Source organism: Drosophila miranda, assembly GCF_003369915.1.
Source record: "Drosophila miranda strain MSH22 chromosome Y unlocalized genomic scaffold, D.miranda_PacBio2.1 Contig_Y1_pilon, whole genome shotgun sequence".
NCBI classification, from domain to species: domain Eukaryota; kingdom Metazoa; phylum Arthropoda; class Insecta; order Diptera; family Drosophilidae; genus Drosophila; species Drosophila miranda.
In genome coordinates, this window is record NW_022881603.1 from 1,430,198 (window position 1) to 1,502,286 (window position 72,089).

General features: G+C 47.4%; 2 long non-coding RNA genes across 2 annotated transcripts; both read right to left on the bottom strand.

Annotated features, from left to right (window-relative positions):
* Positions 1 to 19,058: 19,058 nt before the first annotated feature.
* LOC117189423 lies at positions 19,059 to 19,522 on the bottom strand. Its single transcript, XR_004473402.1, has 2 exons — positions 19,160 to 19,522; positions 19,059 to 19,099 (listed from the first exon to the last, which is right to left on the bottom strand). It is a non-coding gene; the product is annotated as an uncharacterized LOC117189423 (long non-coding RNA).
* A 5,438-nt stretch (positions 19,523 to 24,960) lies between these two features.
* Positions 24,961 to 25,150, bottom strand: LOC117189422. The gene is made up of 2 exons (XR_004473401.1): positions 25,062 to 25,150; positions 24,961 to 25,001 (listed from the first exon to the last, which is right to left on the bottom strand). It is a non-coding gene; the product is annotated as an uncharacterized LOC117189422 (long non-coding RNA).
* Between the last annotated feature and the right edge of the window lie 46,939 nt (positions 25,151 to 72,089).

A 72,089-nucleotide genomic window follows, 5' to 3' on the forward strand; every position in this document is an offset into this window, starting at 1 on the left:
CGCATCTCTTTAATTTGATTCTACTTTGTGTTAACCACCAGTGTTTTGTTTGTAAACAAGTGTTTAATATAAATTCAATATTGCAACGTAACACATCGGACTCGTGCAGGCAATTTGTTATTGTTTTTTGCCCAGTCTGCTTTTCGTTATCGCTTCTTCGGCGTGCACTGTTCTCGCGCATCAGCGTTTGCATCGCCCACACTCTCTCGTGAGCATAAGCGGGCTGCTCGCATTGTTGCTCTCACTCTCTCTGGATTGCCTATACTCTCCCTCTCTGTGGACTTTTCTTTTGTGTCTCTGCTTTGGTGAGTTTACTGCTCGTTTACTGCACTTCGTTGGATCATCTGCTTTGAATTATTGCCGCTGCAGCTGATTGTCTGGCTCGCTCTGCTGTCTGCTCTCCTACTTTACCTGCGATCTCACTCCGTTCTCTTATTATTCGTGCACAGTGATTCTACTGCTGTCAATAATGGCAATCGTTTGTAGTGCAAAGAAATGTGAATTCGGTGGTGTTATCATTGGTGATTCATTTCTTAGCTGCTGGCTGTGCGACAATTTTGCCCACATAAAATGTGCTGGTGGTGGAAATTTTGGCCGGCTGAATGATCTGATCTCGAAACGCATGGGCCTGTCTTGGTCATGTCTGGCTTGTCGGGAGATTGAGGCCAAAATGCGCACATTTATGAGACAGACTCGAACTGGGATTCTGGATGTCCGGAAACAATTTGTGGCTCTCAACGAGAAATTTCTTGCCCTTGAATCACAGTTTCTTGGGCTCAAACTCTTGAGCGAGTCGCCTAGACGGAAAATTCCGCATAATGATACCAATCTCTTGCAACCTAATCCGATTGGTACGCCTGCCTCCCACCTTCATTCATCGGAAGCATTTCCGTGTAGTCATGCCACGCCGTTGCGTGGCTCCGGAGTTCTTTACACCGAGCAATGTGCTTCCTTCGAGCACCCAACTCCCCAACAGCATCAATCCCATCCCTGCAGTTTCTGTGGCCGTCACTTCTGACGCGGTAAGTGCTCCTAGTGCGGGTGTGCTGGTTGCTGACGACGTCTTGCCAATTCCTGCTCCAATTCCTGCTCCAATTCCTACTCCAATTCCTGCTACAGCCATTGCTGCCAATTCCTCTGCCCTTGTACCGAGATCTCTTTTAGGAGTGGCTCCACCATCTCGATCTCGCTCGGGACTTCAACTTAAAGCAGTGGTCCCTCGGAAAGCAATATTTGTTTCCGTCTTATTCCTGAGGCTACAACGGAGGATGTTAAACAACATCTTGCCGCTAAACTTAACACTTCGCCTGTTGATATAGTTGTGACTAAATTTACATTTAAACATAAGCGCAACATATCATCCTTTAAAATTCTTCTCCCTGATTCTTTACTATCCTGTTCTCTAGAACCGTCAATGTGGCCTGAGCATACAATTGTGCATGAGTTCCTTCTCAAAGATTCGAGCTCGAATCCAAGAATTACCGAACATGCTCCAAAAAACTGATGTACTATTTTTCCATGCACTATCAGAACGTCCGCAGTTTGCTGGGAAAATTGCGTCAAATTCATACTAATAGCGCGTCCTTTGATTTCGATGCCATCGCGTTTACCGAAACCTGGCTTAACTCCTCTGTCAATGATCATGAAATTTTCATTGATAGTTACACTATTTATAGAATGGACCGCCCATCTTTTTCAGGTGGGGTTCTGATTGCAGTTAAATCTGTTTTCTCATCTGAGTTATTCCCATTCAATAACATTCATGGAATTGAATTTGTTGCAGTCAAAGTTCGTGTTGGCTCCGCATTTCTCTATTTAACCTGCTTTTACATTCCTCCCAGGTCTGATGCTGAGCTTTACTTACACCACCTCTCAGCAATTAATAATGTTGTTTCTGCATTAGGGTGCAATGATCGAATTATTGTCATGGGGACTTTAACCTCGCATTTCTTTCTTGGCTGCCTTGTAATGACGCTAACCTGTTGTTTCCCAATTGCCATAATGACTTTATCAATGGGCTAACGGATATTTCCCTTGTCCAAATTAATGCCGTTAAAAACATTAGGGACAGACTTCTTGACCTCGTTTTTGTTAACGATGGTTCTATTGCTACTGTATCTAGAGCAAGCCCTATATCTCTCCCTGAAGATCCTTACCATCCAACTTTGTTGATATCACTGGAGTGTACACAATCTGGAGGTGCTGACAGTTCCATGGCTCCTTGTCACATAAAGTGTTTTCGCAAAACAAACTTTATTGATTTAGATCTACATCTCTCACGTGTTTATTGGTCGTTTCTTTATTCATTACCGAACATAGATGCAACTGTTAACTGGTTCTCCAAGTATTTGTCATACTTAAAAAATAATAAATCCCGGCTCTATAAAAAGTACCAGAAGTCGGGCTCCACGTTGGCCTTAGCTCTATACTCCTCCGCTCGCTCTCTGTTCCTTGCCGTCAATGTAGTAGTAACTTTCGTAGTGATCCTAAAAAATTCTATTCGTTCGTTAACTCTAAGCGCAAGTCAAACGTTTTTCCTCCGTCCCTTCATTACCAGAACAAAACAGAAGCTTCTGCTGTTGGTATTGCAAATTTATTCGCTAACTTTTTCCAAACAACGTACTCGTCTCATATTTACAACGCATCCACTCCGTATCCGTACCAGCTACCTCAAGCTAACAGCATTTTTCTGCCCTTTTTCGAGGAAAGCGTTGTTCTGGAAGGTTTGTCATCTATGGACATATCGTTTTCTGCGGGTCCAGATAAGGTACCAAGTTGCATCTTAAAACACTGTGCCCAGTCCCTTTGCAAACCCTTGACCTTTCTCTTTAACCTCTCCTTGGAACAGTCTTGTCTCCCAGTAATTTGGAATGAGTCCTCCATCATTCCACTTCACAAAAAAGGTTCAAGATCAAACATTGAAAACTATCGTGGTATCGCAAAGCTTTCCGCCATCCCGAAGCTTCTTGAGTTCCTGGTCACCCGGCAACTGCAACATCTTTGTTGCAGCTTGATATCTCCGTCGCAACACGGTTTCTTCAGACATCGCTCAACATCGACTAACCTTCTTGAGTTTTCTAACCTAATCCACCGGGGTTTTCAAATTGGTTTGCAGACGGATGTAGTTTTTACGGACTTCAGCAAGGCATTCGATTCTGTGAACCATGCTCTGCTTATTCAAAAGCTCTCTTTATTAGGGTTCCCAACGAATCTTCTAGATTGGATTTTGTCCTATCTCTCTAACCGTACTCAACGTGTTTTGTTTTCTAACGTGTTGTCAAATACTGTTAATGTTACTTCAGGTGTGCCACAGAAAATTCATCTGGGCCCGCTTCTGTTTATTTTATTTGTGAACGACCTTCCTCAAGTTATAACATACTCTACTACACTAATGTATGCTGATGATGTCAAAATCTGTCTTTCTTACTCTGATTGGTATTTGCACACACGCCTTCAACTTGATCTCAGTGAACTACTATTGTGGTGTTCAACTAATCTTCTTTTTCTGAACCTTTCCAAATGCAAACTTATGACATTTTACCGTCGCGCTCCTCATTTTGTCTCATATGTTCTAAGAAATCATGTCCTTGAGCGAATTTCGAGTTCAAATGACCTCGGAGTCCTTTTTGATCATAAGATGTGTTTCAACACCCATATAGCTGCAACTGTAAATAAAGCTAAGGGTGTTTTAGCGTTCATCAAGCGTTGGTCCAAGGAGTTTGACGACCCGTACGTTACGAAACAACTGTACATCTCGTTAGTACGTCCTATATTGGAGTATTGTTCTTGTGTGTGGAGCCCGTAGTATAAAGAGCAGCAGGCTGTTATTGAATCCGTGCAAAAGCAATTTTTAATTTTTGCCCTTCGGAACTTTAACTGGGACTCGGGTAGAATCTTGCCACCCTACCGGTCTAGGCTAAATCTTATTGACCTGCCGTCGTTGCACCATCGCAGAATATGCAATGGCGTAATGTTCGTGCACAAGCTCTTCCTTGGGACTGTTGACTCCCAAACTCTCTTGGGTCAGATTGACTTGGCCGTTCCATCCAGACCTACCCGTACTTTTAGGCCTATCCGTCTACCCATATGTAGGTCTAATTATGCTGATCATGAACCTTTTAGGGTTTTATGCCATAATTATAACACCCTCTGTCAAACCCTATCCCCTGAACTGTCTCTTAAACTAATTGCATGCAATATTTATAATCATTTAAATTTAGCTAACTTTTAACTTATCTTTTTCCGCCTTTAGTAACTAAGTAACATTATTAACAGATAATTTGTTAATTTAATAAATAAATAAATAATTACCCATTGCATCGAGAAAAAAAAAAAAAAAGCTTATTAAAGGCTTAGTCCCCCCATTGGGGCCTAGGGGGAACGTTGTGAGTTGCTGCGGACACCGCAACTCTACAGTTATACCCGATACTAAGTCAGTATGGCTCCCCTCCGTCAGACGCCGCTAATATTAAACGACACGACAAAGAGTGCGTGCGAGAGAGACAGAAAATCAGTCTGAGCGTGACGTCGGGCGCTGCGTAGCCAGTGCAAATTGATCTGATCCAGATTCAGCAATCTGATAGATATGGTCATTATCTATGATTCTGCGTTTTTAGTTTTCTCGAATCTGCAATATTGTGGATGCAACAGATTTTCGTCCTTTGTGGTGGCGGAAGGGGGTGGGGTGAAATTTTGAGATATACGTTTTATAGCGACATCTTAAGGGAGTGTGTGTACCAAATTTGGTTACTCTAGCCTTAATAGTCTCTGAGATTTGTGGATGCCTCAGATTTTCGTCCTTTGCGGGGGCGGAAGGGGGTGTAGCGAAATTTAGACACAAAATGGTCAAGGTCCGATATCACAAGAGTGTGGATACCAAATTTGGTTGCTCTGGCTCTTATAGGTTCTGAGATCCTTGAACTCATATTTTGCAATTGGCAAAACCGACCATGAAACCTGTGTGTGAGAGAGAGACAGAGCGAGAAAGAATGAAATTGTTTTCTTGATTCTGGCTATAATAATTATACGATCTGGTTCAGAGTTTTCTCGTATCGTCGAAATTGTGGATGCCACAGATTTTCGCCCTTCGTGGGGCGGAAGTGGGCGGGGCAAAGTTTTGAAATATTCTTGTAGCAGTGACATATCACAGAAGTCTGGATCCAAAACATCGTTGCTCTCGCTCTTATAGTCTTTGAGCACTAGGCGCTGAAGGGGACGGACAGACGGACAGACGGACGGACGGACAGACGGACAGACAGACATGGCTCAATCGACTCGGCTATTGATGCTGATCAAGAATATATATACTTTATGGGGTCGGAAACGATTCCTTCTGGACGTTACACACATCCACTTTTACCACAAATCTAATATACCCCAATACTCATTTTGAGTATCGGGTATAAACACACATAACTGCACATAAATGAAATTATGACATATTTAAATGCCACACACAGCAGGCAGCAGGTAACAGGCAACAGGCGGCTGGCGGCTGGCTTCGAGGAGGGTGGACGCCACCGCTGCCGTGACAGGCGACTTCCGTTTCCGCTTCCGCTGGCTTCTATTGGCCAAGTTCCCTTAGCATTTAACCTGGACGCGTGCTCAGTCCTAGTTGTAGTATAATTTACAATTTAGCGCCATAAATGTTTTGTCGGGCTGGCTCTGGGTGGAGGAAGCATTGCGTGCCACAGCGTTGCCAGGGGCAAGTGCGGTCAGGTCGAGTGCGATTGCGATTGCGTGCCGTGTTAATTATGTGACAATCCCAAATAAAGGTGTTGCCGGCAATCGTTGGAGGGCCTTGAATGGCTGTTAGATTTCATTCGAAGACATCTGTCAGGCGCCAGCAGATCCACTAAATCCTTGGTTCATTAATGGCTTACCTGCAAGGAGCAGAATTAGTAACAGCACTAAAACACTCGACTAATTAAGATTTTATTAGCAGACAGAGTCCAAGGCAAACACAACAGCATTTTCGAGGCTCTTTTTCATGGAGGGGTGGGGGGGGGGTCTTAAATGATTAATTAAGCGCCTCAATGTATGCAAAAACATTTTCCATTTGCCATTTCCCATTTCCGTGTCCGTGCTCGTGTAGATCTTGTTTTTGTGCAAAGTGAAAATCACGTGTCGGGATTGGCGTCAACTCGTCGCGGGATTGGTGCACAAAACCAACATTCACACACACACACCAGATACGAATGCAAACACACCCATGTGTGTGGGCACAGAGATGTATTTGCCTTTGCTTTTTTTTCGAATTTTTGTATGGCATAGTTTTTGCTGCATCGCACCGATTTTAATATTAAATAAATGCCATCGCTGATTGAGCATCCAACGCGTATACCCGTGCAGAAAGCGGGTATGCACTACTATGAGGGTGGCGGGAACTTCATCGAGCGAGCGCTCGTTCCAAACGTGCTGGCGAGAGCCAACATGAACGAGCGAGTGCTCGTTCAATCTCTCAGGAAACGATCGGGTGGGATTACGGGACCAAAATGTGTTGGCCAGAGAGCCAGCATTCAGTGTGGTGGCATTTCCAGCAGCGAACTTCAGGCAGGAATGATCCAGCGAGTATTCGTTCCATTATGGGATCAAACGATCGAGCGCGTTCTCGTTCGATCTCTCAAGCAACGATCGGGTGGGATTACGGGACCAAAAAGTGTTGGCGAGAGAGCCAGCATTCAATGTGTGGCATTTCTAGCAGCGAATTTCAGGCAGGAATGATCCAGCGAGTATTCGTTCCATTATGGGACCAAACGTGCTGGCGAGAGCCGACATGATCCAGCGCGTTCTCGTTCGATCTCTCAAGCAACGATGCGGTGGGATGTCGGGATCAAACGTGTTGGCGAGAGAGCCAGCATTCAATGTGGTGGCCTTTCTAGCAGAGACTTTCAGGCAGGAATGATCCAGCGAGTGCTCGTTCGATTACGGGATCAAACGTGTTGGCGAGAGCTTTTAGTTGCATTTATCGAATCCTTCAAAGAGTCTAGAGGAAAACTGCAAAGACAAATCCTTAGCAACGATCGACCTGCAAGGGTAACTGAAGCTTCGGCCCTGGTGTTGGGTTTCCTGTTTTTTGTGATATTTGTTTTCCGTTTGATGTTTGCATAACAAAATTTGTGTTTGTTTTTGACTTCAGCACCCAATTAAACGAGTAACCGTATACATGTGAAGGCGCATGTCTGTGTGCGTGTGTGCGTGTGTCAGGGCCAAATGGCAGATGGATTTTCATTTGGCATTTTGCAGATTTTTGATTTCTCACCCAACAGGCATTAAAACTGATTTATACAAGTATGTGGGGCATGATAGAGAGAGACAGAGAGAGAGAGAGGGAGACACATATAGTGCCGTAATGTGTTGCATTAAGCCATTTGATGTGTCGCCATTGACGAGTGTTTTAACTGAAATGCATTAGCAAGGCTCTCTCTCTCTCGCTCAGTCTCTGGTATTTATGAGTTATTGATTCGGAAAAAGGAGCGAAATGGGTGCAGTTGGGAGGCTCTTTTGAAGTCTATTCAAATATGAAATATTCGCCAAAGCCTTGCCACTTTTCCACCGCAAATTTGATGGCATTATGCGACCGGAGAAACTGTTCAGGATTTTGACCCATTTAAATGGCCCTTGAAGGCACTACCACCGCCGGGCATCCATCAGCCACTTCTGTTGCTAATTCTTTTAATATTTTTTGATCAATGCCAGGAACAGTCACCATATTATTTATGGCGCCCATAAAACAGAAAAAAAAACCCAACCAAAAAACTCTTCAAACCGAACGCAAATGGAACAAAAGTGGAATAAAAATAGTGGAATATCAATATATTATTGCACTCTGAAATATAAATACGATAGTGGCCAAAGGGACACGCACACGCACACACACACACGCACACTTTTCATTTATTAAAAATTCTATTGTCAGAATAGAATAACAATAACCGCATGGTGTGGGGTGGGGGGGGGGAGGAGGATGGGGAGGGAGGTGCTGTGTATGTGCTGGGACATACTTTATTCATATATTTTCACACATTCATATTCCACACACACACACAGAGCCATTTTTTGTGTGTCGCTGAACTCGCTTTTCAATTCCAGTTTTTCCGTTGGCTACTTTGGACTCTGGACTCGGGAAACTGGACTCTGGACTCTTTTTTCTTGGGGGCTTGTTCATGCGGAATCCGACGGGTCTTTCTTTTTTTTCTCCATGGCTTGTTATTGTTTTGGCCACACACACAAAGAGAGGGGGAACGCAAATATTTCCCATTAGCAAGGGCTCGGCAGGTCCTTGCTGGCCGTTCTCGTTGCTTTTGTTTTGAAGCCGTTTTGAATTTCTGTTTTATGGTCGTCGCACATTTGCCAATACGAAAATTATAGTCCAGTGCACTGGCACTGGCCAAAAGATGGATGCCATCTAGTGCTCCGCCTCCATCGAACTGTTTAATCAACTTGTGTGCAGAGCTAATGACTAGAGCAAGCACCAAACGGGCCAAAAGCGCCGCATGCAGACACGTTTACTCCTCGTTGGGGCAGACGCCGCCAACAATCAAACAAATGGCCTCGTCGAAAACAGCCAAATGCGAATGCGAATGCGAATCCGAATCCGGCGACACGCAAATTCAATTGACTGCATTGGTAGGGCTGCCCAACGGTCCCCCGTCCCCTGACCGCCCCACACAATCATTCGACTCCAGAGCACCCTCCCCCCACTACACAGGGTATTTAAACTTTTCAAACTCTCAATTGTTTGGCCTGTCTGGACGTATAATTTGCCTTTGATTGCCAATAGTTTTTGTTGCGGCTTCAATTGAGAGTTGGAGCTGACAAAAAATCCCAAAAATAATACTCGCATAGAATGGTCTTCATTTCATTGTTTTGGAATGTGGGAGGCAGCAGTGGTGTGGCACGCCCATTTATTTAGATAGTAAATTGTAGTTTTTCCAGTTAAAATAATTTGTATTTCAGAATGGCAAATTGATGGGCATCTGCAACAGAGATTTTCCATTGAAATCAAATGGAAAAAAAACGAGGGGGAACGTTGTGAGTTGCTGCGGACACCGCAACTCTACGGTTATACCCGATACTAAGTCAGTATGGCTCTTCTCCGGCAGACGCCGCTAATATTTAACGACAAGACAAAGAGTGCGTGCGAGAGAGACAGAAAATCAGTCTGAGCGTGACGTCGGGCGCTGCGTAGCCACTGCAAATTGATTTGTTCCTATTGGCTATAAAAATGATCTGATCTGATCCAGATTGAGCAATCTGATAGATAGATATGGTCATTATCTATGATTCTGCGTTTTTAGTTTTCTCGAATGTGCAATATTGTGGATGCAACAGATTTTCGTCCTTTGTGGTGGCGGGAGGGGGGGGGGCGAAATTTTGAGATACTCGTTTTATAGTAAGATCTAACAGGAGTGCGGATTCCAAATTTGGTTACTCTAGCCTTAATAGTCTCTGAGATTTTTGAATATCCCCAGATTTTCGTCCTTTGCGGGGCGGAAGGGGGTGTGGCGAAATTTTAAAACAAACTCGTCTCGGTCCGATATATTAGGAGTGTGGATACCAAATTTGGTTGCTCTAGCTTTTGTAGTCTCTGAGATCTAGGCGCTAATGTTTTACTCTACGCAAAGCCGCCTATGCTACGTGTGTGTTAGAGAGAGACAGGGCGAGACAAAATGAAATTGTTTTCTTGATGCTGGCTATAATAATGATACGATCCAATTCAGATTCCGCAGTCTTCAAGATATGGTCATTCTCTACAATTCTACGTTTTTGGTTTTCTCATATCTTTAAAATTGTGGTTGCCACAGATTTTCGTCCTTTGTGGGGGCGGAAGTGGGCAGGGCAAAGTTTTGAAATATTTTTGTAGCAGTGACATATCACAGAAGTCTGGATCCAAAACATCGTTGCTCTAGCTCTTATAGTCTTTGAGCACTAGGCGCTGAAGAGGACGGACAGACGGACAGACGGACGGACGGACAGACGGACAGACAGACATGGCTCAATCGACTCGGCTATTGATGCTGATCAAGAATATATATACTTTATGGGGTCGGAAACGATTCCTTCTGGACGTTACACACATCCACTTTTACCACAAATCTAATATACCCCAATACTCATTTTGAGTATCGGGTATAAAAATATTTCTATTTGGTACAGAAATAGTCCAATGAAATTCGATTAAAATAAGTCCCAGCATAATGCCGGAGAAATACTTTGCAACCACAGAAAAAGGGGCAAAATATTTATTGGGGATCCAAAGATGTGGCCATAAGACAGTCGAGAACAATCGAAGCGCATGCACTGATTCCATAAGAGTGTTGCCTCGGTCTAAACCCTTTTCCGACTGGACTGTAAGCCCGGCTAAGTCGAAGTCGAGGAGAGGAGGAACGCACATCAACAAATACATATTGTAAATATGGCAAATACTCGTAGAATATTAATAATATCCAGATCTGTTCAGTCGGAAAGGGGGACAGCAATCCCATTACCAGAAGGGGGGGAGATCCGTCTTGGAGCAGGGCAGGGAAATCATAGGCGGCAGATGGGCATCACGTTTATGGCCTGGGGACGGGGAGGGGTAGGGGGAGTTGGTCTAAAAACACCAGAATTGTTCGTGTAATTGAAGTCTGCGGTGCGTTCCCTTCCTTCCCCCTTGCTCTGCCTCTCTTTCTCTGGTGTCAATTTATTTCACCACGTATGCGTGTGTGTTTTTTTTTTTTTTTTTTTTTTAGAGGTCGCAGCAGGAACTTACTACGTTCTCCCGCGTTTATTATGATTTTAAAAGTAAATATGTTTGTTTTTAATTATGGTGTTTGTCAATTGTTTGTTCTTAGAATCTAGTTGTATTTATGATGTATTTATTCTTTGTTGTGTTTTTGATCCTTGTTGTAGATGTTTTTTTTTTTTTTTATTGGGAAAACAATTTATATTTATAAAATAACAATTATGGCTAGGAAGGGGGGGGGGGGAGGGGGTGGGTCCGCTCCCCCGTCAGCCTCCCCGCCCCACCGTGTTGTGGGCGGCGGACGGGTGTGTGCAGCACGCACGTTTCTAATTTTGTGCCTGGCTTGTTAAATTTTTTTTTCTCCCATTTTTTCCCCCTCTTTCATTTGGCTTGGAATTTTTCCTCATTCCTGCCACACACACACACACACACACACAGTTTGAGTTTCCAAGTGCGGTCGTGTTTGCAAGCGAGCTCCGAGTTTTCTACAAACAAAATCCGTATCACGCCTGGAATCAAAACAGAAGACGGTTCAAGTCAGGCTTTCAGCGTCCCGTACTCACTGCGCATGGTGGCTGGCGACGGAGACTTCCCAGTTGGTTGCAGGGGCAAACGCAGACGAGCAGATTCGCCAGGGGGGGGGGGGGGGGGGTGAGCGTTGGTTTTGGCGCATTTCTCTATCCATCGTGTTGGTGGTAGGAAAAATAAAAACAACTTTCACTCGAATCGCTTCACTTGCCTCGATTTATATTCACGGATCAGCTGATCGAGCAGAGGTGCTTACAGCACGGAGTTGCCGGACAGCGTAGGACAGTCATCGGGTTCCCAGATCGGCCAACCAGTTTGAAAGTTGAGCGCCAACCGGAAAATCGCGCGGGCCCCAAATTTTAAATTTCAAATTTCAAATTTCAAATTAGAGTATTTGGCAATTACAAACAGGAAGAATGGAGGAGGAGGAAAAGCGGGTCTTTGAGAGGAGAACTAGCCTGCAGCGTTCCCCACCACAGTGGCAGACGCCCCGAGGCATTTGGCCCAGGGAGCAGGCAGTTGAGAAGCCGGCCCAGCTAAGCCTTGGTACCGGAACTCCACTTAAGGCGCCCCTTAGAGTGCTGCCAGGACTGACTGTGTCTGCACCAGCAGAAGTCCCTAGCAATCCCTTTGACTTCAGCAGTGCTTCCACAGACAAAAGCGGTACAGGACCAAAGGCCGACGGAGATCTGCGGGCGATCCTGGCTTCGCTGGTAGAAAAGTCTACGGAATTGTCGAAGATGCTGAGGGACGCCCGTTATCTCAACAAGGAGATGAAAGAGTTGGCGCAGAACGTGGTGAGGATGCAAAAGTCCGCGCTTCACAGCTTCGACGTAAAGTTTCAGAGGAAGGAGAGGTTGGAGCGGCGTGATCAGGAGACGCAGTGCTCCCCTCAACACGATGCGCCGAAAAGGAAGCTGGACAAGCCGACGAGGAGCTCGCCGAAGCGGAGAAACAATATGAGTGGCCATCCCACGTCGCAGTCCCACGAACAACCGGCAAGGAAGACCGAAACAGCCAAGGCCCCGTCCGGATGTCATTATCATCGAGCCAAAAGGGGAAATGACTTACGCGGAGATCCTTAACCTCGTCACCCGCAACCAGAGCGAGAAGATGAAGAAGGTCGGCGAGAGTGTGAGCAGAGTGAAGCGCACAGCCAAGGGTGCTCTTCTATTGGAGCTCAAAGACGCCTCGAAGGAGACCGCGCAGCTGCTTCGCGAGGACATAGGCACTGTCCTAGGAGGCAAGGTGGAGGCGCGAGCACTCACCCAGCAGACGAGGCTAGAGATGCTCGACTTGGATGAGACGGCTACCACGGAGGACGTGAGGAAGGCCTTCAGCGAGCAAATGGCGATTACTCTCGATGCGGACGCCATTAAGAGTTTGCGCCCAGGCTTCGGTGGTACCCAGCGGGCTGTTATTTGCCTGCCGGCGACCCTTGCGACGAAGGCGCTATCCGTTGGAAAGGTCAAAGTGGCATGGTCCGTCTGCCGCATACGGGAGCGAAACCTGCCGTTAAAGTGCTTCAGGTGTCTTGAGATCGGCCACGTTGCACTAAATTGCAAAAGCTCTGTGGACAGAAGCGGGTGGTGCTTCCGCTGCGGGTCTGCGGAGCACAAGGTAAGCGACTGCCACAATGAGGCAAAATGCTTCCTTTGTGTCGGAAAGGGCAAGCCCCACACACACGTAGCTAGTAGCCACAGGTGCCCCATGGCACCCAAAGAGAAGGCAAGTCAATACGCTGGACATGGTTAGGTTTTACCAAATAAACCTAAACCATTGCGAGGCTGCCACAGATCTGCTCTCTCAGTCGGTGCGTGAAATGAGATCGGACGTTGCCATAATTAGCGAACCCTACATTTCCCCCGAGGATGGATTCTGGGTCCAAAGCTCCTCAGGCAAAGCAGCAATATGGGCTTGCGGTAAGCCTCCTCTGCGGCCCTCAGTGTGCGTTGAGTTCCGACATTTCGTCAGGGCAAAACTGGGGAACTTATGGATTTACAGCTGCTATCTCCCCCAAGCTTGAGCCGTCATAGCTGCGCTGCGGCGATGGACGAATTGGCCGACGACGCCAGGCACCACAAACCAAATGTGATTGCTGGCGACTTCAATGCTTGGGCCCAGGAGTGGGGCAGCGACATCTCCTGAAGCAGCAGCTCGGACGCCATATACAAGGGACACGCACTGCTTGAGGCCTTCGCTGCGCTGGACGTAGTATTGTTGAATCAGGGGACCGCGAATACCTTCAACAGGGGTGGCTCTGGGTCAGTCATTGACCTTACATTCGCCTCTAGTAGCCTTTCCCCTCTGTCCACCTGGCGCCTGGGGAACCACTATACGGCCAGCGACCACGAGGCAGTGGTGTTCTTGATAGGCGGAGAAGGTGGTTGCAGACTGACCAGGGCAACGAAGACAAGCCGGAGAGCAGCCTACAATCCCGAATCAATGCGGATTCCTAGGTTCTTGGAGGCGCTGAGGCATATGGAGGTCGGAGGCTCAGCTCAACAGATGGTCAACCAGCTTTTGGAGTCCCTACTGCTCGCATGCGATGCCAGTATGAGTCGTAAAAGGCCATTCAAGGGTAAGCAATCGCCGACCTATTGGTGGAACGACGAGATCCAGGAGCTAGAAGGCTGCCTGTCAGCTAGAAGGCGATATCAACGGGCTCGCAGAAGGAGTGGCACTAGCTGGCCAAGGCTACAGGCGGAGTACTGCGGAGCTAGAAAAGCGCTAAAGAACGCTATCAAGGAGAGCAAGAGGGAAATTGCTTCCTGCAGCTTTGCGACTCAGCCGAGAAGGATCCGTGGGGACGTGCCTACAAGACGGTAATGAAGCGAATGCATGGCAGCAACGCGGGGTCGCCGTCTGACCCAGACCAGTTGCGGAAGATTGTTGAGGCATTGTTCCCATCCGGGGCTCACGGTCTTGCCATCAGTGCCGGATTCTGCTGACCAGCGTAGTCCGCTCAGCCATGACCTACGCAGCAGACGTATGGGCGGATGGCATTAAAGTTGCCAGCTACGCTAGGGGCGTAAAAGCCACTCATCGCCTCTGCGCGCTCCGGATCTGCTGCGGCTTTCGGACCATATCCGACGACGCTGCCCTAGTACTGGCGGGTGTCCTACCAATCGACCTTCTGTTGCTTGAGGAGAGGGCCGTGGCCGAAGACATCCGGGCCGGCGCGGCAAGGAGAGACGCGCGCAAGCAGGCCCGTGAACGAAGCCTCAGAGCATGGCAAAGCCGCTGGGACGGCTCTGATAACGGACGGTGGACACACCGCCTGATTCCGGATGTCCGATATTGGATCGGCAGGCGACACGGTGCGGTCAATTTCCATTCCACACAGCTTCTGAGCGGACACGGCTGCTTCAGCCATTACCTTTGGAGGTTCGGCCACGAGGACTCGCCGAACTGCTCGTGGTGTGGCGACGCCACTGAAGACGCTGAGCACATCATTTTTCAATGTGGGCGCTTCTCACTTATTAGGGAGGAGTTGTGGCGAGCCGCCGGCGGGCAGCTCACGCCGAACAACTTGATCGAGGCGATTGTGGAAGACCCCATGGTATGGTCGGCCTGGAGCAACTTTGCAGCCGGCGCCATGAAGGAGCTGCGTAGGTGCGAGCGCCGAAGGAACGAGAGTGGCTAGGAGGAACCATGGTGCATGCGAAGCATTGCTTTGCGGCCGTCCCGCAGAGACCCGGAACTTCCTGCCGGTCTCTCCAACTCAATACAGCTCCCTGTCTAGCTATAGTTAAGTCCCAGGCTTATAAAATTTAATAAAATTAAGAGTTAATACAGAATAAAAAAAAAAACACACACACAGCTGCCTGTCAGCTAGAAGGCGATATCAACGGGCTCGCAGAAGGAGTGGCACTAGCTGGCCAAGGCTACAGGCGGAGTACTGCGGAGCTAGAAAAGCGCTAAAGATCGCTATCAAGGAGAGCAAGAGGGAGTGCTTCCTGCAGCTTTGCGACTCAGCCGAGAAGGATCCGTGGGGACGTGCCTACAAGACGGTAATGAAGCGAATTCATGGCAGCAACGCGGGGTCGCCGTCTGACCCAGACCAGTTGCGGACGATTGTTGAGGCATTGTTCCCATCCGGGGCTCACGGTCTTGCCATCAGTGCCGTCGCACACCAGCCTGCATATTCGGTCGAACCTGTCACGGAGGACGAAACCGTCGCCCTGGCCCAAAGCTTAAAGGCCAAGAAGGCTCCAGGCCCTGATGGAATCCCCAACCGTGCGGTAAAACTGGCGATGGCATACAACCCGCACGAGTTTGCTAAGGCATTCACGCAGTGCCTGCGGGAAGGACTATTTCCGCCGCAGTGGAAGTTGAAACACCTGGTGCTATTGCCAAAGCCAGGAAAGTCGCCGGACGATCCCTCCTCGTTTCGACCGATTTGCTTAATCGACTCGCTGGGGAAGACTCTGGAACAGATTATTGGATAACTAGCTATGACAATTAGTAAACGAATGACAGTACCAAGTTATATTTTTCTTTAAAGATTATTTATGTATTTCTTGATTACTTTTTGCTGCAACACCGGTCCACACACTCAATTCGAGATCACACAAAAGAAAGGGGAAGTGGACACTTCAAGTGTGACCAGACTAACTTTACATAATAATACTTAATATATCGATAGTATTATTTAATAGTATTTAATGTTATTATTTGAATGTGGGAATAGGCGTATTCCAACACGACCCCCTCAAAAATAACATTAATCATCAAAATCATAAAAATAAAAATAAATGTTATCAGCATTAAATCAAAAAGGTAACATTCAATTGTTATTCTAATGTGGTTGGTGTGCATTCTGGGAAGTGTTATGTGATCTAGCATTTGCTCTAAGGATACGGGGAAAACCCAGAAAACCCCGATCAGATCACTTTAAAATTAGATTAACATAAAATTAAATTACTTTAACAATTCATTGGTTCTTTTGGTTCAAATCAAAAAAAAAAAAAATAAAATAAAAAAAAAAATAAAATATGAATTAATGTAATAAATTTGTTAATAAAGCATCATGTTCATGTTTTCCTTAAATTGGAATCATTCTTCTTGTAGTAGTCCTAAATTGTTCCGCAGTTCCGCAAATTTTCCAGCAGGTAGTGGCTTCGTGAAGATGTCAGCAAGTTGGTTGTCTGTATTAATATACTCAAGAGAAATCTCATTAGTTTCTATCTGTTCTCTTGAAAAATGATATTTTATATCAATATGCTTTGCTCTTTTATGACATGAGGGATTATTTGCAATGCTAATACAGCCTTGGTTGTCTTCATAAATTTTAATGGGTTTGTCGAGTTTAAGATAAATACTATTTAGAAGAGACTTTAGCCATAAAGCTTCTCTTACAGCTTCAAATAGCGCCATATATTCAGCTTCAGTTGATGAAGCTGCCACTGAATTTTGTCTTTTTGTATTCCAACAAATTAAATTGGAATCACATAACCCGTTGTACTTTTTCTATCAATCTCATTACTACCCCAATCGGAGTCTACATAGCCAACTAATGTATTTTCAAATGAAGTATTCTTTTTAAATATAAGCTTCATATCAATAGTTCCCTTTAAATATCTAATAACCCTTTTTAAACATTGCCATAACTCAGCATTGTTCTTGCTACTATATCTACTCAAGATATTTACAGCGGCAGCTAAATCTGGTCGTGTACACAGCATTATGTACATTAAACAGCCAATAAGGTTACGACATGGAGCATTGCAGTCTTCATCTGAGTTAAGTAACTCATAATTTAGTTTATATAGTAATGGAGTACTGACTAAATTGCAACTATCCATGTTAAATTTATTTAAAATTCTTATTACATATGCAGCTTGACTCAAATATATTTTGTCTTCAAACATTTCTACTCTGATACCGATAAAATGTTTTATCTGATTTAAGTCAGTCATTCTAAATCTTTCGCTTAAATACTTTTTGAAATTTTTCATTCTATCCATATCCCTTGTCACTATTACTACATCATCAACATTAAATAATACATATATGTTTTTCTTTATTACCCCTCTAACAAGAATATATTTGCAACGATCCACGGGAGAGTTTTCAAAATCGAATTCTTTCAATGCTTGCTCAAATACTTGAAACCAGCATCTAGCTGCTTGTTTGAGCCCATAAATGGCTTTGTTCAGTTTGCATACATGCCCAGCACCGCATGATACGCCCTGAGGAGGCCGCATATATATCTCCTCACTTAATGTACCATTGAGGAAAGCTGATGGACTTTCAAATTAAACTGGACTGCCAATGATAGTACGAACCTAAAACTGGCAATTCTAGCAACGGGAGCAAATTTTTCTTCATAGTCTACTTGGTACTTTTGAGTAAATCCTCTTGCAACCAGTCTAGCTTTGTATTTTATTGGGACTCCTAGTTCATTATATTTAATGGAAAATACCCATCTACTGTCTACAATATTTTTGTTTTCTGGCTTCTTTATAATTGTCCAGGTGTTATTAATTTCATGGGCATTTAACTCTGTATTTATTGCCTCCTCCCAATCAGATTTATCATTCCTAAAATTTATTTCATCAAAAGAATTTGGAACTTCATCAAACATTATATGGGCATTTAATATAAATTTGTTAAAGCTTTTATCATGTTCTTTATAAGACACCTTCGGCTTAGACTTTAACCTCTCACTTTTTCTACTAATTATATTAGTATCCTTATTTTCTTCACGACAATTATCTGGCTGATCAGCTTTTTCACAATCCTTACTCTCATTCGGGATATATAATTCCTTACTATCATTCAGGAAATCAGTTTTTCTTTTCCTACTTTCATTCGGAAAATTCAGCTTTTCGCATTCCTTACTTTCATTCAGGCTTTCACATTCCGTACTTTCATTCGGGAAATTAAACTGATCACATTCCTTACTCCCATTCAGGATTCCACATTCCGTACTATCATTCGGGAAATAAAACTGATCACATTCCTTACTCTCATTCAGGATTCCACATTCCGTACTATCATTCGGGAAATTAAGCTGATCAGATTCCTTACTCTCATTCAGGAATTCTTGTTGACTTCTTTCCTTACTCTCTTTCGGGAAATCTGTTGCAAATCTGTATGCTTGGAATTTGACTACAGGTATATCCAACATACTTGTATATTTAACAACAATTACTCCATTTTTTGATATGGAGACACCACCACAGTCAAACTTAATTGACATCCCTACCTGTTGCAGACGCTTGACAGACATGAGGTTTCCTGCTGCCTCCTTGCAGTAGAGCACATCCTCCAGTGTGATATTGTGTCCATGTGCAGCCGCACAATTCCACGCTTAGTGTCATATAAAAACTCGCCTTCTTTTGCCACAGCGATTTTAATTGGCTGCTCCAATTCGATGCAATCGGCGTACAGCGAGTCATCATTGATCAAATGATTCGTTGCACCAGAATCGAGTATAAAACCGAGTTCATTATTTATTTGATCACTCTTTGTCATTTTCCGCATCATTAATGCGAAGCCGTGGCCCGATGCTGCAAGCTGAGCTTGTTTATTATGTTTATAATTTTCTTTATTTTGATTTAACCTTATAAACTGGTAACAGTCTTTTTTCATGTGCCCTTCTTTGCCACAGTGATTGCATTTAATGTTACTTCTAGCTTTTCCCTTAAATAATATCTTTTGCCGTGTGTTTCTAGATCCAAACGTTTTACGATTATTAAAATTGTTATTATTTCTTACAACTGCCTTCATGACTTTACTACTTGTATCAGTACTGTTGAGTCCAGGAACGTGAGAATTGCGGATAAAACACAATCGCTTATCTTCATAGGTACTTAGGCGTTGGTTGCGTTTTATTTCCTATTTGCAAAAGGAGGTTAATACATTTTATTCTTATATGTAGGTAATATATCTACGCACGCTTCGTCTTTTCTCCCCGCTCTTTCTTCGACTGCTCAAACTAATGTGACCTTCTTGTCTTTTCATAGTGTGGCCATTTTTCTTCTCTCTTTTTTCTTTATGTAGGGTATCTGTGCCCTTGCTTAAAACTAAGTATATATAAGCTAATGTTTCTCGACAACATCCCCACCACCGTGAATCAAGCACGCTCGTGATTCACAATGTGTCTAGCTTTGCCAGCATACAGGTTGGGCGGTGTAGAACTCCAGCCGTCGTCTTTACAGTGGCTGAGCGAACCTGTCCGTCGCGTCCAGGCGTGACTGCTAGAATAACTCCCTTTTTCCATTGAGATCGATGAAGGTTCTTATTACAGATAAGGACAATGTCCATTTCAGCGAGTGGTGGTGATGCCACTTTGTCCGTCTGCATAAGTCTGGTAGGTACTCATTGAGCCACTTGTTCCAAAATGAGTGGGAGATCTGCTGAGCGATGCGCCATTCCTTTCGAGTTGGCTGGTACTTCTCCTCTTGTGGATGTGGTGTCTGGCTAGAATTGGGAGAACCTAAAAGAAAGTGATTAGGGGTTATCGGATCGTCTGTGGGGTTATCCAGAGCAATGTGTGTAAGCGGTCTGGAATTTACTATGTTTTCAGCGTTACACATTAGGCTATACAGTATGTCTTCTTTCAGGTTTTTGTCATGCAGCGCGTGTCCTATGGCCCTCTTCACACTGCGTACCAATCTTTCCCAGCACCCACCTGCATGGGGGTTTAGCGGGGAATTAAACAGCCATTCGATCTGCTTGGTTGACAGCTCGTTCGCTATTCTAATGTGATCGAGGTCCTGTAATTCTCTTTTCAATTCACGCTCAGCTCCCACCAAATTGGTACCATTGGTACCGCGCCATGAAGTTATGCAATACTCGAACCCACGTATCTGTTGTCAGGTCCCTGGCAATTTCCAAATGAATTGCTCTTATTGTAAGGCATCTAAATATGCATATCCAGCGTTTCTCGGTACTCCTTCCTCTTACAACCAGAAACGGTCCCATATAGTCGATTCCAGCATATGAGAATGGGCGTACGTACGGAGAGAGTCTGTCCTTAGGAAGTTGTCCCAATGGCATTTTTGGTGAAGCTCTCTGGATTTTACAAGTCATACAATTTCTAGCTGCACGGCGAACCTCCTGTCGGCAGTGTGGTATATAGTACTTTCTGCGTATTTCTGCAATAATTGTGTTTTCATTCTGGTGTTTCCATAGCTCGTGATAATGTCGCACGATCAATTTTGTAACGTGATGCCCTTGGGGCATTAATATTGGACGCCTGGTTTCTTCTCCAACCGAACATGCGTTATTAATACGCCCATTCATGCGGATCACTCCTCTTCCGTCTATGATCGGAGACAACTTCCACAGCTTGCTGTTCTTTTCGATGCACTGTCCAGTCAATAGCGCCACCCGCTCATCATGAAATGCAACATCCTGTACATTGCGGATCACTATGAGTACAGCTTCTTCAATTTCAGCTACATCAAGGTAGACTTTTCGTTTAATCTTACGATCACACATCCTGTAGACCCAAGCGACAACTCGCATCAGCCTTGTAAATGAAGAGAACCTTTCCAGCAACTCCCTGAATACGATATTGACAGATCCATCTGAATACATCTCATTGATTGATAACGTAAACTTGCTTCTTAGTTCCAGTTCCGTGTCACCAACGTCTGAAGTTCCTAGGTTCCATTGACTTGCGTCCTCTTGAAGGAATTGAGGGCCTCTCAACCAGGAGGTTTCTCGAGTTCCAGATCTGAGTTTGGTGCCAAAGTCTGCCGGGTTATCCTTAGTAGGCACCCAATGCCAATCTTCCAACCTTGTGGCTTCAAGTATCTCGTCAATTCTGTGTCCTACATATGGCTTATATTTTCTGTGATCTGATTTAATCCATGCTAAGACAGTCTTGGAGTCGGACCACATGTGGACACATTTGGGGTTGACGTCGTGACCCTCAAGAATACATTTCCTGAGACGAGTTCCTAGCACTGCCGCCTGTAGCTCGAGCCTGGGTATGGTCGATAGTTTCATTGGGGCACACTTGGTCTTTCCCATTATAAATGCGGACTTCCATCCAGATTTCGTACGTATGCGCCAGTATCCAACTGCTGCATAAGCTGACTCACTCGCATCGCAAAATATGTGTAGTTCAATTGGTTCCCCAAAGAACTCTTCAGCGTAACATCGGGGTATCCTTCTCTTGCATGCTTGGCTTAGGCTGCGCAACCAACATTTCCATTGCTTTATATCGTCGCCCTCAATTGGCTGGTCCCACTCTGTTCGCTTTTGCCATATTGACTGCAGAAGCAGTTTAGCGATCAGGGAATATTCGGCTAGAATTCCAAATGGGTCAAACACAGACATAACCACTCGCAATACTTCTCGCTTAGACGGTATTCCTGATTCTGAAAAGATTGATGCGTCAATTTTGTTAAACGAAAGTGAGAACCCAAATTCGTCGCTGCGTGTACACCAGTACATTCCCAGGACCTTTTGATAATGCGAAGATTCATCCCTATCAAGAGTTATGGGTTCAGCTACTTGTTCGTTACCAAAAACCTTGTTGAAGAATTTCGAATTGGACACAAACTTTCTCAGTTCGAATCCTCCCTTTTTGTGAATGTCAACTATCTCCTTCACGACTCTCACAGCCGATTCTTCGGATGAAAAACAATGCACCAAATCGTCCACATAATGGTTTTTAATAATGGCATTCACCGCATCTGGATACGATTCCTTAAATTCAAGTGCGTTTCTATTTTTCACATATTGAGCAGAGGCCGGTGAACATTTGGCTCCAAAGGTCATGACCTGCATTTCATACTCCTTCATCTCGTCGCCTGGATTCTTCCTCCATAGTATGCGTTGGGCACATCGATCCTCCTTTCGTATTATGACTTGGTGGAACATTTCTGCTATGTCAGCACAGACTCCAATCGGTTTCTGTCTGAACCTCATAAGAATGTCCGTTAGGGATTGATACCCGTCGGGGCCAGTCATGAGCATGGAGTTTAACGACACTCCATCGACTTCTGCAGCCGCGTCGAAAACAATTCTCAACTTGCCGGGCTTGTTAGGATTTAAGACCCCAAAATGAGGCAGGAACCATTATTTTTTCTTGTCCACTTCCAGTTCATTGCTTGTGATATGCCGAATGTATGACTTTTCTTCGTATGCTTCCATCAGGTCGCAGTATTTTCTGTAGTACTCTGGATCATGTATAAATTTTCTTTCCAAAGACAATTGTCTCTTTATTGCCATTTTCTTGCTGTCAGGCAAGACGACGTCATCCACTTTCCATAGTAATCCCGTTTCAAAACGGTCACCAATACGTTTTGTCGTGGTTGATAGCAATCGGTTCGATCTCTCAGTTTCTCGACCTTCTACATGGTTCCATTTCGCACATCCATTTCCGAATTCGTGATGTAGTCTCGCACCAACTGTTCAATGTGCTCGTCATTGTGTTTAACCAGATGTACGGCCTTTACATTACTCATGGGTCCTGATCCTCCGCGACATTTTCCATACGCAACCCATCCCAGATTGGTTAATGCAATGGCTGGCCCAACGTATCCCATAGATCTCATTTGCTTTGGAGCTATCAAATGTAGGTTATCTAGTCCGATTAGTATTTCAGGTCTAGCATTTCTATAGCCTTTCACAGGAATACTCTTTATGTGTGGGTATTGCGAACTTAGCTCAGACATGTTTACGGATTGCTTCGGCAGCCGTAAATCCTTAATAGCCCTTTCTCCGTTTAGTGCATAGACCATGCCTCCACGTTCATCAGATATTCCAATATTTAATCGGCTGACCAATTCCGTTGATGTCTTTTCTCCAAACCATTGCAATGTCAGACTTTCTTTGGGCCCATGTAATCCTAACTCGTCTGCCAGGCTTTCATTTATAAGGGTTACTGCAGAACCTTCATCCAAAAAGGCGTGGCACCTCACTATTTTATTTTTAGCATGAAGATTAACAGGCAATATCTTAAACAAAATCATTGAGCTAGCCTCATGCGTTGCTGTTCCTGTGAACTTTACTTCCTCGCCTGGTTGATTAACTGATTCTGCATGGAGCAAACGGTGAATGCGTTTGGCACATCCATCAAGTCCACATTGGTGATGTCGTCTACATTTTTGACTACGATGGCCGTACTTTAGGCAATTGAAGCATAATTTTCTTTCCCTTACATGCTGCCATTTTTTTTCAAGTTCTAACTGGGCAAATGAGTTACAGTTTTCCAAGTCGCGTTTCCCATTGCAGGCGGAGCACGCCTTCATGGTTACAAGTCCGATGTCGTTTGCATGGAATAGTCTCGACTTCTCCTTCTTTGGCTTGAACGTCGCCTGATCGTCAACCAATCCTGCGTCTTGCACTTCTTCGGCCAATCCCTGAAGCCATAGACTTAAATGACTGATCGATTTTTCATCTCCTAGTTGCTTGGAATGGCGTGCCCACTCCAGTCTCTGTTGCACTGGCAACTTTAAGATTAACTCCTCCATTAATGTTGGGTTTTTTAACTGCTGATGTGCATTAGCTGCTTCTAAGAATGAAGCCAAGTTTTGTACCTTCATTTTGAACTCTACTTATTGTTTCAATCTCCCTTCGCGAATGCTCGGAAATTCTCTAACGCGACTAATCTGACTTTTTACGAGTTTCTCCGGTCTACCAAAATTTTGTTTAAGGGTCTCTAAAACATTTGAAACGTTAGAACTGTGAATAAGCAAACATTCAACGGTCTCCCTAGCCTTGCCCTTTATTGCCTTTTGGAGGCGTAACAAATTTTGCCTGTCACTGTATCCGTACTCTGCAGTGGTCATAGTGAAAGCTTCGTTGAACATTGGCCACTCTTCGGGAGCACCATTAAACTCCGGTAGATCGTACAATTTTCTTTGCGTTTCCTGAGAAGGAACCGGTTGCCTTGGTGATGAGACTGCGTCTGATATCACTGAGGGCTCAGCCGTGGTTGATTGTGGTCCTGGCTCGCCAGTTATCCTTCCACTAATACCAAGGGATCGCAGAAGTATATTAGTTTTTTCCATTTGAATTTGATTCATCCGCAGAACTTCCATTTGGAACTGCTGCATTTGCATTGCATTGGCCCGCTGACCTTCTTGCATTTGGCGCCACATCTCCATCATAACGTTAACATGTTAACGCCATGTGATTGGGCTTCTTTTGATGTGCCGGGCCCGGCCCCCTCCATATTTGAGGCTTCACCTTGCGCGGATTCTCTTTCCACTTTTCCCATCTCAACGTTGTCCTCGTCCATTTCATCCGTTGCCCTTAATTTGCTCATTGCTCTGGTAATCATCACCCGCAGACTAACCTTTCCCCAAATCAACAATCAAATTGGCATTTACCAAACAAACCACAATCCAGAAATTTTCACTCGATTTCATCAGCCAACTGCGCACTCAAGCCTCTAGTTGCTGGCCCGCAAGAACTTCGTTGGTTAGAGCGAGATGGCAGTATGTGCACGATCTCGCATACATACATATAAATGTGCGCTTTTTTCAGCTGCCTGACGTGCGCACCCACGTTGGCCTCCGTGTTCTGCAATGTTTATTATCCACCCACGAGCGAGATGACCGTCTCCTTGTGGGTTCCGTCGCTTCTCCAATGTCCAGTATACTTCAGTGCTTGCACCACGAGTCTTTGCCCGTCTTCATACAAACTCCAAGAACTCTAGCGTCATTGGCTTCCAAGAAGCGAAATAAAAGATGTTGAGTCCAGGAACGTGAGAATTGCGGATAAAACACAATCGCTTATCTTCATAGGTACTTAGGCGTTGGTTGCGTTTTATTTCCTATTTGCAAAAGGAGGTTAATACATTTTATTCTTATATGTAGGTAATATATCTACGCACGCTTCGTCTTTTCTCCCCGCTCTTTCTTCGACTGCTCAAACTAATGTGACCTTCTTGTCTTTTCATAGTGTGGCCATTTTTCTTCTCTCTTTTTTCTTTATGTAGGGTATCTGTGCCCTTGCTTAAAACTAAGTATATATAAGCTAATTTTTCTCGACAAGTACTTTCATTTCTTAATTTGGTCTCGTAGTCGAACAATTTATTTTTTACAAACGCTAATAATAGAGTTTCATCCGACAAAGTTTCGATTGCCGTGATGACACCATTATAGGTTGAAGGTAGAGTCTGCAGCAAATGTGCCATTTTGTCCATCTCATCCATTTTAGCGCCCGCCCCTAACAACTCACTCACTGTTTCATGAAAAATAACAAAATGACTCGAAAGTGTCATTTCAGTTGAGAGTTTGAGTGTTATTAAACGTTTACGTGCAGCTAATTGCGACGCAAGGCTTCTACGCTCATATATTGCGTCTAAATTCTTCAGAATATCACGTGCCGAAATGTCGCCTGCCGCGAAGTTTAGAAATGCGTCGCCTAAATATTGAATTAAAATGCTCTTCGCACATCGCTCTGCCTTTTTCCAATTATCATCTACTTCGTTAGGCATTATGTTATCGACTACTTGGAGCACCTCTAATTCAGCAAACAAAGCTCTGATTCTAAATTTCCATATAGAATATTTCTCGCCACAAAAAGGCTTAATATGTTGCTTATTTCTTTCCATTTTCTATGTATGTATATATTACAAGAACGCACGCGGAACTAATTTTACAACTATTTGTTATTAATTTAATTTATTTAAATTGGCGCGGACTGGGCCCATAACCTATTGGAAAACTAGCTATGACAATTAGTAAACGAATGACAGTACCAAGTTATATTTTTCTTAAAAGATTATTTATGTATTTCTTGATTACTTTTTGCTGCAACACCGGTCCACACACTCAATTCGAGATCACACAAAAGAAAGAGGAAGTGGACACTTCAAGTGTGACCAGACTAACTTTACATAATAATACTTATTATATCGATAGTATTATTTAATAGTATTTAATGTTATTATTTGAATGTGGGAATAGGCGTATTCCAACACAAATAATCCGTAGAAGACTGGACAACGCCGTCGAGGATGCTGGGGGACTTTCACCAAACCAATACGGCTTCAGGAGTGGGAGGTCAACGGTGGACGCCATAGGCAGGGTAGTTGACATAGCCTCCAAGGCAGTGGAGGGAACTTGATGGAAGGGCGGCAAGAAGGAATACTGCCTGGTTGTCACCCTAGACATCAGTAACGCCTTCAATACGGTGAAGTGGGAGTGCATCCTGGACTCACTTAAACGGCGAGGTGTACCCCAATACCTTCAGGCAATCGTAAGGAGCTACTTCGAGGGGAGACTGCTGGAGTATAATACGGCGGCCGGCGCGCAGACTCACGGCATAACGGCAGGCGTTCCCCAAGGATCAGTGATGGGTCCCATCTTATGGAACATTGCCTACGATGGAGTCATGAGATTAGCACTTCCAGGCGGATGTCAGCTAACCTGCTACGCAGATGATGTCGCCCTGACGGTGGTAGCCAAGCACCTGGACGTCGTCGAAGCAAATTGCGACACCGCAATCCAGCTGATTGCAGACTGGCTTCGTTCTGCGGGACTAGAGCTAGCCGCTCATAAAACCGAGGCAGTATTGGTGAGCACCCGTTCGACTGTGGAGACCGCTCACATCAGGGTTGGCGACCAGAGACTATCGTCGAAACGAGCCATTCGGTATCTGGGCGTGATGATCGACACCAGGCTCAGTTTCCGTGAACACCTAAGCTACGTCCAGGAGAAAGCGGCAAACACGAGTCGGGCGCTGTTCCGAATACTGCTGAACACCCGTGGCCCGAAGCAGGAGAGGAGGATTCTGCTGGCTTTCGGACCATATCCGACGACGCTGCCCTAGTACTGGCGGGTGTCCTACCTATCGACCTTCTGGTGCTTGAGGAGAGGGCCGTGGCCGAAGCAAGGAGAGACGCGCGCAAGCAGGCCCGTGAAGGAAGCCTCAGAGCATGGCAAAGCCGCTGGGACGGCTCTGATAACGGACGGTGGACACACCGCCTGATTCCGGATGTTCGATATTGGATCGGCAGGCGACACGGTGCGGTCAATTTCCATTCCACACAGCTTCTGAGCGGACACAGCTGCTTCAGCCATTACCTTTGGAGGTTCGGCCACGAGGACTCGCCGAACTGCTCGTGGTGTGGCGACGCCACTGAAGACGCTGAGCACATCATTTTTCAATGTGGGCGCTTCTCACTTATTAGGGAGGAGTTGTGGCGAGACGCCGGCGGGGAGCTCACGCCGAACAACTTGATCGAGGCGATTGTGGAAGACCCCATGGTATGGTCGGCCTGGAGCAACTTTGCAGCCGGCGCCATGAAGGAGCTGCGTAGGTGCGAGCGCCGAAGGAACGAGAGTGGCTAGGAGGAACCATGGTGCATGCGAAGCATTGCTTTGCGGCCGTCCCGCAGAGACCCGGAACTTCCTGCCGGTCTCTCCAACTCAATACAGCTCCCTGTCAAGCTATAGTTAAGTCCCAGGCTTATAAAATTTAATAAAATTAAGAGTTAATACAGAATAAAAAAAGAAACACACACACACAGCTGCCTCACTAGCTGCCTGTCAGCTAGAAGGCGATATCAACGGGCTCGCAGAAGGAGTGGCACTAGCTGGCCAAGGCTACAGGCGGAGTACTGCGGAGCTAGAAAAGCGCTAAAGAACGCTATCAAGGAGAGCAAGAGGGAGTGCTTCCTGCAGCTTTGCGACTCAGCCGAGAAGGATCCGTGGGGACGTGCCTACAAGACGGTAATGAAGCGAATTCATGGCAGCAACGCGGGGTCGCCGTCTGACCCAGACCAGTTGCGGACGATTGTTGAGGCATTGTTCCCATCCGGGGCTCACGGTCTTGCCATCAGTGCCGTCGCACACCAGCCTGCATATTCGGTCGAACCTGTCACGGAGGACGAAATCGTCGCCCTGGCCCAAAGCCAAGAAGGCCAAGAAGGCTCCAGGCCCTGATGGAATCCCCAACCGTGCGGTAAAACTGGCGATGGCATACAACCCGCACGAGTTTGCTAAGGCATTCACGCAGTGCCTGCGGGAAGGACTATTTCCGCCGCAGTGGAAGTTGCAACACCTGGTGCTATTGCCAAAGCCAGGAAAGCCGCCGGACGATCCCTCCTCGTTTCGACCGATTTGCTTAATCGACTCGCTGGGGAAGACTCTGGAACAGATTATTGGATAACTAGCTATGACAATTAGTAAACGAATGACAGTACCAAGTTATATTTTTCTTTAAAGATTATTTATGTATTTCTTGATTACTTTTTGCTGCAACACCACTCAATTCGAGATCACACAAAAGAAAGAGGAAGTGGACACTTCAAGTGTGACCAGACTAACTTTACATAATAATACTTAATATATCGATAGTATTATTTAATAGTATTTAATGTTATTATTTGAATGTGGGAATAGGCGTATTCCAACACGCCCCCCTCAAAAATAACATTAATCATCAAAATCATAAAAATAAAAATAAATGTTATCAGCATTAAATCAAAAAGGTAACATTCAATTGTTATTCTAATGTGGTTGGTGTGCATTCTGGGAAGTGTTATGTGATCTAGCATTTGCTCTAAGGATACGGGGAAAACCCAGAAAACCCCGATCAGATCACTTTAAAATTAGATTAACATAAAATTAAATAATTTTAAAAATTCTTTGGTTCTTTTGGTTAAAATCAAAAAAAAAAAATAAAATAAAATAAAAATAAAAATCAAATATGAATTAATGTAATAAATTTGTTAATAAAGCATCATGTTCATGTTTTCCTTAAATTGGAATCATTCTTCTTGTAGTAGTCCTAAATTGTTCCGCAGTTCCGCAAATCTTCCAGCAGGTAGTGGCTTCGTGAAGATGTCAGCAAGTTGGTTGTCTGTATTAATATACTCAAGAGAAATCTCATTAGTTTCTATCTGTTCTCTTGAAAAATGATATTTTATATCAATATGCTTTGCTCTTTTATGACATGAGGGATTATTTGCAATGCTAATACAGCCTTGGTTGTCTTCATAAATTTTAATGGGTTTGTCGAGTTTAAGATTAATACTATTTAGAAGAGACTTTAGCCATAAAGCTTCTCTTACAGCTTCAAATAGCGCCATATATTCAGCTTCAGTTGATGAAGTTGCCACTGAATTTTGTCTTTTTGTATTCCAACAAATTAAATTGGAATCACATAACCCGTTGTACTTTTTCTATCAATCTCATTACTACCCCAATCGGAGTCTACATAGCCAACTAATGTATTTTCAAATGATGTATTCTTTTTAAATATAAGCTTCATATCAATAGTTCCCTTTAAATATCTAATAACCCTTTTTAAACATTGCCATAACTCAGCATTGTTCTTGCTACTATATCTACTCAAGATATTTACAGCGGCAGCTAAATCTGGTCGTGTACACAGCATTATGTACATTAAACAGCCAATAAGGTTACGACATGGAGCATTGCAGTCTTCATCTGAGTTAAGTAACTCATAATTTAGTTTATATAGTAATGGAGTACTGACTAAATTGCAACTATCCATGTTAAATTGATTTCAAATTCTTTTTACATATGCAGCTTGACTCAAATATATTTTGTCTTCAAACATTTCTACTCTGATACCGATAAAATGTTTTATCTGATTTAAGTCAGTCATTCTAAATCTTTCGCTTAAATACTTTTTGAAATTTTTCATTCTCTCCACGGGAGAGTTTACAAAATCGAATTCTTTCAATGCTTGCTCAAATACTTGAAACCAGCATCTAGCTGCTTGTTTGAGCCCATAAATGGCTTTGTTCAGTTTGCATACATGCCCAGCACCGCATGATACGCCCTGAGGAGGCCGCATATATATCTCCTCACTTAGGGCTCGCGCACACTATAGCTGAAAGCGGAGCTGAAAGCGGAGCTGAAAGCGGAGCTGAAATCAAAGCTGAAAGCTCAGCTGATCTGAGAGCTTTTCTCAGGCAGAATCAGCTTGCAGGTGCGTACATTGTCGGCTGATCTGATTGCTGAAAGCTGAAAGCCATAGACTCTCTCTCTCTTTAAACGTTACCAAAATGTTGTCGTCGCGCGTGCGTAAATTGTTGCTGTGCGAAAATGTGCAAATGAAAAAACTATTAAATGAAAGGAAAATACGCAGAGAGATTTGGGTGCACGAAATTTTTCGGAATCGCCCGGTACTTGGGGAATTTCACCATATGTATGAGCAGCTTCGAACGTTCCCAATAAAATTTGCCGAATACGCAAGAATGCAGGTGGAGACCTTTGACTATATTTTAAATAAAATTGAATCGCGAATTCAAAAGCAGCAGACATTCCTTCGAGAACCAATTGGACCCAAAGAAAGACTTTTTGTTACATTGCGGTTCGTAAAGGAAGCTTTTTTATTTTTATTGTTTATTTTTCGTTATGTGTATGTATATATATATGTATATGTGTATGTATGCAATTAGATGTATGTATGTGTAATTAGACTATGTATGAAGGTATAATGTATGAAAAGTGTGTAAGGTGTGTAACATAAAAATAATAACAAAAATAAATAATAAAAAATAATAATAAATAAAGAAAGAAAGAAAGGCCTAAAAAAATATATAAATTATGAAAATAAATAAAATTAATCTTCCTCCAAATATTTGAGGACGACATTTTGAATGTCTGTCCTCATCCGTAGTTTTTGGCTTGCTGACAGGGAGCTCGGCAGCAAAGGTATTAAACTTTTGAAAAATAATAAATCGTCTGAGTCTTTGTTATTTGTATTATTTTCAATGTCCATTTCCAAGAGTTTTAATTTTTTATGTTCGGTTTCTATTAGTTCGTTGTCCATGTCTTTTTGTCGTTTGTTATGTCGTTTGGACGGTCCTGGCTTTTCGATGTCATCTTTTGTCAAGGCAATTTCAGTGTCGTACAGTTCAGCACTATATGGCATTGATGTGTCGTCCATTAGTTCGATGTATGTGCCTCCTATATTTCCGTCGGTTTCTCCAGCGAAATCATCCCTCAAAAAGTGCATTAAATTAAAATATTTAAATTTGGAAACGTGAGGCTCTGCTGCTGCTGCTCCTGATGCGAGTCTTGGCACATTTCGCTGGGCCTTGCGGTATTCGTCTTTTAAATACTTAAACTTTTTTTGCACTGCTTCGCTGAAAATAAAAATATGAAATGTTTCAGATATTTGCCGACTGGTATTTCGATGAGAGCACTTGCATTCAGCTTTCGAATAGCGGAAAGCACTTTGCGGAAAATAATTCCAGAAACATGCTCAGCGGTTTGGGAAGAATTAAATTCGAAAAATTCTGGCTCGGATTATTTTAATTATAAAAAATTTTTCTCAATTGTTCTTCAAGGCGTTGCCGATTCTAACTGTAAATTTATTTTTATTGAGTTGGGGTTTAAAGGTAGCCAAAGTGATGGAGGAATATTTGCTGCATCAAGATTACAGCAGGCCATCATTCGAAATGAATTGGACATTCCTTCGGAAGAAGTATTGCCAAATTCAGATATAAAAGCTCCCTTTGTTTTTATTGGAGATGAAGCATATCCGTTAACTAAATATCTAATGAGGCCCTACCCAAGACGTTCATTAACTGAACCACGATCTGTTTTTAATGAAAGACTTTCCTCTGCCCGGCGTTGTGTCGAATGCGCATTTGGCATTTTAACAGAAAAGTGGCGCTTGATGAAAAGAGAAATAGATGTCACTCCAAAAACGGCCATTATTTTAATAAAAGCAATGTGCCTTCTACACAATATAATAATTGATGTTGAAAACATTTACGATTATTTTTATACTTTTGAGGGCGAGACTTCAACTTACAACTCAAACAAAGACCTTTCCAAAAACAATAATAGGTCAAAAAATGAATCTAAAGAGATTAGGGAATCATTATTGTCATTTTTCCTAAATAAAACATAAATCTCATGTTATTATTATTATTTTGTATAATTTTTATTATTATTATTAATCACACTTCTATTTCACACTATTATTGTAAACTTTACTTTACAAAAATGTATCATATATATCATATATAATATCATACGTAAATAAAAAGAACTCAAATACATTTTGCCCCACTGTCTATTCTTCTTTTCTTCTTGCTCATCTTTTTCTCTCCTCAATTAGACGTTTGCATGCATATGTACATACATATACATACATATGTATATATATACATACATATGTATGTACATATGCATATACATACATATGTATGTACATGCACATAAAAAAGGTCAATAATAAAACTTACCTGGTTTTCCCAATTTATTTGCGATCGCCTGCCAGGTTTTTTCGAAAATCAAACGATTCGAATAATTTTTATCACGCTTGTTCCATAAGACCGGGTCCACCGCAATTTCACTCAATAACATTTCACAGTCCATTTTCGTTCAGTACTGAAATCAGCAATCAGCTTGCTGAAAAAACAAACATGCTTGATCGATCAAACAAAGCTGAGCTGATTTTAGAAAGCTTTTTCAGCTTTCAGCTCAGTTCAGTCTGCAATGTGCGCACTTGCACCGGTGCAGTGTATTTGTTTTTTCAGAGCTTATAAATCAGCTATCAGCTCTGCTTTCAGCTCCGCTTTCAGCTATAGTGTGCGAGCCCTTAATGTACCATTGAGGAAAGCTGTTTTAACATCCATCTGATGGACTTTCAAATTCAACTGGACTGCCAATGATAGTACGAACCTAAAACTGGCAATTCTAGCAACGGGAGCAAATTTTTCTTCATAGTCTACTTGGTACTTTTGAGTAAATCCTCTTGCAACCAGTCTAGCTTTGTATTTTATTGGGACTCCTAGTTCATTATATTTAATGGAAAATACCCATCTACTGTCTACAATATTTTTGTTTTCTGGCTTCTTTATAATTGTCCAGGTGTTATTAATTTCATGGGCATTTAACTCTGTATTTATTGCCTCCTCCCAATCAGATTTATCATTCCTAAAATTTATTTCATCAAAAGAATTTGGAACTTCATCAAACATTATATGGGCATTTAATATAAATTTTTTAAAGCTTTTATCATGTTCTTTATAAGACACCTTCCGCTTAGACTTTAACCTCTCACTTTTTCTACTAATTATATTAGTATCCTTATTTTCTTCACGACAATTATCTGGCTGATCAGCTTTTTCACAATCCTTACTCTCATTCGGGATATATAATTCCTTACTATCATTCAGGAAATCAGTTTTTCTTTTCCTACTTTCATTCGGAAAATTCAGCTTTTCGCATTCCTTACTTTCATTCAGGCTTTCACATTCCGTACTTTCATTCGGGAAATTAAACTGATCACATTCCTTACTCTCATTCAGGATTCCACATTCCGTACTATCATTCGGGAAATAAAACTGATCACATTCCTTACTCTCATTCAGGATTCCACATTCCGGACTATCATTCGGGAAATTAAGCTGATCAGATTCCTGACTCTCATTCAGGAATTCTTGTTGACTTCTTTCCTTACTCTCTTTCGGGAAATCTGTTGCAAATTTTACTTCTCTAGAATAAAGCATATTAGTCTCGTCTACGACAACATCTCTTGCAACAATAATTTTTCCTTTAATGACATCCCACAATTTGAGTCCATTTTGTTCATACCCTATCAAGATAGCTTTGAATGATTTTTCATCAAATTTACCTTTTTTAATTTTGTTGTGCACATACACGGTTGAACCGAACACTCTTAAAAACTTTAAATTGGGCTTTCTATTGTGCCACAGCTCATATGGGGTCATTTTACAATCACCAAGTGCTTTGCTTGGAATTCTGTTGATTAGATATGTTGCAGTTAGCACAGCTTCACCCCAAAAACTTTTGTATAATTTTGCACCATTTACCATAGCACGAGCTTTCTCTGTAATGGTTCTTATCATTCGCTCCGAAACACCATTCAACTGAGGTGTATGTGGCACTGTCAAATGATAACTTATTCCTTTATTAACGCAGAACTCACGCATTTCATTCGACAGGTATTCTCTACCGTTGTCAATGTACAAATTGACAATCTTGAAATTAAAATGAGCCTCGCTCTTTGCTACAAAATCTTTAAATCCATTGAATACATCTGATTTATATTTTAACAAATAGGTTACACAATAATGTGTAAATTGATCTACGAAGATCACAAAATAATTTTTATCGTCTAGTGTAACTGGTTTAATGGGGCCACATACATCTGAATGTATTACAAACAAGGGTCGTTTTATATAACTTTTATCTTTAGATTGCTTAAATGGCAACCTAGCCTGTTTCCCATTTAAACATGACTCACAAACTTCATCTGATATTTTTAAAGTAACAAAAAGATTACTGTCATTAAATAAATTATTATTCTTTATTTCAAGCAATTTTGCATTGCTTATATGCCCCAACCTCTCATGCCATAATCGATAATTATTTTTGTTCCTAGAGTGTAGTGTAGATGTGTAGTGCAGTGTAGATGACACTGTATGCTTGGAATTTGACTACAGGTATATCCAACATACTTGTATATTTAACAACAATTACTCCATTTTTTGATATGGAGACACCACCACAGTCAAACTTAATTGACATCCCTACCTGTTGCAGACGCTTGACAGACATGAGGTTTCCTGCTGCCTCCTTGCAGTAGAGCACATCCTCCAGTGTGATATTGTGTCCATGTGCAGCCGCACAATTCCACGCTTAGTGGCATATAAAAACTCGCCTTCTTTTGCCACAGCGATTTTAATTGGCTGCTCCAATTCGATGCAATCGGCGTACAGCGAGTCATCATTGATCAAATGATCCGTTGCACCAGAATCGAGTATAAAACCGAGTTCATTATTTATTTGATCACTCTTTGTCATTTTCCGCAGAATAAAAAAAAAAAAAAAACACACACACACACACACACAACAAGCTTGGAAGAATGCCAGCGGTGTCAAACCTGGCAGAATGCATGCTGGAGTCGGAAGGAAACTGGGCCTCGATTAGATTCATGGCCGTAACTATGGCTACCAAACTGCGTCGCGAAGAAAGAGCACGCAATGCAAGGAGATAAAGGATAAAGGAGATTATTAAGAGAAGAGCCCTACGGGCATCTCCCCCCGGCGAAGTAATATCTCGCGACAGTACCGCCGGGATCCGGGATAGGTGTGGTTGGTTTTAGAGCGGTTAGAGTCCCTCACTTCGGCTTCGGCTGAGTCGGCATGAAGCTTTCCTGTAGTCACACAACAAAAAAAAAAAAAAAAAAAAAAAAAAAACACACACACACGCACTGCATGCTTCATCTGCTCAGCAGCTGGAAAGAAGGAGGTCACGCACCAGGCAGGCACTAAGAACTGCCCAGCCACGCGAAGCGGGGTCGGCAAAACCAGGACGACATGCAGTTGATTCAACTCAACCTGAATCACTGCAGGGCCGCACAGGATCTCCTGACGCCGACTGTGCGCGAGCCTGGCTCTGAGGTGGCACTCCTCAGCGAACCACATAAGGTGGGCAGCAGCAGCGATTGGGCCACGGACCTTACTGGCAAAGCGGCCCTGTGGCTCTGTGGCGTCGACGCGCCACAATTGCGCGACACCAAGTCGGCAGACGGGTTCGTCCGAGGGTATGTAGGCGGCATATGGTTCTACAGCTGCTACCTGGCACCCAGCCTCTCACTGGAGACTTTCAGCCGCATTATGGACGAGCTGAGCTGCGATCTGCGAGGACGGAACAACGTCGTAGTCGGAGGCACCTTCAACGCCTGGGCCCTGGAATGGGGGTCCTCCCGTACAAACGCCAGAGGCCGCACGGTGTTGGAGGCTTTTGCCTCTCTGGACGTCGTCCTTCTGAACGAAGGGTCCCAACACACTTTCAGCAGGGCAGGTGTAGGGTCGATCATCGATCTCACCTATGCCAGCAGCACGCTGGCCCGGCACGCCCGATGGAGGATCAGCGACGTATACACTGCCAGCGACCACGAGGCCATAGTAATGGGCATAGTAATGCACCCTGGGCACCCTTGCCCGATCGAGAGGTACCCCGTTACGGCATGGGAAGGCGTACCGCCAGGACACGCTGAGGGCCCAAGCCTTCGCAAGCGCCCTTGAGAGCAGACGGAGCCAACGATATGGCGACCAAATTGGCGGACGCACTTGAAGGCGCCTGCGACCAGAGCATGCTACCGAGAGGGACGTTCCGGAAGCACAAGGATCCAGTTTTCTGGTGGAGCGAGGCGATTGCGGTTCTCCGTAGAACCTGCCACCGGGCCACAAGGCTGCTCTAGCGAGCCAGAGGCAGCGAGACCTACAAAGCGGCGAGGAAGGATCTGAAGACCGCCATAAGGAACAGCAAGAGGGAATGCTTCCTTAAGCTGTGTGATGCCGCCGAAGAGGACCCCTGGGGAGGCGCGTACAGGTTGGTGGTGAAGAGGCTGAACGCGGGCAGCAAAGCCCCAACAGATCCAGAGGCACTGGAGGGAATAGTCAGCGCACTGTTTCCTCGAGGACGGCAGATCCCTAGCTCCCTGCGGTTCGAGCATAGCCCGAGCGACATCTGCGAGGTTACGGAAGCCGAGGTGTTGCAGGCAGGCAGAAACCTGATCCGGACTCCGGGTCCGGATGCGATCCCCAACAGCGCGCTGAAGCTGGCACTTTTTCTACTCCCGAGGGAAGTTGCTGGCCTTTTCAACAAATGCCTCCAGGAAGGGACGTTCCCCGAGAGGTGGAAAAGGCAACGGCTGCTACTATTAACCAAGCCGGGCAAGACGCCAGGGGTGGCCTCTTCCTACAGGCCCATCTGCCTTCTGGACTCCATGGGAAAGGTTTTCGAAAGGGTGATCGGTGCGAGGCTGAGCGCAGCCATCGAAGCAGCAGGCGGTCTCTCCCAGAACCAATACGGGTTCAGGAAAGGGAGGTCGACGCTCGACGCCATCTTGAGGGTCGACTGGACCCGGACGCTGGAGGCACTGAGGTCCTTCAACATCCCGGGCTACCTACTGAATATAGTGCGCAGCTATTTCAGCAATAGGGTGCTGACAATGGAGACGTGTCAGGGCTCTAGGGCATACGAAGTCTCAGCCGGAGTCCCGCAGGGCTCCGTTTTGGGACCTCTGCTCTGGAACGCCATGTACGACGGGGTCCTACGGCTCCCGATGCCAGCCAACGCTAACCTGGTGGGTTTCGCTGACGACGTCGCAATAGTGGCGGTAGCGAAGGAACTTGCCGCAGTGGAGGAGCTTGCCAACGTCGCTATACAAGCCGTTGAGGCGTGGCTAGCCGCCGCGGGGCTTGAGCTGGCGGCCCAAAAAACGGAGGCGGTCCTGATATCCAGCCGTAAAGTGGTCGAGACCGCCAGAGTGCAGGTTGGTGGGACCGTGATCCAATCGCAGAGGTCCATCAAGTACCTAGGAGTCCTCATCGACACGCGCCTGTCCTTCAAAGAGCGCGGGAGCGCTATCCAGGATGCTGCTAAACACCAGAGGGCCAAAGCAGGCAACGAGGAAACTGCTGACGAGCGTCGTGACGTCGTAGATGCTCTACGCCGCACCGGTGTGGGCAGAAGCCGCGAAGGTGAGGAGCTACATGCGAGGAGTGGAGGCAACGTACAGACTGTGCGCCATTAGGATCGCGTGCTCGTTCCGGACTATCTCAGACGAAGCTGCGTTAGTTATTGCCGGGCAAGTTCCGCTCAGGGAGCTGATAAGGGAGAGGAAGGAGATCCATGATGCCATGATGGACAGTGCAGCCGAGGTACGCTCCAAAGCAGAAATTAAGGACGCCGCCAGAAGGACCAGCATAGGCAGATGGCAGACTCGATGGGACCACTCACCCAAAGGCCGATGGACCCACACCCTCATCAAAAGCATAGCATGCTGGGTTGAAAGGAAGCACGGCCAGGTGGATTTCAACCTTACCCAGGCACTGAGCGGACATGGCTGCTTCCGCGGCTACCTCAAGCGCTTCGGCCACGAGACAGAGGACTGGTGCCCCGAGTGTGGCACAGGCATAGAGGAGGACGCTCGCCACGTCCTCTTCGACTGCCACAGGTTTGACCTCGAGCGTCAGACATTGGAGACAGCAGCAGGGTCTAGGGTCAGCACCGAGACTCTGGTGCCGCTGATGCTGGCAGACCCGAAGGTGTGGGAAGCGGCCGCGGAGTTCGCCTCTAGCGTGATGCGAACGCTTAGGTCCTTGGAGAGAAGGCGGAAGGAGCAGACGGAGTAGGTGTCCACGCCACTGCGAAGCAATGCTTTGCGGCAGTACCGCAGTCCGCGGGGCCCTTAGTCCCAACAGTACTCTTGTCCGTTAAATTAAGTTAAATATAAATTGTATAGTATATATTATAGAGCAAATAAATAAGTATATGAATATAAAAAAAAAAAAAAAACACACACACACACACGTAAGGTGGTGGACATTGCCTCCGGTGCAATTGCCGGCACTCGGTGGAAAGGCGGCGGGAAAGAGTATTGCCTAGTAGTCACTCTAGACATTAAGAACGCGTTCAACACGGCGAGGTGGAGCTGCATCCTAAGGGCGCTGGAGAGTTTCGACGCACCCAGGTACCTGCAGCGGATGGTACAAAGCTACTTTGAGAGAAGGCTGCTTTTGTACGACACGCAGGCTGGCACGGAGAAATACGTGGTATCGGCAGGCGTCCCGCAGGGTTCAGTGCTTGGCCCCACTCTGTGGAACGCAATGTACGACGGCATCTTGCGACTCAGCCTCCCCCACGGAGTACATATGGTGGGTTTTGCAGACGATGTGGCTGTCCTAGTGATGGCAAAAGACCTGTCCGTCGTGGAAACGACCAGACGATAGCGCGCATTCAACAGTGGCTGGACCTGGTCGGGCTCGAACTCACACCCCACAAAACAGAGGCAGTGCTGGTATCCAGCCGGAAGAAAGTCGAGACGGCCAACATCTCAGTGGCAGGTACCCTGGTTTCGTCTAAGCGCGCTATCAAATACCTTGGTGTCCTGGTGGACACACGTCTCTACTTTCGGGAGCACTTGGCCTACATGAGCCCGAAGGCGGTGACCACCAACGGTCCGCTCTCGAGGCTAATGCTTAACACCCGAGGACCGAAGCAATGGCGGCGACAACTGCTAACGAGTGTCACGAGATCGGTGCGGCGCCAATCTGGGCAAAGGCCCTTCAAACAGCGAGCTACGCACGGGGTCTGGTAGCCACGCACCGCCTCTCTTCGATTAGGATCACCAGTGCCTTCCGAACGGTCTCGGACGAGGCAGCACACGTGATCGCGGGCATAGCACCCCTGGAATTCCTGGCGGAGGATCGGTCCACCTAGTACCAGGAAACACATGGCAGAGGAATGGACGTGGCTGCGAAAAGGTAGGTAAGCATGGCGTGCATACAGGAGAGCCTCAGAAGGTGGCAACAGCGCTGGGACACGACCACTAAGGGGCGTTGGACCCACCAGCTTATCCCGTCCATCGACGCGTGGGTAAACAAGAAGCACGGGCAGGTCAACTTTTACCTGACTCAGCTCCTCAGTGGTCACGGCTGCTTCCGAAGCTACCTTCATCGCTTCGGGCACGCGGACTCCGCAGAATGCTCTTGGTGCGGGCACTACGTGGAGGAGGATGCCGAGCATGCGATATTTTCGTGTGGCAGGTTCGCAGCGCAGCGCCAGCGGCTAGAAGAAGCGCTGGGTGGAGCCGTAGTCAAGCAGAGCTTGGTGCCGTGCATGCTCCTGTCCCCGGAAAACTGGGGGGCGACGAGCTACTTCGCGGCGACCATTATGAAGGAACTGCGCGCTGTTGAGCACCAGACAAGAGTCCAGTTAGTCTAAACGAAGCCTGCACATGTGTGAAGCATTGCTTCACGGCCGTACCACACATGTTGGGCTTGTATAGCCTAACCTTTAATATAGTTTGCTTTAAGTATGAACTAAGTTGTAAATACGAGCAATTAAATGGAATTAAAAAAAGAAACACACACACACACACACACACACATGAGAAGAGGAGTATAAACCGTGAATTTTTCGAGTGCGGACGCGCCAAACAGCTGTTCTGCAAGACACAGACAAATCGCGAAAGATACCTGGAAAAAAATACCCGAAATTAGCTCAAGCTCTGGCTGACACCGCGTGCTCACCTGGGAGGATCGAGTCTCACCCCGACTGGCTTCTGATCCGGGCTGCGCGTTGTACTTCCACGGTCGCCCAAAGGAGGCAGGGGCGCTGGGGCCCACCGTGAGTGCTTTGGTCTGCGCTTTTTCACTCACCACTTGGAGATTCCCACCTTTTTTCATCCTTTCTTTCCTTTGGGCCGGTTTTCCCGTTCTTCACTCCAGGCCTCGCAGCTGATCGACTAGGGTACCAGGGCTGTGTGGTGTGGTGTGGTGAAGGGGAACTAGGTGCCAAGCATTCAGCCCTCGACAGAGACCGCTGTGGAAGATAACTGCGCCCACAGCAGCTAGCTTCTGTCAGCGACCGCACCTGAGGGAAGGTACTGCATAACTCCTAGGCGGGATCACTTGCAAACCGCATACACACCTACGCATAAGTTCCATCCCAAATTCACACGCGTGGAGGAATCCCGTGGCCGGGGCGCGGATCCTGAAGGCCCTGAGAGATGTTCCCCCGAATCCTGCTTCGCCGGTGGCACACTTGGCCGACGAAGCAAAATGCGCTACAAGCCACCGAACACCGCCACAAGCAGCTTTAGCACCGCCAATGAAGCAGAGCTCGTTGCACAGCTTTGCCAGTGGGGCCACGCAGGACGGCGGCAAGGGCACTGATACTCCGAAGAGGCCGAGGGACCCCCCTACACCATCGAGTAGCGGGAGAAGAACCCCCCCAAGCGAAGCAGGAACCGCTTACAGGACATAGACGAAATTGGCGCAATTCTGGACGACCTACTCTACCAGATGAACGAGAAGGGCCAGAGGTCGATCAACATGGCCATCAAGAAGATGGTAGCACGCATGAAGGAGCTGAAAGTGGAAGTCAAATCTCACCTGCAGGCGCCTGAGGATAAAAGGGCAGCGCCAGGAGGATGCCAGTGCCATGATCACCCTGCCGGCCCAACTGGCCCTCTACCCAGGATGACCAACCGTGACCCACATCCCACGAAGCCCAGTGCGACTAAGGCGACGCAAACGGCATCAGGAGCCCACAAGAGCGAGGCAACACCCCGAACTGAGGAGAAGAGCGCGCGCGGAAGGCCCCGGCAAGGCCACCAAGCTGACGCCACTCGACAAGAGGAAACCAAGATGCAGTGCGGCAAGGCGGAAGAGGAGTGGAGTGAGGTGAGAGGCAGGCGTGCGAAACGCAAGCAGACAGGCCGATCAGACGCAGTGCTGGTCAAATCCACCGAGGAGACATCATACGCCGACATCCTCAAACTGGTGAAGGTAGCACCAACGCTCCAGATCCTCAAAAACAAGGTTCAGGGCAACAGGAAGACAGCCTCGGGCGAGCTGCTTCTAAGGATGCAACAATCCTCAGACCCCGCCACCCAGGAGCTACAGATGGCCATCCAGGCAGCGCTTGGGGACAAGGCTGCCGTGAAGGCCATGCAGGAGACAGTCGCTGTTGAGGTACTTAACATAGACGAGCTCACGACAGGCGACGAGGTATGTGAGGCCATAGCTGCAGCGATCGACGGCGACTTACCACAAGGAGCAGTGCCGTACATGCGGAAAGCATATGGCGCAACGCAGGTAGCTACGCTGAACCTTCAGCCCGCACTCGCAAAGAAGCTCCTGGAGTTCGGAAAAGTTCGGATCGGCTGGGTTGTCTGCCGCGTGCGGCAACGGATTGCGCCAACCCGCTGCTTCAAGTGCATGGCCTATGGACACACTGCAGCCAGGTGCAGATCCAAGCGGCCTGTGTCAAGCAATGCATGTTACAAATGTGGTGGGGAGGGGCACAAGCACAACCAGTGCAACAACCCGCCAATGTGCATACTATGCGCTGGCAAGCCAGGAGACGTCCGCTCAGCAGCCCACTCGGCCCTCAGCCGCAGCTGCCCTGAGTATAAGAAGGCACTAGCCAAACTGGTTGATGGTTAAGCTCCTGCAGCTCAACCTAAACCACTGCCGAGCTGCTCAGGATCTGTTGGCGCAAACAGTCCTGGAGCAGAAGATCGACATAGCGCTACTCAGCGAGCCCTACGGCAAAAAAAACACGAAGGAGTCTGGCAGCAAAGCTCAGACGGAGCAATCTGGAGCTGTGGCCCACAACCAGGCCAGCTTACCCACAGAGCATCCAGAGTGGGATATGTGAGAGCTAAGCACAGCGGGACTTTTGTCTACAGCTGCTACATAGCACCAAGGTTCACGCAGCAGGAGTATGAGGCGATCATCAGCAACATCGCTAACGACGCACGAGGCAAATCGCCGGGCCTGAAGCGGGCGACTTTAACGCCTGGGCCACGACTTGGGCAGCGCCAAGAACACACCCCGTGGGACATCGCTCCTGGACGAGTTTGCAAGCCTGAACGTCTGTCTCCTCAACACAGGAACCACACCAACGTTCAGCAAAGCAGGGCGGGAGTCTATTATAGACCTCACCTTTGCAAGCCCAGAGCTCGCACGCCACGCGAAGTGGCAAGTGCTGAGTGCTTACACCCATAGCGACCACTTAGCTGTAATGACGGAAACCTTTGCACCCAGGAACACAGCAAGGATACAGCGGTCGCTCCAGGCCGGGTACAAGGAGGAAAGCCTGAGCAGAGCCGCGCTCCTCTCGGCAGCAGAAAACCTAAGCGCCGCCGGGGATGCTGAAGCGTCCGCGCTTGCCGTTTACAGGACCGTCAAAGCGGCCTGTGATGCAGCCATGAAAAAAAGAAAGATCGGAGGAAGCAGGCACCGGCCAGTACCGTGGTGGAATGAGCACATTGCCAAGGCCAGAAGGGAGTGCTGCGTGCCTACCAGCGAGCAAGAGGCTCCGCCCAATTTGGCAGAAATGGCGCGGCATTCAAGGCCAAAAGAAAAGAGCTGAAGGAGGACATCAGAAGCAGCAAACTCAAATGCTTCAAGGAGCTCTGCGATGCGGCCGATGCGGAAGCTTTTGGTGGAGTATACAAACTAGTCATGGGGAGATTAAACAGGTAGCCTATGCCCAAGGATCCGGTACATATGAGAGAGATAGTCGGCACCCTTTTCCCTAGACAACCACCCTTACAAGAGGGAGCTAGGGTAGAAGGAGCTAGCCTGAGGGTCACCACCACCATCATCACTGCCAGAGAAGTACTGGAGGCCACGGGTAAGCTGAAGATCGGGAAAGCGGCAGGCCCAGATGGAGTCCCTAATACAGCACTAAAATGCATAATTAGAGCCCATCCGGAAACATTCGCCACAATGTACACCCAGTGCCTAGCGGAGCGGACAGTCCCACGAGCATGGAAACGGCAAAGGCTTGTTCTGATACCCAAGCCAGGCAAAGAGCTCAACGACCCATCGTCATACCGGCCGCTGTGCATGCTGGATACCATGGGCAAGATTTTCGAGAGGATGGTATGTAACCGACTGGAGGCGGAACTGGCGGAGCGTCGCGGACTTTCCGATCTCCAATTCGGGTTCCGAAAGCAGAGGAGCACCCCCGACGCCATCGAGATGGTGACAAACCTTGCCAGGGAAGCCATGGCAGGAACGCGATGGGCTGGAGGCGAAAAAAAGTACTGCCTAGTATGTACACTAGACGTACGAAACGCCTTCAACTCTGCCAGCTGGAAGAGCATCCTAGAGGCCCTGACCAGGAGGGGTATATCCGAACAAATCACACGGACTCTGCGAAACTATTTTACGGACCGCGTCCTGATCTAAGACACGGAAGAAGGAGCAGAACATCACCAAATCACCGGAGGCGTCCCACAGGGCTCGGTCCTAGGGCCGATACTGTGGAACGTGATGTAGGACGACATCCTGCGGCTTACATTACCGGAAGGGTGCACCCTGGTGGGCTTCGCCGACGACATAGCACTGGTGACAGTGTCGAAACACGTAAGAGACGTAGAGGAGAAAACCAACGTAGCAGTCGGGATGATAGTGGCCTGGCTCGCAGCCAACGGGCTAGCATTGGCGGAGAAGAAGACGGAGGCTGTGCTAATGAGCAGCAGAAAAAAGGTCGAGCAGGCATGCGTGAGAGTCGGTAGCACGATCATCAGGACCAAGCCTGCGCTAAAGTACCTAGGGGTAATGATGGACCAGAGGCTAAACTTCAAGGCCCACCTGGAATACGCCAGCGCAAAAGCGACTGCAGCTACGGCGGCCATAAGCAGGATGATGGCCAATACAGGGGGACCACGGCAGCGTAGCAGGCAGCTCATCGCTGGGGTGGTCACCTCCATAATCTTATATGGATCAGCAGTGTGGGCACCAGCAATGATGGTTTCCACATACAGCAGAGACTGCAGAAGCGCATACCGACGCTGTGCCCTGAGGGTTACATGCTGCTTCCGGACGGTGTGTGAAGACGCCGCACTTATTGTGGCAGGCATGGTCCCACTGGATCTCCTGGCAGCTGAGCGGCAGAGCGGAGTGGAGGTAGCCAGCGAGCGGCGAGAGCGCACTATAGCCCAGTGGCAACGGCGCTGGGACCAAGCGGCAAAAGGGAGGTGGACCAGACGTCTCCTTCCCCAGCTTAGCCCATGGCTGCGAAGAAGTCACGGCCAAATGGACCATTATTTGAGCCAACTGCTGACGGGGCATGGCTGCTTCCCTGTGTGGGATGACCCCACAGCCCGCACCGCGAAGTAATGCCTAGCGGCAGTCCCGCGGGAGCGGACCCACCCCCCCTTCCTAGCCATAATTGTTATTTTATAAATATAAATTGTTTTCGCAAGAATAAAAAAAAAAAAAAAAAAAAAAACACATGAGGAGAAGTGTAGAAGTGTGAACAAGTGCGGACGCGTTTCCTTGGTGCTCCCGGGCGGGCAGCCTATAGCTGCGACATCTGCAGGGAAACGAAACCAGATGGGTAACTACAACAACACTGGAGTCCGTACATACCCAGGAGAATGCCTAAGCATAGGAGTTGCCGCATCCACGAGCTCCGGAGGCCCTTGATGCAGAACGATGACCAAGGCCAGGGGTGAGGGGTGAGAAATTTCCTCTCTGAGAGTGCCCTCAGCGCTCCCACTATCCGTGCCTTCTTCTTTCTTGTTGCATTTACAATTTCTGTAACTTAGGGTCGCTCTCCCGGCACCACTCTCCCTGCAAATGCACTTGTCATGCCAGCTGATCTAGATATCAGCTGCTTAACAGTGTTAGGCAGCGGAGAAACCCGAAAGGTACCACAGGGAAGCTCCGGTACTGTGCGTGGGCAACACCGGAGACGCTCGCTCAACAGCCTACCCGGTCCTCAGCCGCAGCTGTCCCGAGTATAAGAAAGCCCTTTCCCAGCTGCTAGATGGTTAAGCTACTTCAGCTGAACCTCAACCACTGCCAAGCTGCCCAGGACTTGCTAACGCAAACGGTGCTGGAGCAGCAGATCGATGTAGCGCTCCTCAGTGAGCCCTATAAGGAAAGAAGCGAAGCGATCTGGCACCAAAGCACAGACGGCGGTGCGGCAATCTGGAGCTGTGGCCCCCAACCAGGCCAGCACACACATAGAGCGGCTAGGGTGGGTTATGTGAGAGCCAAACATAATGGCACGTACCTATATAGCTGCTACATAGCCCACCGATTCACATAGAGCGAATACGAGGCGGTCCTCAGGGACATAGCCAACGACGCCAAGGACAGATCCCCGGTCATAATAGCGGGCGATTTCAAAGCCTGGGCTACGACCTGGGGCAGTGCCAGGAACACGCCCCGAGGGACAGCGCTATTGGAGGAATTTGCGAGCCTGAACGTCTGTCTCCTGAACGCAGGAAGCACCCCAACATACAGCAAAGCAGGCCGAGTGTCTATCATAGACCTCACCTTTGCAAGCCCGGAGATCGCTCGCCACGCAAAGTGGCAAGTCCTGAGCACGTACACGCACAGCGACCACCTGGCTGTGATGACGGACACAGCCGCCATCTGGAATGCAACAAGGGGGCAACGAGCGCAATTGACTGGCTACAAAGAAGCAACGCTGGATACAGACGCGCTTCTAACAGCAGCAGAGAACCTAGCTGCCGCCGGGGACGCCGAAACAAGCGCGAGATCCATCTCCAGGACCGTCGTAGCGGCATGTGATGCAGCTATGCAGCGAAGGAAGCTAGGAGGAAGTAGACACCGCCCAGTACCATGGTGGAACGAGCACATCGCCCAAGCAAGGACGCAGCGCGACGCGCGTACCAGCGATCCAGAGGTACACCACAGTTTGGGATCAAAGGGGCGGCATTCAAGGCAAACCGGAGAGCCCTTAGAGACGCCATTAGAAGCAGCAAGGCCAAATGCTTCCAGCAGCTCTGTGAGGTGGCAGATGCAGAACCCTTCGCAGGGGCATACAAGTTGGTCATGGGAAAGCTCTGTAGGCAACCCACCCCCAAGTGCCCTGTCCTGCTGAGGGAAATAGTCTGCGCACTCTTCCCCCGGCAACCACCACTCCAGAAGGCAGACAGCGTCGAGGATCAGGCACAGGCGGCCACCACCACCTTCTCGCTGAAGGAGGTGCATGAGGTCACTGCCAAACTGAAGAACGGCAAGGCGGCAGGACCCGACGGAATCCCCAACGCGGCCCTGAAATGCTTGGTCAGTGCCCACCCAGAGGTATTCACACGGATGTACAACCAGTGCATCCAGGAGCGCTACGTACCACTAGCATGGAAAAGCCAGAGACTTGCCCTGGTACCCAAGCCAGGCAAGGACCTAAGCGACCCATCGGCATACCGACCACTATGCATGCTAGATGGTGTGGGTAAGATCTTCAAGAGGCTGGTATGCAACCGACTCGAGGCCGAGCTGACGCAACGGAATGGCCTCTCCACCCTCCAGTTCGGATTCAGGAAGCAGAGGAGCACCATCGACGCCATCCAGATGGTCACGAGCTTGGCCAGAGAAGCCATTGCACGAACGCGATGGGCAGGAGGCTCGAAGGAATACTGCCTAGTGTGCACGCTAGACGTGCGGAACGCCTTCAACTCGGCCAGCTGGAAGAGCATCCTCGATGCACTGGCGAGGAGAGGCACACCCCAATACCTGATCCGGACGCTCCGAAGTTATTTCACGGACCGCGTATTGCTGTACGACACGGAAGATGGAGCAGCACATAATCACCGGTGGCGTTCCACAGGGTCCGGTCCTAGGGCCGATCCTGTGGAATGCGATGTACGACGACATCCTGCGTCTGGAACTACCGGAAGGCTGCACGCTAGTGGGCTTTGCGGACGACATCGAGCTAGTGACGGTAGCAAAGCACATCAGCGGAGCAGAGCAGAGATGCAACGCAGCAGTGGGAAAAATAACATCATGGCTCACAGCGAACGGACTGTCTCTAGCGGAGAAGAAATCGGAGGCTGTACTCCTGAGTAGCAGGAAGGTGGTCGAACAGGCGTGCGTGATGGTTGGCAGCACTGCCATCAGGACCAAGCCCGCCCTAAAATACTTAGGGGTAGTACTCGACCAGCGACTTACATTCAAGGCGCACCTGGAGTACGTAAGCGCGAAGGCAGCCACAGCAACAGCGGCCATCAGAAGGATGATGGCCAACTTTGGAGGGCCAAGACAACGCAGCAGACAGCTCATCGCCGGAGTGGTCACCTCCATAATCCTATATGGATCAGTTGTGTGGGCACCAGCAATGAGGGTGCCGTTATACAGCAGGGACAGCAGAGGCGCATACAGACGCTGCGCCCTCAGGGTTGCATGCTGCTTCCGGACGGTGTCAGAGGACGCCGCACTAGTGGTGGCAGGCATGGTCCCGCTGGACCTCCTGGCGGACGAGCGGCATGGCAGTCGGTAGCGAACGCCGCGAGGGCACTATAGCACGCTGGCAACGTCGATGGGACCAAGCCGAGAATGGAAGATGGACGAGACGGCTAATCCCCCAGCTGAGACCATGGATGCAGCGGAAGAGAGGCCAGATTGACCACTACCTCGGACAACTGCTAACGGGGCATGTCTGCTTCAAGCAATACCTATACCGCTTCAAGCACGCCGATGACCCGTACTGCAGCTACTGCGGGCCAGGAGTAGATGAAGACGCGGAGCACGTCTTCTTTTCCTGTCCCCGCTTTCGTCGGGAACGAGAGATGCTAGGAGAGGCGAGCCCAGGAGTAAGTGCAGACACCCTCACCGAGCGGATGGTAGCCGACGAGCAGACGTGGCACGCGGCTACCAATATGGCAGCAAGCGTCATAAGGGAGCTGCGTAGGCTGGAGCGATGCCGAACCAACTAGAGCCATAGAAGACACCAAGCTCCGCACCGCGAAGTAATGCCTAGCGGCAGTCCCGCGGGAGCGGACCTACCCTCAACATTCCCATTCCAACATTCACATTCCAAACCGGCCCCACCGGCATCCCGCTCTGTTGCAGGGGCACAATCAGTGCGCTCCAGGCAGCAGGGGAAGGGGGGGTGAACCCTTGTTTTTGGCGCCTTCCACTTCCACTTTCCACATTGTTGGTGGAGGGAAAAAAGGAATTTTCACTCAACTTTTCTTCTTTCTTCTTCTTCTCGTCCGGAGCTTCACACACAGCAGCTGATCGCGCCGCCAGACAGGTGATCGCGTAGAGTTGCCACACGGACGGTGCTGCCAGACAGCCCCGATCGACCCAGGGCTGCCAGAGTGTTGGAGAGAGCTGGAGTTGCGCGCCAACGGAGGGAGATTTTAATTTCGAAATTCAAATTCTAAAGTAAACAATAGGAATGGAGGAGGATGAAAAGCTTGCCTTCAGGAAGGGTAGCATGCTCGCCCGATCGCCGGCACCCGAGCCATCTCCATCTCCAGCAGCAGCGGCGCAGAGTCGGGACCTTGACTCTAGGGAGACCCCCAAGAGGGTTCGGGACCCAGCCAGCCCGGGAAGTTCCCAGAGGCAAACGCCGCCTAAAAAGAGCAAGGCCCACCAGGAGGCACCTGCCTTGAGAACCTCTCGGAGCTGGGAAAAATCCTTGATGAGGCTCAGACCAGGATGATGGACAAAAATACGCGCCACATCAACATGGCCACCAGAGCACTGTTCGTGCGCATGAAGGAGCTGCACTCGAACATCATCGAATCGAGCCAAGAGGCTGCAGCGGGGAGAAGCGCGCTGCAGGAAGGGTCCGACGCCCAAGGCCTGTGCCCGAAATGCTCACAGAGCACGCGGAGCGCAGACAAGGAGCAGCAGACAACGACCGTCTGGAGGAAAGATGCCGCAGCGCAAACCGAACCGTGGCGTAAACTTAGCCAGCCATCCGTGGCCGAAGGTCCAATGGGGGAGCCGGGAACCCCACCTACGAGCCCAAGGCAGCGAAAAAGAGCTATCGCAACCAAGAGGACCCTTAAAAAGGCCTCGTTGCGGCCACACGGAGACGTGGCGACGACCAGCGCCATGAGGCAGCCCAAGAGCCCCGGAATCCCGGACAGCGAATGGAGCGTGGTGGCCAAGAGGCCGAGAGCAGCACGCCGCGCTCGCCCAGACGCGGTCATAGTTCAGGCCCCCGGGAAGTCGTACAGCGAGGTTCTGGCAATGGTCACCAGACGACACGACAACCAGCTTTCCGACCTGGGAAGCTGCGTCTCCAAGGTACGCCGCACCATAAACGGCAACCTTCTGCTGGAGGTGGCAAAAGACAGCGTGGAGAGTGCTGAGGGCATGAAAGCCAGCATCGCACGTGTACTCGGCGATGGAGCGTCTGTGCGCGCAATGACGGAAGACTCGAAGGTGGTCATATTGGAGATACGGGACATCGACTCCCTCGCGACGGAGCAGGAGATCTGTGCCGCTCTAGCTCGCCAATTCAACATTGACGAGGCTCGAGTAAGAGTCCGCAGTCTGCGCCGCGGATACGCGGAGTCCCAGCTGGCGGTGGTCAGCTTGCCCTTCTCTCTGGGCCAAGCGGTCCTGAAAGGCGGCAAGGTGAGGATTGGCTGGACCATATGTAGGATCCGGGAAAGAGATGTGCTACCGATGCCTGGAACCCGGCCATATCGTACGGAACTGCAAGAGAACAGTGGACAGGAGTGGCTGCTGCATCAAATGCGGGCAGAAAGGGCACAAAGTTGCCGAATGCAAAAAAGAGCCTGCGTGCTTCATCTGCTCAGCAGCTGGAAAGAAGGAGGTCACGAACCAGGCAGGCACTAAAAACTGCCCAGCCACGCGAAGCGGGGGCGGCAAAACCAGGACGACATGCAGTTGATTCAACTCAACCTGAATCACTGCAGGGCCGCACAGGATCTCCTGACGCAGACGTTGCGCGAGCTTGGCTCTGAGGTGGCACTCCTCAGCGAACCACATAAGGTGGGCAGCAGCAGCGATTGGGCCACGGACCTTACTGGCAAAGCGGCCCTGTGGCTCTGTGGCGTCGACGCGCCACAATTGCGCGACACCAAGTCGGCAGACGGGTTCGTCCGAGGGTATGTAGGCGGCATATGGTTCTACAGCTGCTACCTGGCACCCAGCCTCTCACTGGAGACCTTCAGCCGCATTATGGACGAGCTGAGCTGCGATCTGCGAGGACGGAACAACGTCGTAGTCGGAGGCGACTTCAACGCCTGGGCCCTGGAATGGGGGTCCTCCCGTACAAACGCCAGAGGCCGCACGGTGTTGGAGGCTTTTGCCTCTCTGGACGTCGTCCTTCTGAACGAAGGGTCCCAACAAACTATCAGCAGGGCAGGTGTAGGGTCGATCATCGATCTCACCTATGCCAGCAGCACGCTGGCCCGGCACGCCCGATGGAGGATCAGCGACGTATATACTGCCAGCGACCACGAGGCCATACTATGCACCCTGGGCACCCTTCCCCGATCGAGAGGTACCCCGTTCCGGCATAGGAAGGCGTACCGCCCGGACACGCTGAGGGCCCAAGCCTTCGCAAGCGCCCTTGAGAGCTACTCTGCAAACGATGCAGACGGAGCCAACGATATGGCGACCAAATTGGCGGACGCACTTGAAGGCGCCTGCGACCAGAGCATGCTACCGAGAGGGACGTTCCGAAAGAACAAGGATCCAGTTTTCTGGTGGAGCGAAGCGATTGCGGTTCTCCGTAGAACCTGCCACCGGGCCAGAAGGCTGCTCCAGCGAGCCAGAGGCACACCGCGCTTGGCCCGATGCAGCGAGACCTACAAAGCGGCGAGGAAGGATCTGAAGACCGCCATAAGGAACAGCAAGAGGGAATGCTTCCTTAAGCTGTGTGATGCCGCCGAAGAGGACCCCTGGGAAGGCGCGTACAGGATGGTGGTGAAGAGGCTGAACGCGGGCAGTAAAGCTCCAACAGATCCAGAGGCACTGGAGGGTTTAGTCAGGGCACTGTTTCCTCGAGGACGGCAGATCCCTAGCTCCTGCGGTTCGAGCATAGCCCGAGCGACATCTGCGAGGTTACGGAAGCCGAGGTGTTGCAGGCAGGCAGAAACCTGATACCTAGGAAGGCTCCGGGTCCGGATGCGATCCCCAACAGCGCGTTGAAGCTGGCACTTCTTCTACTCCCGAGGAAAGTTGCGGGCCTTTTCAACAAATGCCTCCAGGAGGGGACGTTCCCCGAGAGGTGGAAAAGGCAACGGCTGCTACTATTAACCAAGCCGGGCAAGCCGCCAGGGGTGGCCTCTTCCTACAGGCCCATCTGCCTTCTGGACTCCATGGGAAAAGTCTTCGAAAGGGTGATCGGTGCGAGGCTGAGCGCAGCCATCGAAGCAGCAGGCGGTCTCTCCCAGAACCAATACGGGTTCAGGAAAGGGATGTCGACGCTGGACGCCATCTTGAGGGTCGTACAAACGGCGGAGGAAGCCATTGCTGGGACTAGGTGGAGAGGCGGAACCAAGTCCTATTGTCTGGTGGTGACACTGGACATAAGGAACGCCCTCAACTCGGCCGACTGGACCCGGACGCTGGAGGCACTGAGGTCCTTCAACATCCCGGGATACCTACTGAATATAGCGCGCAGCTATTTCAGCAATAGGGTGCTGACAATGGACACATGTCAGGGCTCTAGGCCATACGAAGTCTCAGCCGGAGTCCCGCAGGGCTCCGTTTTGGGACCTCTGCTCTGGAACGCCATGTACGACGGGGTCCTACGCCTCCCGATGCCAGCCAACACTAACCTGGTGGGTTTCGCTGACGACGTCGCAATACAAGCCGTCGAGGCGTGGCTAGCCGCCGCGGGGCTGGAACTGGCGGCCCAAAAAACGGAGGCGGTCCTGATATCCAGCCGTAAAGTGGTCGAGACCGCCAGAGTGCAGGTTGGTGGGACCGCGATCGAATCGCAGAGGTCCATCAAGTACCTTGGAGTCCTCATCGACACGCGCCTGTCCTTCAAAGAGAGGAATACGTCCACACGAAGGCCGGTGGGACCGCGGGAGCGCTATCTAGGATGCTGCTAAACACCAGAGGGCCAAAGCAGGCAAAGAGGAAACTGCTGACGAGCGTCGTGACGTCGCAGATGCTCTACGCCGCACCGGTGTGGGCAGAAGCCGCGAAGGTGAGGAGCTACATGCGAGGAGTGGAGGCAACGTACAGACTGTGCGCCATTAGGATCGCGTGCTCGTTCCGGACCATCTCAGACGAAGCCGCGTTAGTCATTGCCGGGCAAGTTCCGCTCAGGGAGCTAATAAGGGAGAGGAAGGAGATCCATGATGCCATGATGGACAGTGCAGCCGAGGTACGCTCCAAAGCAGAAATTAAGGACGCCGCCAGAAGGACCAGCATAGACAGATGGCAGACTCGATGGGACCACTCACCCAAAGGCCGATGGACCCACACCCTCATCCCAAGCATAACATGCTGGGTTGAAAGGAAGCACGGCCAGGTGGATTTCTACCTTACCCAGGCACTGAGCGGACATGGCTGCTTCCGCGGCTACCTCAAGCGCTTCGGCTACGAGACAGAGGACTGGTGCCCCGAGTGTGGCACAGGCATAGAGGAGGACGCTCGCCACGTCCTCTTCGACTGCCACAGGTTTGACCTCGAGCGTCAGACATTGGAGACAGCAGCAGGGTCTAAGGTCAGCACCGAGACTCTGGTGCCGCTGATGCTGGCAGATCCGAAGGTGTGGGAAGCGGCCGCGGAGTTCGCCTCTAGCGTGATGCGAACGCTTAGGTCCTTGGAGAGAAGGCGGAAGGAGCAGACGGAGTAGGTGCCCCTAGTCCCAACATACTCTTGTCCGTTAAATTTAGTTAAATATAAATTGTATAGTATATATTATAGAGCAAATAAATAAGTATATGAATATAAAAAAAAAAAAATAAAAAAAAAAAAAAAACACCGAGGAGGCAGACAGACGCGTTTGAGTGTTTTCCAAGTGCGGTTGTGTTTATCACGAGCTCCAAGTTTTCCGGCAAAAAAATCCGCGCCACGCCTGGCAACTGAAAGGAAAGCTGTTAAGAGCAGGTCACTGAAGCACCGGTACGTACTGCGTATGAAATCGGCCCTCGCCGACCACCCGTTCTGTTGCAGGGGCATATCCAGTGCGCTCCTGCAGGAGGGGGAGAGGGGTGAACTCTTGTTTGGCGCCTTCCGCTATACACATTGTTGGTGGAGTTGTAGCAAAACAATTTTCTCACTCAAATTTTTCTTTCTTTTTCTGTTTACGGTTCTCGCCGGGAGCCTCCCACTCAGCAGCTGATCACTGAGCTGCCAGTCAGGTGATCGCGCAGGGTGGCAACTCGGACGGTGTTGCCGGACAGCCTCGTACGGAACAGGGCTGCCGCAGTGCCGGAGCAGAGTTACGCGCCAAACTAAATTTGAAATTTCAAATTAAAATCGACCCAGAATTAACTGGAACATCGAGCAAAGGAATGGAAGAGGACGAAAACCTGGCTTTCATGAAGGGCAGCAAGCTCGCCCGATCGCCAGCAGCTGCGTCAGCTCCAGGAGCAGAGTTACAGAGCATGGACCCGGACGCCCGGGGAGACCCCTAAGAGGGTACGGGACCCATCCAGCCCAGAGAGTTTGCAAGGAAAAACGCCGCCTAAGAGAAGTAAGGCCTGCCAGGAGGCAACCTGCCTCGAAAACCTCCAAGAGCTGGGAAATATCTTGGATGAAGTCCATAGCAGAACATAGCATCAACATGGCGACGAGAAACATGTTCGTGCGAATGAAGGAGCTTCACACGAGCATCAATGAAGCAAGCCAAACATCAGCAGCGGGAAGAAGCGCCAGGCAGGAAGGCCTCAACGCCGCAGTCCTGTGCTCAAAATGCTCACAGAGCACCAAGAGCATGAGCATGGACAAAGAGCAGCAGACAACGTCAGTCTGGAAGAAGGATGCCTCGGCGCAAACGGAGCCGTGGCGTAGGCTAAGCCAGCCACTGGTGGATCCGGTCCCCCCCCCCTCCCACCATGCGCCCAAGGCAGCCAAAAGGCGCCAACGCAACCAGGAGGCCGCAGAAGAAAGCCCCGTTGCCGCCACAAGAAGACGTGGCGACGCCCAGCGTTATGAGCCAGACTAAGAGCCCCGAGATTCCGGTCAGCGGATGGACGGAGGTGGCCAAGAAGACGAGGGCAGCCAAGAAGCCGGCTAGGAAATCTCACCGCCCGGACGCCGTGGTCGTCGAGGCGAAAGGAAAAACCTACAGCGAGGTGCTGGCCCTGGTTACCCGGAGAGAAGACGGTCAGCTTCAGGACCTGAGTACGAGCGTCAACAAGGTCCGCCGTACCGCAAATGGTAACCTGCTCCTTGAGCTGAACAGAGGCGATAAAGAAAGCGTAACAAGGATTAAGGAGAGCCTCGAATCGGTACTGGATGGAGTAGCGGAGGTACGAGCCCTTTCCGAAGAAGTCCGTCCGTCCGTCCGTCCGTCCGTCCGTCCGTCCGTCCGTCCCCCTTCAGCGCCTAGTGCTCAAAGACTACAAGAGCTAGAGCAACGATGTTTTGGATCCAGACTTCTGTGATATGTCACTGCTACAAAAATATTTCAAAACTTCGCCCCGCCAGCTTCCGCCCCCACAAAGGACGAAAATCTGTGGCATCCACATTTTTAAAGATACGATAAAACCAAAAACGTAGAATCGGAGAGGATGACCATATCTTCTACAGTGCAAAATCTGAACCAGATCGTATAATGATTATAGCCAGAATCAAGAAAACAATTTCATTCTTTCTCGCTCTGTCTCTCTAACACACAGGTTTCATGGTCGGTTTTGTCAATTGCAAATATGAGTTCAAGGATCTCAGAACCTATAAGAGCCAGAGCAACCAAATTTGGTATCCACACTCCTGTGATATCGGACCTTGACCGTTTCGTGTCCAAATTTCGCCACACCCCCTTCCGCCCACGCAAAGGACGAAAATCTTGGGCATCCACAAATCTCAGAGACTATTAAGGCTAGAGTAACCAAATTTGGTATCCGCACTTCTGTTAGATCTCACTACAAAACGTATATCTCAGAATTTCGCCCCACCCCCTTCCGCCCCCACAAAGAACGAAAATCTGTTGCATCCACAATATTACACATTCGAGAAAACTAAAAACGCAGAATCATAGATAATGACCATATCTATCAGATTGCTGAATCTGGATCAGATCAGATCATTTTTATAGCCAATAGGAACAAATCAATTTGCAGTGGCCACGCAGCGCCCGACGTCACGCTCAGACTGATTTTCTGTCTCTCTCGCACGCACTCTTTGTCGTGTGGTTCAATATTAGCAGCGTCTGCCGGAGGAGAGCCATACTGACTTAGTATCGGGTATAACTGTAGAGTTGCGGTGTCCGCAGCAACTCACAACGTTCCAGCTCGTTTTTGTTTTGCTTTGTTTTCTTTTGTTTTCTCTCGGTTAATCTCGATGTTGAGATCTGAAGAACAGAGCGTGAGAGCGTGAGGGAGAGAGCGAAAGACAGCGAGTGTGAATGTAATTTTTATTTACTTTTCGCACACTTTCGCAATGACTTGCAGCAGTGTGGCCCCCGCCCCTGCCACCCTGTCCTACGATAAACCACAATGACGGAGCTAAAACTTGGATTCGAAATTATATTTGGCGCGTGCGGTGCTTGGGTGGTGGAAGGTGGTTCCTAAAGTGTTTACCCGCATGTTGTTTGGCTTGCAATAAACCCTGACCTGGCCGGAGGATGTGTGTGCATTCAGTTCAAACGTTCTTAAAAGCGCAACTAATAAGGATTCAATAGTGTCAAGTCATGTGGAAGTATGACGATTATGGGGTGGTTGAACCGGGGCCCGGCCCTCGATGCCAATCAAGTCTGTCCCAAATGCAGCTGGCAACCCTGGCCAGGCCTCTAAGAGAGCGAGAGCGGCTCTCTTCTCTCTGCGCAACATATTTCCAGTGCAAGAAAGTTTTCTCTTTGCATTTCTTTCATCGAATGAGTGGGAAAAACAACATTTCATTCAGAATCAAAATTCAAGACTCAACGGTGGGGAGGGGAACTGAGACTCTGTCCGGGTCTCTCCATCTCCATATCCGCCTGCGACTACGACTCCGACAGTTGAAAGGATTAGACCAGCTCATGTGTCCCTGAGTGTTTTTTTTTTCCATGGATACGCCACGGCGGGTGAGAATCTCTAAGAGACGCGACCGGCCCGTACCAGTCAACGAACTGGACTACCCCTTCGGGGCTTCCCAGCTAAACTCACCACCACGCACAGCTGCACACCTCATTCCCCGCGGGATTACCGCAAAGTATTACTTCGCGGTGATGGGTTGCCTACGTAGGCACTCTCCTCTACGCGTCGCTCCCTTTCGCATCTTCTCAGATCGCTCTGGATGGCTATTAGGGTGTTGCTAACGCGCTGCCAGTTCTCGTCGGACTCCGTCATGAACGCCATTAGCTCCTCTGGTCGTGGGAAATACTCTGCACTTGAGCGGTACCTCGTGCAGTGGTAGATCACATGCTCCGGATCCTCGCTCTCATTCGAACACTCAGGACACTCGGGAGTATCCTCGTGTTTGAACCTATGTAGATACTTCCTGTATCCTCCGTGACCCGTCAGGAATTGGGTGAGGTGGTAGTTCATCTCTCCGCTTCTCCGCCCTATCCATGACTCCATGTCCGGGACTAGTCTATGGGTCCACCGTCCATTTGTGGCCGTGCCCCATCTTGCCTGCCATTTTTCTATCGACGCCCGCCTTTCCGACGCACGGATGGTCTCTAGCGATGCATTAGTTCGCATCCCTGCGCGCGCTTCATCTACATGCGTCATCTCGAGCGCTAGTATATCCACCGGTATCATGGCCGCGAGGACCAGGGCTGCGTTATCCGACACCGTCCTATATCCAGACACTTCTTCTTAGACTCATGTTGCCGGATAGGGTTGAAGACCACACCGGCGCAGCGTACAGTAGGATCGAGGCCACTACTCTCGCCAGGAGTATGCGACGACCTGCCTTGGGTCCACCAATATTGGGGAGCATCCTTGCGAGTGCTGCCTGCATCCGGGAGGCTTTTTGACTCACGCCTAGGTACCGGATTGACTCCTGCGACTTAATAGTCGCATTACCCACGCGAAACGTCGCGTACTCCACCTTCTTCCGACTCGTGATGAGTACAGCCCCCGTTTTGTGGCCAGCCAGGTCCAATCCCGCGTTTTCCATCCAGTTGGATACGATCCGGATTGCCTCGTTGGCCGTCGCCTCGACATCTCGGAGCTCTTTGGCTACCACGACCAGGGCGAGATCGTCAGCGAAACCGACAAGCGTGCATCCCTGCGTGAGCGGGAGTTTTAGGACGTCGTCGTACATTATGTTCCACAGTAGAGGTCCTAAGACTGATCCCTGTGGAACTCCGGCTGTCACCCTGTAGAGCTTTGGTCCCTCCTTCGTCTTGTACCTCAGTACCCTACCCGACAGGTAGCTGGCTATTATCCGAAGCAGGTAGGTGGGAACTCCAATTCTCCCGAGCGCCTCGTTTATCCGAGACCAGTTCGCTGAGTTAAACGCGTTACGGATATCCAGGGTCACCACCGCGCAGTACTCCTTTGTGCCAAATCTCCATCTTATTCCCTCGATCGCTCTGGATGCAATGTCGGTGACTGCCTTGATGGCGTCGACCGTTGATTTGGCCTTCCGGAATCCGTACTGGGACTCCGATAAGGCCTCCTTCTCCTGGATCACAACTTGCAGTCGGTTGTAGACGATTCTCTCCAGGGTTTTGCCGACCGTATCCAGCAAACATATTGGGCGGTATCCTGATGGTTCCTCCGGGGACTTATTTCCTTTGGGTAGAAGTATTAGCCGCTGCACTTTCCACTGCTCTGGAAACACTCCTTCCCGTAGGCATTTGTTGAACGTGTCAACAAATACTTCTGGTCTGGTGGTTGCTCCAAGCTTCAATGCCTTGTTTGTGATACCGTCCGGTCCTGGTGCCTTTTTATCCCCAATTCTCCTGGTAGCCGCTATCACCTCCTCAACAGAAATCTGTTGCCACAGCTCGGAGTCTTGGCTTGAGACGCTCTCCTCCCTATACGGGTGCTGTGGGAATAGGGCCTCCACGATGCTACGAAGCAGGATCGGGCTGGTCACTTCCGGTGTTGACTGGCTCCTTATCCTCTTGGTGACGACCTTATATGCCATCCCCAAGGGTTGACGTCCGCCTCCTCGCATATCTGCCTGAAGCAGGCTGACTTGCTCTCCTTTATGGCACGTTTAAGGGCTCTTTTCGCTGATCGGAGTTCCTCTCCCCTGGTTTCGAACTCAGGCCGACCTCGTGCTCTCTGGTAGCACCGTCTTGCTCGTAGGCAGGCTTTCCATAGCTGTTTAACCTCCGCATTCCACCAGTAGCAGGGCGCTCCTCTTTTGCAAGGCTTCCTTCTTGGCATTGCCACATCACATACCTCCTCCATGAGCTTCGCCAGTTTCTGAGCCAGGCCCTCTGCCGTTTCTCGCGCAGGGCTCCAGCTGGCGTTGCGCAGATATTCCGTGAAGGTTTCCACATCCAGGTGGTCGCCCTTCCATTTAGGTCCGGTAATTTTGGCTAGCTGTCTTTTCGTTGCTGCTCCGCATTCTAAGTGGATCGCCTGGTGGTCGCTGAACGTAAACTCCTCGCTTACTCTCCACGTAGATCCCCTATGGAGTGAGACGCTCATAAAGGTTGGGTCGATAATGGACCCTCGACCCGCCTTGAAGTAGGTTAGCTTCCTGCCATCGTTTGCGAGTATTACGTCCAAGGACGCAAATTCCTCGAGCAGACACGTGCCTCTGGCGTTGGTTTCCTTACTGCCCCACTCTACGGACCACGCATTAAAGTCTCCCGCTATTATTACGGGGGCTCTTCCGCGCGCGTCTTCCGCTATATGCGCTAGCATACTTTGGAAGCGCGCTAGGTCCCAGCTCGGCGGGGCATAGCAGCTATAGAAGGTTACCTCTCTAAGCCTCGCTCTAACAAATCCTTCGTTGGCTGCGCATATCTCCTGGGGGTGGATTTGTACGGCCCAGATGGCCGCCTTGCCGCAGCTGCTGCTGGTCCAACCGCTTCCTGGTATCGCCCTGAATGGCTCGCAGATGAGCACGACTTCGGTCTTCCTCTCCCTGACTGCTTGTCTCAGGAGAGACTGAGCAGCTTCGCAATGGTTTAAGTTCAGCTGAGTACACCTCATGCTGATCTGTTAGTCAGGGCGTTCCTAAACTGGGGGCATCTACCGCTGCCGGCCACGTGCTTCCAGTCTGCGCTCGTTCCCTTGCAGAGCATGCACTGTGGTTCCAGGCTACAGTTCTTTGCCAGGTGGTTCTCCTTTCCACATCTTCTACACAGCTTGGACCTATCTACTTTGCTACTGCACTGTCGTGCCATATGCCCAAACTCGAGACATCTGAAGCATTTGGTGACGCTGATTCGCTCACGCAGTCTGCATCTTACCCAGCCTACTTTTAGGACTCCTATTTTCAGAGCCTTTTGAGCGCTCTCCGCTGGCAGCCTGATTGTGGCCGTCTGGGTTCCGCCGTATGCCTTTCTCAGCTGAATGTCCTCCGCAGACAGCTCCGCCAATTCCACCTGGCTTCTCAGAGCCTCGCATATATCCTCCGTGGTGGTTATTTCGTCCAGGTCCTTGCACTCTACGGTCACCCGGTGCGACAGGCTACGGACTTCTGCGTGCTCCTTCAGCGTATTGGCTACCAGGCTTTTAAACGTCTCCGTCTCCTCTCCCGACTTGTTGAGCTGTAGGAGTAGCTCTCCTTTTTGGGTCCTCCTGATCCTCGCGACCGCATCACCGAGTCCACGCAGGGTTTCGTCCGTCCTAACCTTGCGCAGTATCTCTGCATAGGACTTTTCACCTTTGGTGGCAATGACGATGGCGTCTGGTCGCGTCTTGTCCGCGAGCACTCCAGTCGGCTTTTGCGGCCTCTTCCTTCTGCGCCGGTTGGTCACCGTCAGAAATGGGGTCTCCTCCGGCTCCTTTCTCTCCCTTTCAGCGTGGGCGTCCTTTTCAACTGCTACTCCTGGTGTGGTCTGGACCTCGACCGCTGCCTTGGTCCTCTTTGTCCGGGGTGTTGGTGCACCTGCCGCCTGTTTCCTCTTAGGCTCCGGGAGAGGTCTGAAAATCGGTGACGTCTGAGAGGACTGGTGGGTCCTGATCACCGCCTTAGCTCCTTCGTCGTGCTGCTGGATAGCAACCAGCTCATACAGCACCCTTATGCTCTCGATCGAGTCCCGCATGGGTTGGTGTATGGATCGCCTCTTGCCATCCTCGAGCATCTCCACTAGCTGCGTGATCTCTCGTCCTAGATCGCGCAGCGCTGTGCTGCCCTGAGCTTTTTGGTGCTGCTCCGGGCCAGGGAGGGCCGGCAGCGGGGCGTCGGTCCGCTCACCAGTGGGCGTTCTCGCCATTTTTTTGCTTTTATTGAAGCCTTCTGAGTCGTTCGTCGTTATGGGTGTGATATTTTTACTCATTTTGTTGGGTCCCAACTCGTAAGCCGTTGTCCTTGTCTGTTGTACAGTCGCGTTATGATCCCATGGTTGTCTATGCAAGCAGGGAGGCCATGCGATGGTTGACTCCCGCCCTTATGGGGTCGGGAGTTCAGAGCCGGATCCGCGTTAGTCAGGAGTGACTCAACTGAGCCTGTACGTCCAATTTAATGGCTACGGAACAAGGAGCGTGCTTAGAGATTTGCCAATTTTTCACGGGACGGGGGCAGAAGCAGCATTAACCTAGCAGCCATTTCGGCGGGGTTTCATTCCGCGTACTAAAGTGCTAGAATGCTGGCTTCCGTCAGCCCTGGGGTCATCAATCCAAAAAAGGGGGGTCCAGTTCCTATCCTAAGACTTTACTGGTCTCCGTCTAAGTCGCCTTCTCGTATTAGCTAGGTGTTTCACAAGTGTGTTAGACCTATCCGGGGGATACCTGGCATGTGCCGGCGGTTACGAGTTGCTTTAGTGCTCTTTAGAGGGAGCAGAACATCCCCGTGTCTTCTTAGTCGCCTCATACGACAAGCTGTGACATGCTGTGGTGGTATTCTACTGCCCGCTCACCACACGGGTGAGTGTGTGTGTGTGTGTGTTTGGCTCTGCCTGAAGGAGACATCATGCCAGATGTGCCCCGAGTCATCCATGTATCATAGAGCATCATATCATGATAATGCCGTCTGATTAAGGACTCTATGGCATAGCTCGCAAATAACTGTTGACACTTTCGGCGTGTCTGATAAAAACCTCTCATTGACGGACACATTGAGAAAATGGACTGAAAAGACCCGATCAAATCTGTTTTTGCTCAACTCGATCTTCGCTCAAGCAAAGACCGATTTTTTTCACTTCTCTTTTGTTCCTGTTTTTCCCTGAGCATCTTGTCGCGAGTGAACGAACAAAGTGTCTTTTGCGTATGTATGCGTGCTTGTACGTGTGATGCGTATGGCAACTATAAATTTTTGTGAATTCTATACGGTTTGACTATTGGAGCTTAAAATGAATCGTGAAAAGCAAAACGAAAATGTTCGATTGCCAATTTTGCAAATAAATATACATATTACAATACAATAGCCCAAAAGATGCGGAAAACATTAATAAATAAACATATTCACGAAAAAAAAACTAAAAACACTTTACTCAGACACTTTTTTGGTTCTGCTCATCTAAAGACACTTTTGCTGTGAGCGCTTGACCAAAGTGTCTTTCTAAGTTGTTATTGTTTCGGGCTCACCCGAAAACCCGAAACACATAACACAAGCGAAGAGACAAAAAGTGTTCTGCTCAGTGAGAGACCGTGTCTTCGTGTTTTTTTTCGGTTTTGTCAGTGACGAGACAGCAAAGGGAAAAAGTGTTGACCGTCGTTTGCGAGCTATGATTTTCCCCCTTATATGCGTAGAGGGTATTTGTAATTTTCGTCAGTTGTTTGTAACAGCAAGAAGAAGCTCGAAAAATATAACCAAGGTATTTAAAGGCTGTATGGGCGAACAGAATATTGATGTAACCAAAAAACTAGCCCCTAAAGACTTGGATAAAATTTCAATGGATAGTCCAGTCCCTCAACTACTAGGGTATATTCACTTCGGGGTGCGTAAATCATTTTTCATGCTTTTGTTGCAAAATGTATTAGCTTTTGTTGATATAGTGGTTGTTGCTATGGTTGTTGCTGTGTCCTCAAGCGTTGCGGGGTCATTGTTGGTGGGGGTTTTGTTGTCGCTACGGGGCCGGCTCTCCAACAGGCGGCTTGGCTTGGCTCGCTAATTATTTGGCTGTCTGGCTGTCTGTCAGGTGTGTTATGTACTCGGATAACGCAGTTAAATAAGTATGTATCTGCACACAGCGATGCACTGCGAGTGTATCGTGTCCCCGGAGTTTCTTGCACGTGTAAATGTAGAGTATGGAAACAAAAACGAGGGGGAACGTTGTGAGTTGCTGCGGACACCGCAACTCTACAGTTATACCCGATACTTAGTCAGTATGGCTCTCCTCCGGCAGACGCCGCTAATATTAAACGACACGACAAAGAGTGCGTGCGAGAGAGACAGAAAATCAGTCTGAGCGTGACGTCGGGCGCTGCGTAGCCAGTGCAAATTGATTTGTTCCTTTTGGGTATAAAAATGATCCGATCTGATCCAGATTCAGCAGTCTGATAGATATGGTCATTATCTATGATTCTGCGTTTTTAGTTTTCTCGAATCTGCAATATTGTGGACGCAACAGATTTTCGTCCTTTGTAGGGGCGGGGCGAAATTCTGAGATATACGTTTATAGGGTTTCTGGATGTCCGGAAACAATTTGTGGCTCTCAACGAGAAATTTCTTGCCCTTGAATCACAGTTTCTTGGGCTCAAACTCTTGAGCGAATCGCCTAGACGGAAAATTCCGCATAATGATACCAATCTCTTGCAACCTAATCCGATTGGTACGCCTGCCTCCCACCTTCATCCATCGGAAGCATTTCCGTGTAGGCATGCCACGCCGTTGTCTGTAAATCCGCCAACGGTGGCTCCGGAGTTCTTTACACCGAGCAATGTGCTTCCTTCGAGCACCCAACTCCCCAACAGCATCAATCCCATCCCTGCAGTTTCTGTGGCCGTCACTTCTGACGCGGTGAGTGCTCCTAGTGCGGGTGTGCTGGTTGCTGACGACGTCTTGCCAATTCCTGCTCCAATTCCTGCTGCAATTCCTACTCCAATTCCTGCTACAGCCATTGCTGCCAATTCCTCCGCCCTTGTACCGAGATCTCTTTTAGGAGTGGCTCCACCATCTCGATCTCGCTCGGGACTTCAACTTAAAGCAGTGGTCCCTCGGAAAGCAATATTTGTTTCTCGTCTTATTCCTGAGGCTACAACGGAGGATGTTAAACAACATCTTGCCGCTAAACTTAACACTTCGCCTGTTGATATAGTTGTGACTAAATTTACATTTAAACATAAGCGCAACATATCATCCTTTAAAATTCTTCTCCCTGATTCTTTACTATCCTGTTCTCTAGAACCGTCAATATGACCTGAGCATACAATTGTGCATGAGTTCCTTCTCAAAGATTCGAACTCAAATCCAAGAATTACCGAACATGCTCCAAAAAACTGATGTACTATTTTTCCATGCACTATCAGAACGTCCTCAGTTTGCTGGGAAAGTTGCGTCAAATTCATACTAATAGCGCGTCCTTTGATTTCGATGCCATCGCGTTTACCGAAACCTGGCTTAACTCCTCTGTCAATGATCATGAAATTTTCATTGATAGTTACACTATTTATAGAATGGACCGCCCATCTTTTGCAGGTGGGGTTCTGATTGCAGTTAAATCTGTTTTCTCATCTGAGTTATTCCCATTCAATAACATTCATGGAATTGAATTTTTTGCAGTCAAAGTTCGTGTTGGCTCCGCATTTTTCTATTTAACCTGCTCTTACATTCCTCCCAGGTCTGATGCTGAGCTTTACTTACACCACCTTTCAGCAATTAATAATGTTGTTTCTACATTAGGGTGCAACGATCGAATTATTGTCATGGGGGACTTTAACCTCCCAATTCTTTCTTGGCTGCCTTGTAATGACGCTAACCTGTTGTTTCCCAATTGCCATAATGACTTTATCAATGGGCTAACGGATATTTCCCTTGTCCAAATTAATGCCGTTAAAAACATTAGGGACAGACTTCTTGACCTCGTTTTTGTTAACGATGGTTCTCTTGCTACGGTATCTAGAGCAAGCCCAATATCTCTCCCTGAAGATCCTTACCATCCAACTTTGTTGATATCATTGGAGTGTACACAATCTGGTGGTGCTGACAGTTCCATGGCTCCTTGTCACATAAAGTGTTTTCGCAAAACAAACTTTATTGATTTAGATCTACATCTCTCGCGTGTTGATTGGTCGTTTCTTTATTCATTACCGAACATAGATGCAACTGTTAACTCGTTTTATAGTTCTATTTACTCCGCCCTTAATACGTTTGTTCCAGATATCACTGTACCTGTATCGTCCAAGCCTCCCTGGTTCTCCAAGTATTTGTCATACTTAAAAAATAATAAATCCCGGCTCTATAAAAAGTACCAGAAGTCGGGCTCCACGTTGGCCTTAGCTCTATACTCCTCCGCTCGCTCTCTGTTCCTTGCCGTCAATAGTCAGTGTTATAATCATTACCTTTCACAATGTAGTAGTAACTTTCGTAGTGATCCTAAAAAATTCTATTCGTTCGATAACTCTAAGCGCAAGTCAAACGTTTTTCCTCCGTCCCTTCATTACCAGAACAAAACAGAAGCTTCTGCTGTTGGTATTGCAAATTTATTCGCTAACTTTTTCCAAACAACAGCATTTTTCTGCCCTTTTTCGAGGAAAGCGTTGTTCTGGAAGGTTTGTCATCTATGGACATATCGTTTTCTGCGGGTCCAGATAAGGTACCAAGTTGCATCTTAAAACACTGTGCCCAGTCCCTTTGCAAGCCCTTGACCTTTCTCTTCAACCTCTCCTTGGAACAGTCTTGTCTCCCAGTAATTTGGAATGAGTCCTACATCATTCCGCTTCACAAAAAAGGTTCAAGATCAAACATTGAAAACTATCGTGGTATCGCAAAGCTTTCCGCCATCCCGAAGCTTCTTGAGTTCCTGGTCACCCGGCAACTGCAACTTCTTTGTTGCAGCTTGATATCTCCGTCGCAACACGGTTTTTTCAGACATCGTTCAACATCGACTAACCTTCTTGAGTTTTCTAACCTAATCCACCGTGGTTTTCAAATTGGTTTGCAGACGGATGTAGTTTTTACGGACTTCAGCAAGGCATTCGATTCTGTGAACCATGCTCTGCTTATTCAAAAGCTCTCTTTATTAGGGTTCCCAACGAATCTTCTAGATTGGATTTTGTCCTATCTCTCTAACCGTACTCAACGTGTTTTGTTTTCTAACGTGTTGTCAAATACTGTTAATGTTACTTCAGGTGTGCCACAGGGAAGTCATCTGGGCCCGCTTCTGTTTATTTTGTTTGTGAACGACCTTCCTCAAGTTATAACATACTCTACTACACTAATGTATGCTGATGATGTCAAAATCTGTCTTTCTTACTCTGATTGGTATTTGCACACACGCCTTCAACTTGATCTAAGTGAACTACTATTGTGGTGTTCAACTAATCTTCTTTTTCTGAACCTTTCCAAATGCAAACTTATGACATTTTACCGTTGCGCTCCTCATTTTGTCTCATATGTTCTAGGAAATCATGTCCTTGAGCGAATTTCGAGTTCAAATGACCTCGGAGTCCTTTTTGGTCATAAGATGTGTTTCAACACCCATATAGCTGCAACTGTAAATAAAGCTAAGGGTGTTTTAGCGTTCATCAAGCGTTGGTCCAAGGAGTTTGACGACCCGTACGTTACGAAACAACTGTACATCTCGTTAGTACGTCCTATATTGGAGTATTGTTCTTGTGTGTGGAGCCCGCAGTATAAAGAGCAGCAGGCTGTTATTGAATCCGTGCAAAAGCAATTTTTAATTTTTGCCCTTCGGAACTTTAACTGGGACTCGGGTAGAATCTTGCCACCCTACCGGTCTAGGCTAAATCTTATTGACCTGCCATCGTTGCACCATCGCAGAATATGCAATGGTGTAATGTAATGACTCCCAAACTCTCTTGGGTCAGATTGACTTGGCCGTTCCATCTAGACCTACCCGTACTTTTAGGGCTATCTGTCTACCCATATGTAGGTCTAATTATGCTGATCATGAACCTTTTAGGGTTTTATGCCATAATTATTGTAGTGTATTGACACTCAGACTTAAGCACGCGTTGTCTTCAAGATTCTCTTTTATTCTATATCCCTTGGATGGTGTGACCGTATATAGATATTAATATAATACCTAACACGCCTCTCCTTAGATGTTTAATATACATGTCATTTACAAATCTATTTTCTTATAACAATTTGATTTGTGTACTTAATCTAATTAGCGTATATAAAATTTATGTGATTTCGTATTTTTCTTTCTTCTTAATCTGTTTATTATTTGTTTCAGTGTTTAATTTGTACATAATTTGATTTCATAATTCCTTTCTTTATATTATTTTATTGTTAAATACGCTTTACTACCTTCCCTGCCTCACGTGGTCTCAACTCTCTCCTGGTGGGTGTTGGTTGAGAAACTATTTGTTCATTGTTGGTTTTGGAATTGTCATCTACTGAACAATTGCTTTCGACATCAGGTGTTTTCGCATTAGGCGATGTATGATTGTTAGTGCTTTGGTTTCTAATTTGATCCAGGTGACGTTTTATTTCTCTGTTATTGTTCGCCAAAATACAACAATACGAACGCGGGCCCAGTTGTTGTTTTACAGTTGCCTGAGTCCAGCTTGCTTTGTTAGGATTTTTGTAGTCCCTAACCATAACTTTTTGACCCTTTAAAAATTCTGTGCTTCGTCTACCTTTGTGATTTACAACACACTCAGTCTGTTTTTTATTTATTATGCTTTCGACCGTAGGTGGTTTTAACAACGAAAATCTTGTTTTTAGTGTACGACCAAAAAATAATTTAGCAGGAGATTCGCCCGTAGTACAATGAATCGTATTTCGGTAATCGATCAAAAATCTATTTAAAATTGTATTAAAATCTTGTCTTTCATTAGCCTTTATGTTTGCATATAGTGATTTCTTAACAGTCTTTACAAAATTTTCTGCTTGACCATTAGTCGCTGGATGTCCTGGAGCAGTAAAAATGTGATTAACACCATTGTTTTTCATAAACGTTTTAAATTCATCAGAAGTAAACTGTCGTCCATTGTCACTAACTAACACGTCTGGTAAACCATATCGACAAAATACTTCTCTAAGCTTGTTGATAGTAAACAATGAAGTTATTTCCTTCGTTTTGAATACTTCTGCCCATTTTGTATAAGAATCTATAATAACCAATAAATGAAAACCTCTAATTGGTCCTGCAAAGTCTAAGTGTACTCGACTCCAAGCCTTTCCTGTGGATTTCCACGGTATTAACAGACTCTTTTCTGGACTTGATTGTAGTTCCTGACAAGGAATACAATCTCGAATTAATTTCTCAATTTCAGAATCCATGCAAGGCCACCACACATAAGAACGTGCTAACATTTTGGTTTTTACTATTCCCAAATGCGATGCATGAAATTCTGCTAAAATAGCTTGTCTCAGTTTGGTTGGAATTACTACTCTGTGTCCCCATAAGATACAATCATATTCCACTGAAAGTTCATTTGTTTTAGAGATGTAGGCAGAAAACTCGCTGCCTTTTAATCTTGTCTTCGAACCAGTGTTAATTGCCTCACAAACTTTTGATAATATTGGGTCACGTCGTGTTTCACGAGCTATTTCTTTGAAGCTAATTTTGAACACCTTTTCGGACTGTATAAAATGTATGTAATTATAGTCTTCGTTTGGTACAGCCGTTTCCCATTGAGGCATTCTTGAGAGTCCATCTGCTATATTTAAGGTCCCTTTTATGTGTTCAACTGTATATTGAAAACCTTACAAAGTCAGTGCCCATCTTTGCATTCGTGCAGAGGCCATCAATGGAAGTCCTTTCAGGTCTCCAAATATGCTTAGTAATGGTTTGTGATCTGTTCGAAGGATGAACTTGTTTCCTAAAAGATACTGTCTTAATTTACTCACACAGAACACTATAGCCAGGGCCTCTTTCTCGATTGTACTGTAATTATGCTCGCTTTTGGATAATGCTTTTGATACAAATGCTATTGGTTTGATATCTTCATTGCATTTATGTGATAAAACACCTGAAACTGCATGACTGCTAGCATCAGTCGTTAATACTAACGGTTGATCTGGGTTGTAGTGAACTAAAACTTGTTCAGAAGTTACTTCTTTCTTTACCTCTTCATATGCACTCTGACATTCGCGTGTCCAATTAAATTTTGTATTTTTCTTTAATAATGCATATAAAGGACTCATTATCTGAGCGAAATTATTGATAAACTTTGAATAATAATTTACCATGCCTATGAAAGCTCTAAGCTGTGATACGTTTTCCGGAGCCGGTGCAAACAATACACTCGCAACTCTATCATTGTTTTTGCTCAGTCCTATCCTGTCAATTGAAAATCCTAGGTAACAAATTTTGGATTTAAAGAACTCACATTTCTTGTCATTTAATTTAAGTCCAACTGATTTCAGTTTTCTAAGTACAGCTTTTAGGTTTGAAATATGTTCTTGAAGATCTCGTCCTGTAACTGTTATGTCATCTTGATAAACCACAACTCCTCGCATACCCTGAAACAACCCTTCCATTGTTTTTTGAAAAATAGCTGCTGCAGTTTTTATACCAAATGGTAAGCGTTTAACTTTCAATAGTCCAATATGTGTGCTCCAAGTACACAAATTTTGAGATTGCTCATCTAAATTTAGCTGATTGTAAGCATTTGACAGGTCAAGTTTTGAATACAGTGTACCCCCTTCAAGCGCTGCAAAAATGTCGTCTATTCGAGGTAGTGGATACTTTACGTCGACTAAAGACCGGTTTAATGTAACCTTATAGTCACCACAAATTCGTATGTCACCGTTTGGTTTTAAAATCGGTACCAAAGGTGTTGCCCATTCAGAACTAACAACTTGCTCTAAAATTCCATCATCTATGAATTTTCGTAACTGCACTTCAATCTTTTCTTTCCATGCTAATGGTACTGACCTAGGCTTGAAAAATATTGGTTTTGCATCTTCTTTTAATAGTAACGATATCGTATTCGTAGTATATGAACCTAAACGAGGCTGAAAAACTTCAGCAAACTCCGATTTAATCTGTTCTGTAATTACAGAATTTGGTTCATTTACGTACACATTGTTCACCTGCATTAACTCAAAATTAAAAGCTCTCAAAAATGTTCTACCTAGCAAAGGTGGACTCACTGCATTGGTTACAACAACAACAATTTGTTTTTTTAGACCTCGATATTCGATCGTTGCATCGTACCCACCAACAACTTTGATTGAATCTCCATTGTAATCTACATATGGAACTAGACATTTTCTAAGTGGTCTGCTGGTATTTAAGCTTTCGTGAAATGTTTTTGGAACCAATGTACACGGTGCACCAGTGTCGCAAGCAATTTTCGTTATGTTTCCATCAATTTTTACAGGTAAATAATATACTCCATTAGTTGAGGTTGTATCAACGCTATCGATAGAAAAGTTATAATTATCATTATCAAAATTATTATCAGAATAGGTGTCATGTTTTGTTTGAGATACATAATTTACGGATTTTTTTGATTTATTTTTACAAATGCTCGCCAAGTGACCTATTTTTCCACAGCTGTGACATTTGCATGCCTTATACTTGCAATTGTTTGAGTTATGATTTCGCCAGCCACAGTGTGTGCATGGCTGCCGCTTCTTTTCTCTGCCAGCGTCGCAGTCGTTTTCGCCGTCGCCGTCACCGTCGCTTCTGCCGCCTCTGTAACTCACGTTTCGGTTGCCCTTGAAATGACTTCTGCCGTTGCTCTTTGCTTGATCTCTGTTCTCGCCTCTTTGCCTCTGCCATTGACTAGTCCCGTTCTTTTGATGCATGTAGTTGACGTTGTGTTCTGTCTTCCTTGTGCTGATCTTCGTCTCCATGATCATCGCCTTCTTGAGTGCATCAGCCAGAGTTAGATTTTCGTCTTCTTCACATATTCTTTCATATATAGGGTTGGGAAGGCTCATCACAAATTGGTTTAATACAAACGCTTCCAGATTTGAGCCAAATTTGCATTCCAATGCCAATTGTTTAACTCGAGCATACCACTCCGCTACAGTCTCATCTTCACTTTTTGTGGACATGTGAAATTTTTTTCTTTCTCTGAATATGAGTGTAGGTGGTGTGTAGTGTGTTTTTAAAATTTCACATAATTCTTTGTATGCTTTTGATACGGGTGATACCGGATTGCACAAACTATGTAGTACAGTGTAAGCCGCTGTACCGATCGACTTCAACAAAACTGCCTTTTTTGTGTTTTCCTCTTTCACATTCAATTCGCACAAATGTATGTCGAATTTTTCCTTCCAAATGCAGAACGTTTCTTGGTGTGGCGAAAACTCAGCAATTGTTGCACTTTGATAGAATGTTGGTGCTTCATTTTTCGTCATGTTGCTATTCATATATTATATGCACTTTTAACATGTGTATGTATATTAATACGTTTTATTTTATCCTCGTCGCCAATTATGTAGTGTATTGACACTCAGACTTAAGCACGCGTTGTCTTCAAGATTCTCTTTTATTCTATATCCCTTGGATGGTGTGACCGTATATAGATATTAATATAATACCTAACAATTATAACTCCCTCTGTCAAACCCTATCCCCTGAACTGTCTCTTAAACTAATTGCATGCAATATTTATAATCATTTAAATTTAGCTAACTTTTAACTTATCTTTTTCCGCCTTTAGTAACGAAGCACCATTATTAACAGATAATTTGTTAATTTAATAAATAAATAAATAAATAAATAGTGAGATCTAACAGAAGTGCGGATACCAAATTTGGTTACTCTAGCCTTAATAGTCTCTGAGATTTGTGGATGCCCCAGATTTTCGTCCTTTGCGGGGGCTGAAGTGGGTGTGGCTAAATTTGGTCACGAGACGGTCAAGGTCCGATATCACAGGAGTGTGGATACCAAATTTGGTTGCTCTGGGTCTCATAGGTTCTGAGATCCTTGAACTCATATTTTGCAATTGGCAAAACCGACCATGAAACCTGTGTGTTAGAGAGAGACAGAGCAAGAAAGAATGAAATTGTTTTCTTGATTCTGGCTATAATAATTATACGATCTGGTTGAGATCTTACATTCTAAAACATATAGTCATCCTCAACGATTCTGCGTTTTTGGTTTTCTCGTATCTTTAAAAATGTGAATGCCCCAGATTTTCGTCCTTTGTGGGGGCGGAAGTGGGCGGGGCGAAGTTTTGAAATATTTTTGTAGCAGTGATATATCACAGAAATCTGGATCCAAAACAACGTTGCTCTAGCTTTTATAGTCTTTGAGCACTAGGCGCTGAAGGGGACGGACAGACGGACAGACGGACGGACGGACAGACAGACAGGGCTCAATCGACTCGGCTATTGATGCTGATCAAG